Source organism: Thermobia domestica, chromosome 5 (assembly GCF_964235325.1).
Source record: "Thermobia domestica chromosome 5, izTheDome1.hap1.1, whole genome shotgun sequence".
NCBI classification, from domain to species: domain Eukaryota; kingdom Metazoa; phylum Arthropoda; class Insecta; order Zygentoma; family Lepismatidae; genus Thermobia; species Thermobia domestica.
The window spans coordinates 211,564,737-211,625,684 of NC_137458.1; the positions used below are offsets into that span (position 1 = coordinate 211,564,737).

General features: G+C 35.7%; 1 protein-coding gene across 1 annotated transcript; it reads right to left on the reverse strand.

Moving 5' to 3' along the window:
- Nucleotides 1-33,920: 33,920 nt before the first annotated feature.
- Rack1 (Receptor of activated protein kinase C 1) lies at nucleotides 33,921-59,647 on the reverse strand. Its single transcript, XM_081759650.1, has 7 exons — nucleotides 59,413-59,647; nucleotides 53,773-53,981; nucleotides 51,488-51,598; nucleotides 48,154-48,249; nucleotides 45,600-45,710; nucleotides 36,219-36,359; nucleotides 33,921-34,165 (listed from the first exon to the last, which is right to left on the reverse strand). The coding sequence occupies exons 1-7, from the start codon at nucleotides 59,519-59,521 to the stop codon at nucleotides 33,989-33,991; spliced, it is 954 nt and encodes a 317-aa protein (XP_081615776.1). The 5' UTR covers nucleotides 59,522-59,647; the 3' UTR covers nucleotides 33,921-33,988.
- Between the last annotated feature and the right edge of the window lie 1,301 nt (nucleotides 59,648-60,948).

A 60,948-nucleotide genomic window follows, 5' to 3' on the forward strand; every position in this document is an offset into this window, starting at 1 on the left:
TTAATTTTTCAGTCGGGCAGAAGAAATCCATCTAAAAAAATAAAACAAAGAAAAACTATTTTGAGTAATCAACTCCACTTTAATAAAAAAAAGATCAAATAAATACTTCTTTTAAGCAACGTTCACATGATAATATCATATAAAAGAAAAAAATTAATCATCTTTAGTTAATTATTGATATGTAAATAGAAATCAATCAAGTTACTTTATGAAAAAATCAGTAAATATATTCACTTATATTGAATTATAAACTATTCTATTAAAAATATCCACAAACACACACACACACACAGAGAGAGAGAGAGAGAGAGAGAGAGAGAGAGAGAGTCTCTTTGTTCAATAATATTGGTTAAATACAAGTCAAGTACAATTAAAAAACTATATAATTTCTTTCTTTTTTAAAAAAAATCATAATAACCATAAGAAATACATACCTTTCAAGGCTTAGTTCTCCGTTCACAATCCACAAAAAAGAAGAAATCTCAACTGGGATACACGGTACTTTTAATATAATTGCTAGCACCACAACGCTTAGCACAGCTTCAATGTCTGTAATAAACAGGCCTCAATAAATATAGTGATAATCCTGTACACTTTATTTAATACTATTAAAATAGGTTTAATAATCAGGAAAGCTTTCTCTGTGATCTTTAACGCACGCCGACGTAAGAAAAAATGATAAGCGTACACATCAAATACATGTTATATCATGTTCTATCAAGTGTTCTCCCCCTCCCACCACTAACACTGACATCTGTCGGAGAAATTTTAAATTAACTTTAGTTTAGTTTACCTCCGTGCGTTGTGTTGACGTATTTATTATTAGTCCTGAATATATATATTTATATTTTAAAGGTACAGTATGATATATATTTCTTTTTATCCATTAAATACTACTAACAGCATTAAATAAGTACCAAGAACCCTTCTTGCAGTTGTGTTCTGTTAATAAAACATAATTTGTGAGGGCATAGTTGATTCTTCTTCTATCAGTAAACCACCAAACGCTCATTATATTACAAATCCCTAAGGGGGACCCACCAACACATATGACCCTTCAGTTGAACATAATCATCATCATGTTATTACCTATTCAGAAAAACCCGCAATTGTAGGAACTAACTAATGGGAGACACAATATCAGTTGGTAAAACATGGTAGAAATAGCCCCACATAATTTCCTTTTGCTATAATACTGTTAAAATCTAAGTTAGTCCGTAACTAAGGGGGGAAGGACCCCCGCTAGTTACACGGTTATACTACAAATAGTCGTACGTAATTTCCTTTTGCTATAATACTGCTAAAATCTAGGCAATCTATCTGAGAGGCAAAAAGCCGCTTAGTTACAGGGATATAGTACGAATACCCCCACATAATTTCCTTGTAATACAAATCTAGGGTCACCTATAACTAAGGGAAATGGCCCCCACCAGTTATAGCTACGTGCTACAATAGTCGTACGTAATTCTCTTTTGCTATAATACTGTTAAAATCTATGGATGTCTATCTGAGAGGCAAATGCCACTTAGTTAGAGGGACATGCTACAATAGGACTACATAATTTCATTTTGCTTCCTTGTAATACAATAGTTTGAATCTAGGGTCACCTATAACTAAGGGAAATGGCCCCCGCCAGTTATAGCTACGTGCTACAATAGTCGTACGTAATTCTCTTTTGCTATAATACTGCTAAAATCTAGGCAATCTATCTGAGAGGCAAATGTCAGTTAGTTTGAGGGCCATCATTTCATTCTGCTTCGCGGATACACAACAAGTTTTCAAATCAAAAGACAGTGTTCAATAACCAATGTATTTAGAGGGTCCGTAAAATTTTCTTTCTTAACATTAAAGCTATTGTATGCGTTATGTGGCTACGAAACCCCGCAATAACTAACATTCAGTAATATTTACTATTAAAACACGATAATGTTGGGGAAAAGCGCTCCCTCCCCTCCCCAAGACTAAAACATTTCTTTCTGCAAATACTAGTCTTAGTTCAAACATTTGCGTTCCTAAAAGATTATCAGCTATGTTACCAAAGCGTACTTTTATGCCATCTATTGGCAAATGAGCTTACTTAAACAGTTCAAGTCCCATCTGTACAACGTACATATATATATTAGGTATAACTGATTTTAAAGTGATCGGTATAACAGTTAAAAATCGTAACAAATGAATCAAACATATTGTAATTAAGCATACTATAATTAAGCAAATAAAACTCTACAAGTAAATGGTCCGTCTTTAGCCCTTTGGTAAATCATAATCGCGGTTCTTAAGGGACCGTATATTTATTTTTTACAGCAAGCTTATTTTAGTGCACTCACATATTGTTCGAACATGATTTTTTTACAATGACCTTCTAATGAAGCGAAAGAATGAAATAATAATAATAATAATAATAATAATAATAATAACTTTAGTAATAGATTGCAAACACTTAAAATCTTATCCCTCTTGCATGATTACAAAATTGTCGTAGGTTTATTCTCCGACAATGTTTCTCAGAAGCAAATCGTGTAGTTTACCAATAATTATTCAAAAAAACCTTCATTATAATTAAGTGAATAATACATATCAGTTTAGAATTTAAAAAGTTCTCACCTTAAAAATCAGAGTTTGTTCTGTTAAAATCACTAACGAAAAAAGTTCAATAAACACACACAAATAAAGTTTTTCAACACACACACTATGGCACTGTTTAAAGAACAATAATAAACTTTATTTCAATAGTATATATATATATATATATATATATATATATATATATATATATATATATATATATATATATATATATATTTGGTCTAGGAATTAATTCGTGCGGGTGGACAAGAGATGGCGCAACGAACGGAGCGTCCCACAGTTCCGTGTATCCACACATATGTTGCAAACCCCAGTCATCGCGTATCGTTCGTAGTATAGGGCAGTGGATTAAAGCGTCAACAACACCAGGTGCCTTCCATTTCAATTCAGGCAGAGCATGTACCATCACCATCTCAGATATTGTTGAAACTTTTTTATAGCAACTAGACATGTTTTTAAGAGACCCATATTTTTTTGTTTTGTCGAAAAAAATTTTCCCGCCAAGTAATGGGCCATCAAAGACGGGGAGTACAATTTATGAATTGTAGAAGACATGGAAAATGGTCAACTTCGGTGCCTCACCATTCGGCTATGGAGACAGGTAGAGCTATAATTCTTGTTGTGGTATGTACATAGGGATATAAATAAACTATATTTTATTATAGTTTGGTTTGCGCATGCGTATCTTTTTGTACAAAAATTAACAAATGAACGTAAATTTATCTGAAAAGTCGAAGTTAGCGAATTTTTTTCGAGCACTTCCGGTTCGAATTTTAAAATTCTGTTTTCACGGTTGGTAAGACCTGGTTACCCGCTTTCCGAAAAAAAATTTGTATCGCTTCTGTCTGCAACCGTTTTGTCGCAAAAAATTCGAGAAATTGTAAAATTTTCAAAAATCGTCATTTTTGGGCGCCATTTTCTCGAAAACACCATCTTTTAAAATTCTGAAATTTTGTCAGATGGTTCAACTTTACATGAATAATAAACACACCAAATACCATTCTCGACCAATGCTTCATGAATTAACTGCAGCCTTTTAAAGTTAGCGAAGTTTCGTTAACTTTGATGTCACAGTTAGCAACACTGGGAACAATAAAAGTGCAATGATTTGATGATGTTTGTGGTTCACATTCATTAAATGAAGAGTAAAAGGTTTTCTTGACTGTTTTTTTCATTATTTTGATCAAGAAGGCTCTCTGAAATAGTAAAATGAGCCCCCCCTACTCCTCCGTTTTCTTAAACCGAAATAATCTGAGGTGAAATTACGATTACGAAACACACAAATTTTAAGTTTACTTGAAATGGCCATCCAATAAATTCTGATGATCTACAAAAAGCCTGAACTATTACCTCAATGATGATTTGGAATGCTCCAGATAAAGTCTCAATTAAGTGCGATGTCATTACAGTGATAGAAAAAGGTCAAAAAGTTAAAAAAAAAAATCGAAACGTTTTCTTACGCGTTCCAAAGAAATTTACTGACTTTTTAAACAGAACAATCCCAACATAAGAATGGGTCACTCGGAATTTTACAGTATTCGACTAAAGTGGGTCAGTCCGCAACCTGCGAGGGAAGTGTGTATGTGTGTGTGTGTGTGTATTGTGCAAATTTTAAGTTAGCTGCTACTGCGTTGCTACAAATCAAAGGTGCTGCCTGTATTGAAGCTGTCATGAGTGACCTATTTCCTTTAGTAGTATGATCCGTAGAAAATGACAACTGTCTTCTTCAAGAATGTGGTGAATGTCCTGGAGTAAAAGGAGTAAGTGTGGAATCTTTAATTATTGATCCTGATGAAAATGAAAGTGTTACGTATGCCATATGGGAAAACAATAATCTCGTTAAAAAAACTGACACTTTCTGTTTTCGTATCGTACATTGCTTGTTTAACTGTAAGAATTGTAATTCATGACTACATCAAGAATTAATTGCTACCGAAAAGAACCGTATAAAATTTCAAGATACAAATTCTATTTTACTTCATGTGGACTTCACTGAAAACTGGACTGTTATTCTGCAAAGTGAAATTCAGAGTTATCACCGGAATATGAAACACCTGACAGTTTTGTTGTAATAAACGGCGATAAAACACACGATTCGGCTCATATATTCAAAACCATAGACAAGATTCTAAAAATACTCGAAGAAAAGCGAAAATATACTTTATAGAAAAAGGTTTGAATACGAGAAAATAAGTGTCTACAATTTCCCAAACCGTGTCAGTGATTTCTGATGGCGCTGCATCCCACTTTAAAAATCGATTTAAGATGTTCGAGATGCAGACAGGTCCAATAAAGCAGTGGTTTTGCAGTGAAACCGGCCATGCATGGTCTCTGCGACGGTATTGAGGGGGGGGGAGGTGTAAAGAATGTGGCAACGTGGCATAACCTTAGGCAAATACAGATACACAGTATTAAAACCGCAGAAGACAAAAAATGAAATGAAATCTTTTAAGTTTTACGTCTCACGATTATGCCGGTTAGGCTAAAGGAGACTGTGATTATGAGAAATGAATGAAATGCAGTAAGAGGGAGGAAACGGGATAACCCCAAGAAAACCCACGAGCACGATGTTTGTCCACCACAAAGCCCACACGGCACGATCTGGGATCGAACCAGGGACTCCAAGCACCGGAGATGAACGCTCTACCACTGTGCCACCGCGCCCCCACTAAAACCGCAGAAGAATTCGTGAGTATAGTGCAAGTACAAACTCCGGGTATTACTCTCGTTTTGTTGCCTGGAACTGAATTCGACGACTTCCGGAAGAAAAAAAAGGGAAAGTATGCGACCGGTAACTGGTATTCAACGAAGTCATCTTTGGCTTTCGGAAATGGCGAAGTTTTTATGGCAGTAATGGGTCACCATGAACTAACTTCATGCTTTCCCCAAAATCGAACTTCTGCAATTCAAAGTATAGATTTAAGAAATCTGCAAAAAGGAACTTTTATTACATACATATATGTATGATAACCAGTGGTGCGTAGCAGAAATATTATGAATAAATCATGAATTACGTGAAGTTTAAGTGCTGTTTATGCTTCCACATGGACGTTCAGCATTTGTGACTATAGACAATGTGCTACGCAGAGGCGGATCCAGGACGGACTTCTGGAAGGGAGGGGGGTATACTGCTACTTAGAGCTACGAGCTCCAAACTATGAGATCGGTTTTATTTATATTTAAAATAAAAAAAGTTTCTTCCCCCTAGATCCACTCCTGGACAAGTTGTGAGTGAGCCAACACCTATGGAGCATCTGCACGGTTACATGCTATTAGACACCAACCAAGCAAATGATTGGTCCATGTAAAAAAAAAAATAAATAAAATAAAATAAATAAATAAATAAAAAATAAAAAAATCAGTGAAATTTTGTTTCCGAAGACCATTTTAGGTAAGTGAACTTGAAATTTGTGTGTTTCGTAATCGTAATTTCCACCTCAGATTATTTCGGTTTAAGAAAACGGAGGAGTAGGGGGGGGGCTCATTTTACTATTTCAGAGAGCCTTCTTGATCAAAATAATGAAAAAAACAGTCAAGAAAACCTTTTACTCTTCATTTAATGAATGTGAACCACAAACATCATCAAATCATTGCACTTTTATTGTTCCCAGTGTTGCTAACTGTGACATCAAAGTTAACGAAACTTCGCTAACTTTAAAAGGCTGCAGTTAATTCATGAAGCATTGGTCGAGAATGGTATTTGGTGTGTTTATTATTCATGTAAAGTTGAACCATCTGACAAAATTTCAGAATTTTAAAAGATGGTGTTTTCGAGAAAATGGCGCCCAAAAATGACGATTTTTGAAAATTTTACAATTTCTCGAATTTTTTGCGACAAAACGGTTGCAGACAGAAGCGATACAAAATTTTTTTCGGAAAGCGGGTAACCAGGTCTTACCAACCGTGAAAACAGAATTTTAAAATTCGAACCGGAAGTGCTCGAAAAAAATTCGCTAACTTCGACTTTTCAGATAAATTTACGTTCATTTGTTAATTTTTTTACAAAAAGATACGCATGCGCAAACCAAACTATAATAAAATATAGTTTATTTATATCCCTATGTACATACCACAACAAGAATTATAGCTCTACCTGTCTCCATAGCCGAATGGTGAGGCTCCGAAGTTGACCATTTTCCATGTCTTCTACAATTCATAAATTGTACTCCCCGTCTTTGATGGCCCATTACTTGGCGGGAAAATTTTTTTCGACAAAACAAAAAAATATGGGTCTTTTAAAAACATGTCTAGTTGCTACAAAAAAAGTTTCAACAATATCTGAGATGGTGATGGTACAATTTTGTATTTTTTTGCCTGAGTTGAAATGGAAGGCACCACCAGTTTGTAGTTAAGTGAACATGGCGCAATTTGTGCCTGATAAAGTGTTTTTTTTTCGGGGTGTCCTGCTGCATTACTTTAACATGCAGAAAAGTGCGACTGAAAGTCATCGTATTTTGGTGGAAGTGTATGGTGACCATGCTCTAGCTGAGCGAACGTGTCAGAAGTGGTTTGCACGGTTTAGAAGTGGTGATTTCGGCTTGGCAGACCAAGAGCGAGCTGGACAGCCAAAAAAATTTCAAGACGAAGAATTGACAGCATTGCTCGAGCAGGATTCGTGTCAAACGCAGGAACAACTTGCAGCAGCATTAGGCGTTGATCAAACAACAGTCTCCAAACGCTTGAAAGCTCCAAACGCTTGTACTGAAATGATTCAAAAGATGTCACATTGGGTTCCACATGAATTGAAAGACAGAGACGTTGAAAGACGAAAAACCAGTTGCGAATTGCTGCTTCAACGACAGAGCAGAAAGGGGTTTCTGCATCGAATTATTACGGGTGATGAGAAGTGGATCCATTACGAGAACCCTAAACGAAAAAAGGCCTGGGTGAAACCATTTGAACCAGGTCCATCACAACCAAAACGAGATATTCACTGTGCAAAGGTTATGCTGTGCATATGGTGGGATATGAAAGGTGTGGTGTACTATGAGCTGCTGCAACCGGGTGAAACTATGAATGGAGAACGTTCTCGACGACAATTAATGCGTTTGAAGCAAGCTCTGGCCAGAACACGACCAGAATGGGAGAACAGACATGATAAACTTATTGTTCAACATGATAACGCTCGCCCACATGTCGCAAAACCGGTCAAAACCTATTTAGAAAATGTCGGATGGGAAGTTTTACCCCACCCGCCGTATTCACCAGACGTTGCTCCTTCGGACTACTACTTGTTCGATTGCATGAACAACGATTTGATTGGACAGCGGTTTACTTCTTCAGAACATGGGTCTCTGACTGGATCGCTTCCAAGGATGAGGACTTCTTTCGCCACGGAATCCGTACATTGCCTGACAGATGGGCGAAAGTGGTGGCTAGCGATGGACAATATTTTTCTTAAGGTATTTATGTATTTTGTGTTTGTACTACAGCTTCAATGTGTGCGTACCAACCGCACGAATTAATTCCTAGACCAAATATATATATATATATATATATATATATATATATATATATATATATATATATATATATATATATATATATATATATATATATATATATATATATAAGGATTTCATTGTGTCCCTCCCCCAAGCATCATGTTTTCATCAGGTTTTCAACCCGATTTCATTAATTATAAATAAATAAAGTCATCATGTCCGCTAACATCGTTTATTCAGTGCTACAGCAAGAAATCTAAAAATTTCTTATTTACAAGTTCGTCAACCGCTGGAGAAATCTCATTCAGACAGGGTATCAACATTTGGGCCTTGTAGCAATGTGCGGTTCTCATCTAATTAAGGAAAATGCTTACATGTAAAACTTTCATCAGATATTAGATATTCTGCCAAAATCAGATATTGCCACAAAAATACATTTACGTGTTTGTCCCAAAACATCTTCTAAAGGGGGAAGAAACATAAAATTTCTATCTGTCTTCTTCATCACTGCCGATAAGTATCGCAGTGACAATCATAGTTAATGGAAAAATATTTCAGTATGTCACCAGTCAGAGTTCTAACGGGCAAGGGGAAAGCGTCTAAGGATATTTCAGTACATATTGACAAGCGGAAATAAAATTAGAAAGTACATTGACACTCTATGTATGTCACCACTCAATGTTCTAACGTAAGCAAAAGGGAAACGCGTATACCCGGAAGTAATGGCATTTACAAAAATAAAACTCTGTTAATTCTAAGACAGCCTTCTGTGAGAGACGAACAACAATTCAGTCGCTCCGTATTTCAAACTTGGCTGTAAACACGGAGTTAACTATAAGGAATAAACAAATCAATAAAACGATGAATATTAACAAAATAAATAAATAAACTATTCAAATCATACACACACACTTCTTATTTCCCATGTTTTTTTTCTCACCAATTTACATGTGAGAATTGCAATAATTCTCAGTACAATACAGCGTTCACCTCTGGTGCTTGGGGGTCCCGGGTTCAATCCCCGTACAATACAGCGTTCACCTCTGGTGCTAAGGGTCCCAGGTTCAATCCCCGTACAATACAACGTTCACCTCTGGTGTTAAGGGTCCCGGTTCATTTTCAGTACAATACAGTGTTCACCTTGGTGCTTGGGGTCCCAGGCTCATTCTCAGTACAATACAACGTTCACCAATGGTGCTAAGGGTCCCAGGTTCAATCCCCGTACAATACAACGTTCACCTCCGGTGTTAAGGGTCCCGGATTCATTTTCAGTACAATACAGCGTTCATCTCTGGTGCTAAGGGTCCCGGGTTTATTCTCAGTACAATACAGTGTACACCTCTGGTGTTAAGGGTCCCGGGTTCAATCCCAGTACGTATCACATAAACTTTTACACATTATAAGTGTTCTCACCTTCTAATAAAATGGTTTCCTACCACTTTTTAAAATATTTTCGAAATTATTTGTAGGTTCCCACTTTCTATATACTTTTAAGATCTTTCTTTGTAAAGCGATTTATTCTCTCACATATTGTTCGAACATCTTATTTGCTCCGACTAATTTATTAGGAGAATATAAAAATAAAAACAGGCATAATGGTGGGACTCAAATATTTCATTTTTCCAAATTATATATTTCTCAATGTAAGTTTCTATTAGTCAAATCCATTTGTATAATATGAGATTCAACACCTTATTTTTAACAACGAGTTTGTAAAACAAACGAACAAATTTTATATATATATATATATATATATATATATATATATATATATATATATATATATATATATTAGGGTGGAGCGAAAAAATTTTTTTTCGAAATGCGAATTTGGATAGGGGGCAAAAGTTGCATCATATCATAGTACTTTACCATAGAAAATTTCAGCTCTCTGAAATAATTTTTAGCCGGGGCGCAAGGGGCCTTAAGTTTGCGATTTTGTAAATCAATTTCCATTTACTATGTAACTATTTGGCAGATCTTCGCTGGAAGCAAACTGTAAGTTTTAGTGTAGATAGGGTGCAAAAGATGCATTCTGTATCAGTGGATAACAATAATAACTTTTAATTCACTAAAATTACTTTTAGCCGGGGCGCAATGGCCCTGAAATTTGGGAATAATTAGACGAAAAGTGATCAACTATAAGCAATTTGCTAGTTTGCCATAAGGAAGTTTTTTTTTTTTTTTTTTTTTGCTATTTAGTAAGTCTTTTTCTGGTATAATGAACTTGTTGGCAGTACTAAGTCACTAGTATAATAGTTTGATGGGTGGAGATAAGAGGGTACAGAACGAAATGAGGGCGCGCGCTCGTGCAGGTGCTAAAGTATTGTGCAACTGTTTGCCAGCTTGACGATTGTTATTAGTGTGTTGTACCTGTGATCGGGACACGTGTCTGGTTAGTGGCCGTGTTGCTACGTTAGTGATTTGATTAGTTTTGCGCTTTTGTAGTTACTGATGGCTTTATTATCTACCACTGTATTACAGCCTAAGATCTGGTGTTTTTGTTTTGTACTATAAAGAAGAAAGATGGCAAAATCAACCAGGTAGAATATGTCAAGAGCACGAGAGATGTTTCGTAGTGCCAAAGGTCGCGACTGGAGAACGCTTACAACTTACGAAGACGTTATGGCATGTTATTTATTTACGCGTCAGCAGCTGAAGGGGGCGGAAGTAAAGAACCAGCAAAGAATTTGGTTTTCATGAAGGTAGCAGAAAAGGTGGAAGACATTTGGTAATGTGTTTCAATTCCTGTTGTTTCGCTTGGCTGTGTATCAATAGTGATCAACAGTCACCACAGGATACTGAAAATATTTTTAAAATTGGCAATAAGAGGGACCATGAAAGAAGAAATAAATTACAAGAATTGAAGAAGCAGGGCAATAAACCATTTGATATAGCAGCTTGCAAGTGTTTAGATTTCACGGTGTGTCGTTGCACAGGACACTCAAAATGCCTGAATCGGAGAGAGTATTTTATCAGACCAAAGGATAAATAGAAAAATGGCAATCGGTGGTATTGATGTTACTTGGACAAAGAAAAGAGAAGAAAGGAAAGCCAAAAAGCAACCAGCGGTCAAACTTTCAACCAAAACAGTACCAGTTACATTATTGAATCTTTAGACTCCTCGTCATCCTTGGAAACAGAAAACGAAGGCAATAAAGAACACACTAAAGCTGGAGGAGATCCTGATTTTAGTTCGAAGTATCCTTTAAAGACAAGAAAGCAATCACAGATTAGATGCATAGAAATGAGAAAATTCCTCCCAACATTAGCAAAAGTGAAGGAGAAAATCGATTTGACTGGAAGAAAAATTGCAGCTATTTCTACTGAAGTTTTGGAAGATTTTAATATTGTAAGGCCAGAGCAGCTGCAAAACATTATTGATAGAAGTAAAATACAAAGAGAGATTGCGAAAAATCGTAAAAGTGTAAGAACTGAAGTGACTGTTAATAAAGAGAAACCTTGTACCATCTATTTTGATGGGAAGAAAGACCAAATGTCCACTCGTAATGTCCGGCTCCGGAAGTCATAGAGATATGAAAAGGAAAGATCATTATTGTGTCCTTGAAGAACCGGGTAATAAATGTCTCAGCCATGCTTTTTTGACCGTTTCAGCATTAGCAAAGAATACTGCTAGTTCCATCTGCCGGGAATTACCAGAAAATAATGTGGACCTATGAGATATGGTAGCTATCGGCTGCGATGGTACTAATACAAATGTTGGTCAAAAGGATGATGATTAAAGTGCTCAAAAACCATTTAGAGAGACCCTTGCAGTGATGCATACGTTTATTGCACATCATTGAACTACTACTTCATCATTTACTGAAAGAAATTGATGATGTGATTACTGGTACTTTGTCTGGTCCTATTGGTAGATCATTGGTGAATTGTGAGACGAATCCAGTATGCAGCTTCGGAAAGATTTCTTCAGAACTCCCTACATACCTAAACGTGCGTCATCTCAGTTATCATCAAAGATATTTGTATGAAATATGTCGATCTGTCGTAAGAGGAGTCTGTGATAAAAACCTAGCAGATAAGAAACGTAGGAAACTTGCGCATACTCGCTGGTCAGCAATGGCTTGTAGACTTTCACGTCTATATATATCAATGCCAAATTCTTCAGAGAAGCTCTAAACTCTCGTTAAATTCGTAGTAAAAGTATATGTACCAGTGTGGTTCAGCATAAAGCTGAAACCTCTTGCCAAATTCGAAGCTAAACATTTGTTCTTGACCATAAGACTTTCGAGATGTTTGCAAGAACCATACAAGACTTTTGTCAATAAAGTAATTTCCAGAATGCATTCTATGCGAATTCTGAAAATATTCTTATTGCCATGATTGGTGACTAGCCTCAGATCAGCTACGCGAATCCTTGCAACCGATAAAATCATCCAATCCAGAAAACAACCTAAACGTGAAGCTCCTTCCTTCCAAGTGCCATTGTTAAACCTCGAGGCTAGTAATTACACAGAAATGATAAACTAAAATGGGTGGAACAACAGAACCGCCAATACTGACTCATATCACAGATGACAAATTGTGAGAATTTGTTCTTGAGAAAGTACAAATATTGATATCCCTGAGTTTCCATGTTATACGCAAGCAGTGGAAAGATTAGTGAAAATACTTAGTGAAGGTTCTTCGTCAGTATGTGAGCCAGGAGAGGTTTCTTTATTCGTTCCAAATTTGACAAGAAAATACATGACTACTTTTCAGATAAAGTCGCAGTATTTTGCTTGAAGACGTGAATGAAATTTATGAAACATTCAATCTAATACTCGTGGGTAAGTGGGATGGAACTCGACGGTAGCCACCTCCATGTGGTGAGTTCTGGGTTGATGTAGCCTGTAACATAGAATGTGAACTTCGATAGCTTTAGAAATCTACCTGGACACGACAAGAAATCATAATACCTTCAAATTACAGTCTCCTTCAAGCGAAGAGCTGCCTAATAATTATACAATGAACAATAAACGTGTATTTATTTACAAAACCTATCAAACTTAAGGCCCATTGCACTCCTGCTAAAGAGTATTTTAGAGAATTGAAATTTCCGGTGGTAAAGTACTACAATATGATGCAACTTTTGCCCTATATCCGAATTCGAATTTAAAAAAATAAAAATTTAGGCTCTTTTCACTCATTTATAAAACCTATCAAACTTAAGGCCCATTGCGCCCCGGCTAAAAATTATTTTAAAGAATTGAAATTTTGCATGGTGAAGTACTACGATATGATGCAACTTTTGCCCCCTATCCAAAACCGAATTTCGAAAAAAAAATTTTTTGGCCTCTTTTCACTCCACCCTAATATATATATATAGGGGAAAGTGGGGGAATACCACGCACTTAAGGTACATTTTCCAATATCTCACTACAAATTAAACAAATTAACATGAGGAAAATGTATGTTGTAACTTAATCATTCTAGTTTCATATTCGGTCGTTGGTAGTGCTCCTTGATTTTCATAGGTTTTGTAAAAATAAATTTTGTGGAAAACGAGAAACGCGTGGTATTCCCCACCACATCGGGTAATCACACGCATTTCATCGGGTATTGGCACGCACTAATTACTAGCGCAAATTCCTTAACGTGAAGCATCAAAATCACTTTCCAAAAACTTCAGTCTTTTGTTGACTGTACGTTTAGGTCAACTTCTAGTTTGTTTCCTCAGGTTGTCTTCACATTTTCCACCAACATCGAATTTTTGAGTTTTCTTTTCAACTTTGCTTTCTTGGTGCTTTCTTCGCTTAGAGCTCTTTCTGAATTCAGCTTCTTTCAATATTCGTTTGGTTGGAGCAGAAGTTAAGATTTCTGAACGCTTTTTGTTATTTCGAGGAGTTGACTTGACAGACCTGGAGATAGGAGAAACCTGTGAGACTTTCACAGCCGCATTTTGTAAAGAAGACGGTTGGACAAGCAATGGTAACTGCTGGGATGATTAATGTTCTTCCGGGTAGTTAATGTTCTTCTTGATTTAACCCTACTTTCGTCGAAGATGGTTGTTCATTTTGACGTAGACCTATAATAGTTTGAGCATCGGAAAGCGATTGGGAATTCATTTCTTCAGAAGTCTCTCTTTCACCTTCAAGTCCTACGGCCTGGAATTGCTGAGCAACTTCCGCCGTTTATTGCTCCTATGGCGTTTGGTAGCTGTTCTAATGTCCATTTCCACTTCTCTGTTTGCCTAATATAGTGTCATGGCATCTGCAATATACATAAAAAAGGAAAAGAAACGCAGCATAAACTTTTTTGATAACTGCTTCGTGAAGGGGCAATACCACGCACAATGGACGACATGCGTGCAATTACCCCATTCCAAGCCGAGAAAGAAAAAATTAACCTTCAGAAGTTTCACGTCGTTTCATATAAACAGATTTAGCATGAACTTACTACTAACACACTACGCTAAAACACTGTATACAAAATATAAAAATCAACTAAGTATTTCAATACATACCTCTAAATCTGCAAACGAAGTAAATTAGAAGAAATTACAGCAAAACCACATTTCGCCATGCCATGAACCACACCTAGCAGCAACTGGCGCCTCGATCATGCAATATGTCTTTCATAGTCTAAACTAGATAGTAGCACTAATCTGAATCAGTTTCGAAGCATTACAAGTGAGAAAATAGGGTGCGTGGTATTCCCTCGTTGCGTGGTATTCCCCCACTTTCCCCTATATATATATATCAATGTCAATACACTCAATATTATTAATTTAATCATTGATACGGATTATTAATTTAATCACTACTACGGATTATTAATTTAATCACTACTACGAAAGTAAGTGATACAGAATGACGTATCATCATATCAACAGATTTAATTCAAATTTCCATTATTATTTTTAAAAATAGCCAGTATAAAGTCTCTACAGACACGCATACAGACTCGAAAAAGAAGACACGACCTTTCCATGTCAGCACAACTAAAAAAAGAAACATAAGAACTTTCCAAACACACGTAAGCATGTCATCAAACCCTAATGACCTAACCCAACCGTCTGCCAACACATCCCATTAAAGGATATGACTTTCTATATTATTTATAAAACATAACGGTACTGGGGGAAAAGAAGCGGCGGTTCTACTAACCTCATTCAGAATGGCTGGCCTGAAAAAGCTTTTCACACTTTTTCGACCGAGTGCCCCCACCGGGAATCGAAACCCGGGACCGCACCGAAGGCGAGAGCGTTAGCGACTACGCTACGCGGGGCCATTGTGAGACTGTATGTTCCGAAGTGCATTATTTATATGTTAAAATATCATTTTCGCATAACTTTACCTTTAAATTTGAATAATATACCAACAGAGAACAAGAATATATTTCATAGGATCTTCTAACAAACAAATTTAATATGTTTGCTTTGATTCAAAATACAGTTTCTTATTGACTGTTAATTTGAGCTATGGGAATTTATTATTATTATTATTATTATTATTATTATTATTATTATTATTATTATTATTATTATTATTATTATTATTATTACTGAGATTTTCTAGCTGTTTAAACGCTAGAAAAAATTAGATGGTAGTTGTCTCGTACCTCAAAGAGCAAAGATTTTGTCAGTCTCTGCAGCGTGTCATTAAATATACAGGAATGCCCATCGATGAAACATATTGTGCTAGTGAACTGTTTCAAGATCAAAGGGGAATAGTAATGATAGTTAGAGAGAAGTAGGAATGTTTCCGGCGCTCCTTCTAATTCGAATACTTATTATTATTTAGGATTTATGCTAATTGAAAATATTTTGTTTTTAATTTAGTATAGAATACTTTCTATTCAGCAAATTTGCAGTTCTAGCCTAATAGTTGAATTTACACTTTTATGCAGTTTGAAGTGTTTGAAAAAGAACTGTGCAATCGTCTTCATCATACCGTAGTTTGGCTGTCTAATTTTCAATACGGAAAACTTGTTGCTCAAACAAAAGATGGAGCTTCGGTTATGGTTGGTGAGGTAGAAGTCTAATTTTTTCATAGTTATGCCCATAGACTTAATTTAGTTTTAGAAAAGTCCGTTGACTGTACAAAAGAGTGTTTTTTTTTTGTTTGTTTTTTTCACTGTCGTGACTTGCTTGTTTTTTCTCGAAGTCTTCCAAAGAATAAATGCTTTGGACTATGTAGTCAACAAAAGTATCCCAACAGCCTCAAACACAAGGTGGACCTATACAAGTAGGATAAATGATGTGCTGTATAGTAGGGATGGCCAAAAATTTTCGGATCCGGATATCCTGGATCCAGTGAGATCCGGATCCGGATCTTGCCGGATCCGGACCTAGATCCGGTTCTCGGATCCGAATCTCAGATCCGGATCTCGGATCCGGATCCGAAATCCGGATCTCGGATCTGGGTCCGGATCTCGGATCTGGATCCGAAACTCGGATCTCGGATCTGGGTCCGGATCTCGGATCTGGATCCGAAATTCGGATCTCGGATCTGGGTCCGGATCTCGGATCTGGATCCGAAACTCGGATCTCGGATCTGGGTCCGGATCTCGGATCTGGATCCGAAACTCGGATCTCGGATCTGGATCCGAAACTCGGATCTCGGATCTGGATCCGAAATTCGGATCTCGGATCTGGATCCGAATCTCAGATATTGATTTGTATCCAAACCTACATCTGAAATTGTGATAAAATTGAATATCTAAAATTCGTCAAAACTTTTTTCGGATTCACTAATATAGTAGGATGCTGTGCTTTTAAATGTTTCCATAACACGTTTGTGCTACCTTTGTTCTTTATGTTATTTTAACCTTGCAATATTTACTTTCTTACATAAACTTTCTTATTTTCTCATATACAAATGAAATATCTTTTAGATAAGACCCTTCTAATCGCAGGAGTACTGGACAAAACAAACTCTTTATTAATAGTAGTTTCTGACTCACTAGAGTCCAACCATCAACAAATCTTTCACTTCGAAGGTACAACAAAATATATAGACTGGTTGGCGTGGAACAACAGTAGATTTTTAAACATACACACGAGAATTTCAGGAGAGCGATATGGTTGTGTAGTATTATTAGTATTAATAAAAGTGTTCGTTGTACGACTTTATTACCTAACTTATGGCTTGCCCTTCTGAGGTCAGGAGTTTGTTGAAGGAGTAAATATAAAAGAGATTTCTGTTATTTCTTCCTCACCCTCCAGGTTTCTTTAATCATACATTGCAGGACGTAACCAAAACATATCCATGCATCGTATCACTGAAGCGTTTTGTATTTTGTATATTAAAGTGTTCAAAAATATTTATCATATTCGCATTTGTTCGTGTGATCTCAGGTTCAATTCCCGGTGGAACATACATGAGAAAATTGAAAACTGAAACAATATGAAAATAGTATTTAAAAGTCAGGAAATTAATATTAAAACTTTAGCTATCTATTGGGACTGTAAGGCTATAGTTAAATTAACCCACACGTTTCGTGAAGATATATTAAGTCGTTATTGTTTATTTACTATAAGCTACCAGATACATCCTCAGAGACCACTTTACACTGTAATAATCAACAGATGAAAACATTGGGAAAGGAATGGAAGGAAGGTCTCCAGAGCCTTAGATCAAGGTACTAACCTAGCATTTGCCCAGTATAACTGAGGAACAACCCTGGAAAATCCTCAGTCAGGATACTGGTCTCCGAATTCGAACCCGGTATAATCCAATTGCGAAACAAGAATCCTAACAAGTAGCCTGAGCTCACTCCGTATTATTATTATTATTATTATTTAATTAACGTAATGTTCTAAAATTAGTGCAAATTAAACCCTACTTTCTTTATAGCTGATGATATAGTTAATAAGCCTACATGAGACATCAGTCTCCCATTAAATAGGCCTTGCTCAAGAAAGAATACCAGAACTGGAATTCAGGAAGCGGGGGTGAAGAGATTAATGAGGATGAGGAAACTATGTGCGATGCAAAAACTGAGAAATTATGACTTCATAACAGATATATTCACTTACATACGTCAATTAATATTTCTCTGATACAGGGCACTCTACTTTCTATAGTGGCAGGAAAATGGCCCGCTTTTGTAAACAAACAAATTAAGCACGTGCATATAGGCGCAATATCCGTGCAAAGAAACATAGGTAAAACTAGAAAAAAAAATAGGGAAAGCGAGGGGAAAGTGATAAAACGCCATTCAGCTTTTAAAAAAAAAGCTGAAAATAACTTAGAGCTACGAAAGACGCGAGGCGAATTTTATTGAAATGATTGTTTTTCCTTAGTGATTAGTTGTGCTAACTATGAACATGAATTAAAAAGAAAACAAGTAGCTAGCTCTGAGTTTCGTAAACTGGTTGAAAAGAAAATATTGGATAAAATTTAATAATAAAGAATGCATTTATGATAATTAAGACAAATTAAATTCTTGGCACGACAGTCCTTTGGTTCCTACCATCGGGCTTACGTTCATTTGAAGCGGGATTTGAATCCAAGACATTTACAGTAAAAGGATCCACAGCCTAATGCCGCAGACCACTCGACTATGGCTGTCGGGTTTTCTCGGCTAATCTGTAGCACATTTATAGTAACTGATTACTTTAAAAGTTGCTCCTAAATACTGACAATCTAAGTTTTATGTATCAAATATTTCCTGCGATAATACCATACACTCTCCGACTTCTATAGACGAAAAGCTATAGTTACCCACATTATCTAATACAGAAATAAGTTCTGATTCTCTAATAGCTGCTGATGGTGATAGTCAAGGTTCACCGAAGCATTATCCCAAACCCAAACTGAGATATTGATGTCACTGGGACGCCTGAAAAGTCATTGTGGGTAAGTGAATTGCCCACTTGTCAGGATGAAGGGCGATGGTGATGTGAAATGCAGGGCTGTCAGAGGTACTACTTATAATAATTGGATTTGTAATATTCTATGTTGCCGTAAACCCTCTTCAAGAAGATAACTGTTAATTTTAGTTTTGAAAATGTTACATAAAGAGTTTTATTGCTATCATTAGGTTGCATATAAATCTTTTTATTCCGGAATTATCGGATTTATTTTACCGCTTAACTTTCACATCTCTTCTGATTTACGAATATTTAAATCACGATTATCCCCTTAAGGTCAATTAGTGATATTTTAACTTATTTCGAACCAACTATGTATATGGCTAGTTTTGTTATATGGGAATAATTGAGACTAGAAGCAGTCTACAGGCTACGTTCAAAAGAATCTTGTCCGACCTCCTGATAAACCACGTCTTTCAGCAAGGTGAATTGTGGCAATCCGATACTAACATGAGGAAATCTTCCGGTTCAAGTGAAAGCTTCCATAAGAATCAGCAGCCTAATCAGTGGTATGTGCCTTGCTAATTTTTCTCCAATGTGAAAGTACCTAACTTTATTGTTAAAAATGAAAAGGTTTTTATTTCAAACAAGTTGTCATTACAGTTTTCATATTTGAACACAACACTCATGAAAAGTCATGTTAAAGCGCGACTTACTCCTGAAAAAGAATATTTATCTGTTTTTAATTTCTCGTGTTCCTCAAACTACATGCGAAATTAGTGCAAGTGCCTTTCGCTCGCATTACCTAGGTACAAACGCAATGGCGTATTTAGGGGAGAGGCTTCCGGGCCTAAGCCCTCCCGAAATCTTACTTACTATAGTAAACTATATGAAATATCTTGCAGAATTTTCACATTTTCAGGCAAAGCCTCCCCCCGAAAGTTAGCAAAGCCTCCCCCCGAAAGTTAGCAAAGCCTCCCCCCGAAACAAAATCGTAAATACGCCACTGTACAAACGGCTACGATCTTGGTACTAGCACATGTTTCGGTTTCCAGATCTCAAATATTTATATTTCAGCCTGATTCTATGTATGAATCCGAAATTTCAAATCTAGATAAGAGGCACCAAAATTCATAGTTTATTCTCGGTGCTCATATTGTGATTTACTAAATAATTATTAAATCTAATTGTAGGGTATACATTTGATATTTTGAGCAGACTGAGCAAGATAATATACGTAAAAAGTAGTCAATACTTGTCTTAACTGTTTATGTTTTCTTAACTGTCAATGAAATAGGTGCATTGAGGAATTTTAAATATTCATCTCGGTCCTGCAACCGAGTGGAACTAGATTCGACATTCGAACTCTCATCCGGATCATTTTTTTTCTTAAGTAAGCCAAACATTTGATCTTTAGAGTAGAATGAAGGAAACAAATAGACTTGTCAATATTCGTCTTAATTTTCTGTTCTCTTCTTCATTGTCAGGACTTCGTGAAATTACTTTCGGCGAATTTTAGATATTCAAGTTTATCATAATTTGGATGGGATGTGGGTTTGGATAAGAATCAAGATCCGAGATCCGGATCTCGGATCCAGATCCGAATTTCGAACCCAGATCCGAGATTCGAGGTCCGGATCCAGATCCGAATCCGGATCCAGATCCGAAATCCGAGATCCGGACCCAGATCCGAGATCCGAATCCAGATCCGAGATTCGAGGTCCGGATCCAGATCCGAGATCCGGATCCAGATCCGAAATCCGAGATCCGGATCCAGATCCGAGATCCGGATCCAGATCCGAAATCCGAGATCCGGATCCAGATCCGAAATCCGAGATCCGGATCCAGATCCGAAATCCGAGATCCGGATCCAGATCCGAAATCCGAGATCCGGATCCAGATCCGGGTTCCGGATCCAAAGGATCCGGACCCAATCAGATCCGGATCTTCGGATCCGGCCAGATCCGGATCCGGCCATCCCTACTGTATAGCTTAAAAGATGAACTGTTAGGACTGTTTAAATCCATGACGAAAACATCGGTAAATGGGATTCTCAAACCAGAGTTCGTGTAGCAAAATTCTATCAAACCCTTCAAAGTTTTGACTTCAATTTTTTACTTGAACTGTTCTATGTTATGGGATCAAGATAAGAAATCTTGTTCAATATCTCAGAAAAGAAAATTCATTTTGTAAGTTACTGTAGAAAGAAAATAGATGACTTTGAAGAATATCTAAGATTATTGAGAGACGATTTCGATTCTATCTAGTAAAAAATGGAAGAATCTGAATAGCGACATTTTTTAAAAAGATCAAGGTAAATGAAGTGAGATTTGACCCCCCTAAAAAATCTATGCCAATGCCTATAGTTTGAAATCGTTGCTACACTAAAAGAAAAAAGTAATAGATTTTTTGATATTGAAAACCTAGATACTTGTAATATCAACAACCGGTAACAATCATCAAAGTGTCACGCCACGCCACTGCTGACTGCTCCAAGTTTTAACCCTTACGGGATCCGGGATTTTGGGGGTATTTTTTAGACTTTCAGTCAAGCAGCTACAGGGTGGATTGATTTAAATCAGTCCGATTTACATCACTTGATTTTTTTTTAAATAAAAATCATTGATTTAAATCAAATTCCGAAATAAAATATAATTTAAAGTGAAAATAAGTAAAATCCCGTTTCTGTTCTGTTATTTCGGTTATGGAAGTTAATAATCATAATACAATGAGACTCAAATGTACAGTATGTACAGCATAGTACGAAAACAAGTGTCATGCACAGGATGATTAGGGAAAATCCCGTTTTGAACGGGTAACGGAGCAATCCTGCTTTCTTCTCTTCGTAACAATGTGTTTGGGTTTTTAAATCGTTAACTATTGCAACGGGGAAATCCCCATCGACATTTAAGATGAAAATTCTTTCGAGTGCGCGTCTGCTTGTTTGTTCCCAGATAATAGGGCGTATTTAGAGGGGTCCTATCCCCTCTCCGATTTTTTTTTTTTTTTTAAGATTTATAACTTTAGGCGAAATTTGTGTACTTCATGCCTCAAGCTAGTTCCATTTTTTTTTTAATATGCCCCTACCAAATATCAGTGACTTTTGTGAAAAACAAGTGACATTTTGATAAACGTTGATATAGGGGAAACTGTTGTACCTTGAGCATAGTGTACCTTGGAACACTCGCATGTTTCTGAGCTGCTATACTATCTAGTAGTGACTCAATGAACTATATGATGCTTTGACAATGTCAGACAGTGCCATCGGGTCTTTCGTTGTGCTCAGAAGCGTATGTGATTTATGAAAGTGAAAAACTTTTTTTCAGGGATAAAACGAACTATTTAGAAATTGAAATATTGTTTTTTAATGCCATTACTGTTTGTTGTTTGTATAATCTGTAAAAATCTATTAGTTCAAGGGGATTAGGTAAGTATTTTTGTGACTTGTTTTTCTACGCTGAATGTAGCGTTATCATTATTGCGCCATTTTAGTAATTGTCAACAGCCTCTTGTACCATGAAACAGAAACACATCTTGTACCTTGGAACATGTTCCAAGGTACATGAGCTCATTGTCAAGTGTATTTTTGAACATTCTTTTATTATCGTTACAGGAATCGAAATGCCAAGAGGTAAGATAGGAAAGAAAAGGCCTGCCATTATCCCAAATTCAATTAAGAACTCAATTAAAGCAGTCATTCCCGAGCCTGGGAAGCGTATTTCTATTTGTGAAGTTTGCAACAAAGTTTACCAAGTGTCTTTAGCTACTTATCCCGACATCTGAAATATTTTAGACAGTCAGGGAAAGAAACATTTGAGTATAGTGTGAAATGTGAGGACGAAGGGGAGAGATTAACTACATCATAACAAATGTGGCCAATGATCACATCGATAACCGTGAAACGCACTTATCTCTCGAGACTGTTGAGAGGGCTCCTGAAGATGGAGTTGTCATGCTGACTCCCCATTCGCATATTTCAGGACTTCAACCACTGGATGTGCCTGTTTACGGTCCTTTTAAATGTTTTTATAACCAAGCTGTGGAAGAATGTTTACATAATAATCCGGGGAAACATTTTGATATTTATGCTGTGGCCGAAGTGTTGGGAATTATATATTCGCCCGTGCCTTCAGCACATCAAATATCACCAGTGGTTTTCTCTGTTCAGGGATTTATCCTATAGATACAATCACTTTCTTGGAGTTAGACTTTTTACCAGCTTCACTAACAGACCATCGGCCAGATTGTCATCTAAATGATATACGTAAAAAGGACAACACTTTGTTGCATGAACAAAACGAAACAATTGTGCAACTCGTGCAAGTTTTGCCTTCTACATTAGTCTTTAAAGAGGAAGTACAGTCAAACCAGAAAGCACAAACTCCGTAAAGTAGAAAATGTCGAAGAAATACTGTCTAGTAAGAGACACACTTGCAAAGCAAGAATTGAAAGATAAGAAAAAGCACAGAGCCACACAGAAAGGAAACAAGAAGCAAGAACAGCAAACAAAAGGAAAGAACAAATCCAATATAAAAATTAGTTTCGAAACATCTGATGAAGAATCTGAGAATATAAGCCTGTATGAAAATGATGATAGTGATGCTGTGCTTGCAGAATTGATGGACACAGAAGTTGAATTAGATTAAAATATTGAAGCCATAATGTCAATCCGGATGACTACCTGTTGGTGCAGTTTAAGAAAAAACGAAGCATTGAATTTTATGCAGGAAAGATTTGTTCAGTTGAATCTAATTACAACGAATTTAAATTATTTAAGCATATTTCAGGTACTGCAAATAAATTTTATGAAGAGTTTGCAGGACAGTCTGAACTGAAAGCATCTGACATGATAGTGGAAGTACCACCACCTGTTCGGCCAATAGGCTCCAGTAGAGTGTCTGAACAATTGTGGTTTCAAGTGGATTTGGTTCTGATAATTGAGTAACATTGAGGTACATAAGTAATAGATCACGCAGGCCGAGACCGTTTCCACGAATAAGTCAATATTTCCTAATTTAGTAATTCCTTATGTTATCTTCTGATAGGCCTGTCTACTTTACGTGCAAAGAATTAGAACATAGTATGCCCAACATATGATCAATTTTGTAACTGTTTTAGAGCCTTTATTCTGTTTTTCTTTCTTCAGGGTTTTAAGAATAGACTAACAAATAGAATATTGTTATAGTGTTCTTTTCATACTTTAGTATTTGCTAAGTTTACAAATTTTTCAATAAATAAATAAGGTTAACCTTCCGATTAATATGAGATTCAATATGAAGGTAAAAGCCTGATTAGCGTAAGTATTAAAATTTCCGTTCTTTTCTTTCACACGCTTTTGTATATCAAAAACGACAAATCTGGATATACAAAATAAATCTTAGAATAATTATTTGTGACTTTATTTCTGTGAATTATCATATTAGAAATATATGTTTCAAAGTACATGAGGCTGTGTTCCAAGGTACATGAGTATTTGTACCATGGAACACTTTCTTGGGAATTTTTGAAAGCTTAAAATCATAACGAAGAACAGAAATAAAAACTTAAATAATGACACAATTTCATTCAGAAAACATCCAAGTTTAAATGCACTGCAATGGAATTGCAGAAATATCTGTTGGTAATATTATATCTTGGAAAACGCAAAAAGTGTTCCATGGTACAACAGTTTCCCCTACTTTTTCCTTAATGCTTATCTTTTTAAATTATATTACTTATTTTTATTCTATTAAAAATCGAATCTTCATTATTCGATTAAAAAGGTATCAATAAACCTTTTTACTTCGGTTTTTTTTTTTTTTTTTTTTTTTCAAGACTGAAGGCATTGTAGAACATGTTACATATGCTTTCATCCCTTTCTGCGTCGAGTCATAGTGTGTGATGACATCATAAATTTAAAAAGATATTTTATGTTATGCCTATTATTCTTATTTTTTGGCAGGCTTACAATTTACATTCAAAAGACTAAAATTTTGCACACTCGTTCACTGCACCCCTTAGTAAGATGTTTTGAGATCTCTGCGTGAAAACAGGGGTGTCCCGAGAGGAAAATGTATAAAAAAAAAAAAAAAGTATTTTTAACAAAATAGCTTTTTTCGCGATTCAGATGGAGACATATGAATGGTACCGTTTGAAAGGCTGTTCTATTCTAAAGAGAATGATGTACGTACTATGCTCCTAGGATAAATAGGGAAGTCTCAGGAAACTTTTACCTGAGATACTGTTTTATACGGGAATCTGAGGTATTTTGGGGAATATTATTTTTCACGGGCTTACTTTTGCACCTAGAAGATTGACATTTTGCAAATTTATTCAATACACCTTTAGTATTTTTCAGTGTTTCAGATCTCCACCTTAATACAGGGGGTTGGTCCAGGGGGGTAAAAAGTAAAAACGGATATTTTTAACAGAAAATCCCTTTTTTCGTGATTTTTTCGCCCCAGATACACGATGGATACATTTGAATGGTACGATTGAAATTATTTTTTATTCTGAAGAGAATAATGTATAAATCACGACCTTAGGATAAATAGAGGTGTCTGTGGAAATTTTTATATTACATGCGGGTTATCTGGGGCATTGTGGGGATGTTTTTAGCTCACTGTTAAATATTTTCCCCGCCCTTATTATTCAAGATAGCTTGAAATTTTATACACACATTTAGTATACCCCTTAGTATTTCCCAGTTGATTTTGAGATATGTGCGTTAACACAAGGGAGTCCAGAGGGGATCAAAATTTGTAAAAAAAAAATCAGAAAAATTCCATTTTCTCCCTAAATTTTCCGCTTCAGGGACATGATAGGGGAATGTGAATGTTACCGTTTCAAAGGTTGTTCTATTCTGAAGAGAATGAGGTATGAACCATGATCCTAGGATAAATAGGGATGATGTAGCTGCTTGACTGAAAGTCTATACTTTTCCTTTTAAAAAGCCACTTTAGGATTGATATAGGTTAACAGTTGGGGATTAATTCAAAATCAACCCTAATACTTTCACTTAAATGACATAATTAGCATTTAATACTAATTACTAATGCTTTCTCTATAGTTCGCGAATTGTAATTTACGAGGAGAAAGATATGATTTAAATAAAAAAAATCGATTTAAATCAAACAAATCAACAAGAATGATTTTTTTAAAAAAATCATTTTTTCCACCCTGAGCAGCTACTGCATCGTCACTACTTATCCTAGGATCATGGTTCATACCTCATTCTCTTCAGAATGGAGCTGGCTTTCAATGGACTTGCATGCTCATACCATATACCAGTAGAGGGAAAAATAATGCCAGAGGGAAAATTTCGGGGGATTTTTTCCACCTTTTTTTGCCCCTCTGGAGCGGCCCTGTGTGAACGTAGAGATCTCCAAAAAAATCTGATAAATGGTACTTGGTATACTGAATGTGTGTGCCGAATTTCAAGTTTCTATCTTGAACACTAAGGACGGGAGAAATTTTATCAAGAATTCCCACAATGCCCCAAATTACCACAAAACACCATGATTTCAGGTAAAAAAAAAAAAAAAAAATCCTGAGACATCTCTATTTACCCTAAGACTATAATCCGCCAATCATTCTCTTCAGAATAGAACTGCCTTGCAGACGGTATGACTCACGTGTCTCCATCATGTATCTAAGGCGGGAAAATCCCGAAAAAAAAATTTTTTGGTCTAAATATCCCTTTTTTCAACTTTTAGCCCCTCTGGACCCCCCTGTTTTAACGCAGAGATCTGAAAAAATCTGGTAAATACTACTTGGTGGACTGAATGTTTGTGCAAAATTTCAATCTTCTACGTGCAAAAATAAGCCCGCCAAAAAATAATGAACATAGGCTTAATAAAAGAAAATATATTTTAGAATTATGACGTCATCACCTCCCATTTCTCGACGCAGGAAGGTGAGAAACCATACGTAAGGTCTTCTACAATGCCTCTGGACTTGGAAAACAAAACAAAAAAAAAAAAAAGAAAAAAAGAAAAGAAAGAAAGAAAGAGAAATGGACGAAAAAGCTCAAATAGGAGAGTTATAATGCAAGGTACCATGAAACACCCGTATGGTACAGCGGTGGACACTTCTAAATGGTACAGCCATATGGAGATTTACGGCTAAGGTGTACCATTTAGAAGTGTCCACCGCTGTACAAATTGTACCATCGGATCCCCAAAGGGTAAACTAAATCCTTTTGCCCCATTTGCTGTCTGTATATCTTTATTTACTGTCTCCTCTAAAGCTTGATCAACCGGAATTCGTGCAAATGGATTCTTTGATTTAAACTGGACAGAAAACGCGACTTTCCCGAATTTTCCGATTGGATTAGTTTAGCCAATTGAATTGATAAGTACCTGGCATAGTTCATTTTATCCAAAGAAAACAGCACGGAATCATTTCTTGTAAACATGAAAGGTAGAGTAACCAATTACCTTCCCTATGAGCTCGAATCAAGCCCAACAGTAACTCCACTAAATCCATGTAAAACATTAAGACGAAAGTACTCCATTCTAATGTTTCTATTAATGATTCATATAGCCTTGAAAAAATATCTGATTTTGTAGTCTCCGTACAACATTTCAAAACTCTATTGAAATATGTTTTCAGCAAATGAACAAAATAACTAATTTAATTCTGTAATTGTAAAAGGAAGCTGAATATTTTCGACTTCGACATGATCCAAGAACTCATTCCAAATTATACTCCTTAAGGCTTCGTAGACGCATTCGTGGAGTCCTACAGGACGGTTGTATTGCTTTCCGTCTAAAACTTGACAAATGAAGCCAATTGTAATTCTTTCTGATTCTACTGCTAAGTCTAAGACCAGCATTACAAATAACTTCCCAAAAAATGGCCTGATCTACAACATTTTCCAAATTTAGTCTTGACTTTATTTGATTGCACTCAGTCTATATTTCATAAACTGTTGACTTATCAGTTGCTGGGTGATTTATGAATGGCAAATATGCTATTGTATTTGGTTTAACTTAAACATGTTCTTGATTAGTATATTAAATCCTGTCCGAGAGCTAATTGTCTAATTTCCAGAGTTGCAATGCTGACTTAGAACCCAAAGTAAATTTTTCCGTTTAGATTCCGAAAACAAGCTAAGGCAATCAGGAATTAGCTCTGCTGTAATGTAAGGAGGCTCAATCTTCTTACCTGCAATATATTCTGGTAAAGATGAATGGTGAACTACCATGCATCTTGTTATCATTAAATACAGGTCTCAGAGGTAAATACGACTCTGATACTTTCTGAATTATAATGCCATTAACTCGGTCAGTTTATGGAAACTTTCTGCCTCACTATTCATTGTTCACATTGAATTGCAGTGCTGACGCGCGCACCTTTGAACATTCAAATCTTTGATATTTACGGCTGTATTATTGATAGAATGTTCACAAATAGATCAAACGAAAGCTAATTAATGTCTCTTTTCTTTTATCCAAAGTATTTTTCATAAAATCTTCTGTTATCACAATTAATACAGATTAAATAAACCTTAGAGCGCTTTGAAATTCATTTTTTTTTTCCTCATATATATCGTTCAAGATATGGCATAATGATAACATTACTTGTCGCAAATATAATGAGTTATCGTTTTAAAAAAGGAGCGTTAAAATTCGATAATTAGGAGCCGATATATTGCCAGTTTCATAAATCGACTCAGGCGTCATCTTGAAAAGCTACCGTTCCGAGACGCCCATCATAGTTTTTCGTGGTCCTCAGGTACTAATACAATAGACTGAGTGTGACGTCACATCCTTTTTGTTGCCATAGTGATCGCCATTTTATTTTCTAAACAACAATGTGGCATAAATACCTAAAGGATCTAAATGCAAAGTGGAAACAATGATGAAATATTTCGGAATTGCAAACATTAGAGTGAATGAAATATTTATATTTCTTTTCAAATGTTTCTAATCAATGAAACTAAAAAACATACAGAAAAATATACTAACCTTTGTTCATAATCAGATATTAACCTTAAGTAATTCTGGAAAACTTTTGATTCATTAATACATGTATCATAACATTACATACGTGAACAGGATTAATGTTTAACAGTTGTTTAGAATATACGCTGAATCATTCATAATTCGATATTTTCTTTTGTACAGTTTCTAAATGCTTTTTTTTTTTTTTTTTTTTTAAAGAAAAAAAGTTGGCAGGTAATATTAGAAAAGATCTGACGTATATCCACTGATGGTCCGTATAGGCTTGCTTTTTTTCCTTTTTCTTTTGTAATATTGGAGACATTAATATTGTAGACTTCCATTACCACGAGTGAACATAAGGAAAGTAAATGTCCCAATAGAATTAACATCGTTCTAAGATTTTTTTAATTGCATATTTTTAGTTTTCGTTGTGTCGACCATTTGTCAATTTGCACGTTAGGGTGTTTATATTGTGTATAATTGCTTCTTAAGGAGGATTACATGATAATGCCGTTTACATTAATTACTTGATTTCTTCTATCACTTAAAGATGTGGCGCTTTTAGAAATAAGTTCCTTAGACATTACTCTTTCTTTATGAATTTTCTTGATTTTATTCGTAATTTCTATATTCTAAATCTCTACCCTTTCTCATCAACTTTATCAATCGTTCTAACATTTTATAATTACAAATAAATTTACAGCCGTTGTCCTTATTTGTACTTGACTTTCAAATACAGCATTCCTTTGCGCGTTTGTATAGAGAAAAAAAAAAACATGGCAATCACCATGGTAACGGAAAGGAAATGACGACCTCACTTTCAGTCTATTGTGGTTTGAAGGAAATCTGGTACCCCCAAATTATACTCATCTTACCTATACTGGCCCATAGACTATCTGTAGTAAGTATAGACTATATTCCACATTTTGATATTTGCTAAAAAAAAAAATCTTGATCAGTATTTCAGAATTAAAATATTTATACAACGCTCAAAATAAGGCTCCTATATGCTACGTCATGAAGATGAACATTTAAAAATAATACCATCATAGTTTTCACAATTAAAATCAATGGTTAACAATAACATGCGAACGTATTTCAAATGTATTAAATGTATAATAAATAGGAGTACCCAGAACTTTTCATGTGGGTGTGTGTGAAAGTAATTCAAGCCAATCTACCCTTTTATTATGACATTTTTAGGAATAAGTTTTATTGGGTATTCCGTATAGGGCGAGCACTGGTAAATCAAATATATACTCATATAATGCTATCCATAGGATTTTGTCCGCCTTGTCAGAATTTTTCTTGATTTTTTTTTTTTTTTTTTTTTTTATCGCTTGGGTTTTGTCCCCGCTCTCGTTACTACAGCCATTATATGGACCTACATGACTTCTGATGTGCATAAAAGCACGCTAGGAGTCAAGCATTTTGGTGCTACATTTCCCTTAAAACATTCTTCCAGCACAAAATTCCCTGTCTCCAAAGATTAGGCAGAACGGGAATTCCAGTTCTGCCTAACGATCATTTCAAATATTTTCTACAAAGTGCTGGAGGACCTTTAAGCAGAATGGGAATAAATCACGTACTGCAAACTAAAATTTCTAATATGGAGACGTTTATATAAAACAGTCCTTTTCTCTACAATAAATTCCAGAACACTTGAAATTTTATTTTATTTTTTAAGATGTGACAAATATATACGGAACTCGTAAATTTGACGAAAAAACTTGCATAATAAACTCTCATTGGGGATCGAACTTCAGACTGGTCTCACGCGCTAGCAACTACACAAGCAGGGAGTACTGTTTCAAGTAAAAGCTTCATTCTCTTCCTACGGAAGAAGAACTTCTTTGTAATTCACTTACATATAATACCAACATGTAACACTTCCCAATGATAACATTCCGATTTTGATAAAATTTGGCAGGCAGACACTACACATAAAATAAACGAATCCATGTTTTTTACTTTCTGCGGAAAAACGGTGTTAAGGGGCAAAACACCCAACCCAAAATTTTTAAAGTTGACGCCCGAAAGGCAAGTGGACCGAAGTAAATGAAATTCAACAGGTATTGTAGATGTAAAATGAGGGAACACATGTTTCGTACTTTCCTGGGAAAAAAACTGTAGGATGGGGCATGGGTCTCTCCAAATCTGATCATGAAATATCAAAAATGCTAGTTAATATTGTCAGAAGTGCTTAGAGGACATGAAGAATTGCAACGAAACTTTGTGTAGTGACAATAAGCAAAAAAATAAACGAATACGAGTTTTTTTTATTATTATTATTTTATGCGAAAAACTTTTTTAGGGAGTAAACGTCCCCACCCAAAATTTTGAAAGTTGACGACTGAAACGCAAGAAGTGGACCGAAGTGAATGAAACTGTGCACAGGTATTAATAGACGTAAAATGAGGGAATACGTGTTTCGTATTTTCCTGAAAAGGAAAAAAGAATATTGGGTGAGGCTCTAACCTTCTAAACTGTTGATTGCAAAATATGAAAGGTGTAAATCAGCGTACGTCAGGATATGAAGAACTGCAACGAAACTTTGTGGGGGGAAAAAATGAACGTGTGTGTTTAGTTTGTAAGGAAAAACAGTTTTGGGATAAGGCTCCCTCCGAAAAAATTAAATATTACCGTAGTAGCGGAGGAAGAAGTGGACCAAAGTAAATTAAATTGTGTGTAGATGTAAACTAAGGCCTCTCGGATTTCGCAAGTGTCTGCATCCGATTTGCTTCAAATTTAGCAGATCAACAGTAAACAGAAAATAAATCGACACGTTTTTGTTTATGTGGAAAAACATTGTAAGATGAAAGGGGCCTCCCGAAATACTATTAAAATACGCTATATTGTTTATGCTTACTGTTGATGAGCCAAATTTGAACAAAACGGATGGGGACACTTGTTGAACACGAAAGGCCTTATTTTATTTATATATACACAATTTCATTAGCTTCGATCCACTACTTCGCCACCCATTTTTTTTTTTTTTTTCTTCCTGAAAATACGTAATCACGTATTCCTATCTTACGCCTACAATATCTGTGTACAACTTCATTCATTTCGGTCTACTTCTTCCCTTTCGGGCAACAACTTTCAAAATTTTGAGAGGGTGCCTCTGCCCTTAAAACAGGTTTTCCGAAGAAAGAAAAAAAAAAGTTTTTTTTTTTTTTTTTTTTTTTTTTAAAGTATTGTCCCTACACAAAGTTTCGTTGTAGCTTTTCATGTCCTTTAGGCACTTCTGACGTACTGTTATTAGCATTTTTGACATTTTGTAATCAAAGGTTTGGAGGGGTCCGTGCCCCACCCAACTGATTTTTCTAGCAAAATACGAAACACGTATTCCCTCATTTTACGTCTACAATATCTGTGCAAAAATTCATTGAGTTCGGTCCACTTCTTCTTGGCCATTGGCAATCTGGCAAAGACGAATCTCTCCTTCGTAACCACAACGTTGTATAAGGACGGAAAAATATCAACTAATGCTTCTACATTATTTCAATGGTTCGCACTTTAATACATCCCTTCCCCAACCATGGCTAAACGTAATGCTCCTGTATCAAATAAATTTATTTTAAATATATAAGTTTCTCATTAATTTCAATTAAGTTGCTTTTCAAAGATTCTCTAAAATTTCAGGGACGCACTATTGGCTATAAGCCATTCTGTAGCCACCCCTACTACAAACTACAGAAATATTCGATAAAGCATTTCAGTAGTAAGTAGCTGCCACAATACTATTATGAACGTATTTAATTCCAACTGTAACTGCTATGTTAGTATTACTAAATTATTAATAAGGATAACGAGTAAGGAGTGGTTAATTACGAGTATGACAACTATTTGCTACAGAAAGACTTGTATACACTAAATATATGTGTAAATATAATTTACTTCAAAACACAAGGAAAGCAAAATTTATGACGTACATAACTAAAACACAATATTATGTTCTTAATATGAGGACAATGGTGCGAAAATAGAGAAAAACGGACATTATGAAAGATCTGGAAATTACATTTGGTAGGAAGTTAAAATTTTGTCACCATAGAAATATTATCATGGAAAGAGCGAGAAAGTACAATAGGCTTCATTTCTTTATTTATTAGTTCAGAACGACAGAATATGTATACAAATTACTTGTAAGAACTAAGGTTCTGTAATATGAAACAGTATATCTAAAACTTTGACTAACAGATTGACAGTATTCTTGGCACGGACGCGACGGTAGCGTCACAAGACATTTTTAGGCCCAGTGCCGTTTAAGACGTTGTGCCACGTCCCCAAAATTTCTCTCTTCGTAGAACATTAATACCAAGTCTGTCTTTACAGGATTGGAGAACAATGTCGTGTGCATACTTTGTGTAATTTATGAAAATTCAAGATGGGACTTTTGAGATATTATTTTTGAAAACAGTCCAATTTTGAAATTTTCACTGTTAATGCTAAATTCTCACTTGTGGTATACAGTAAATAGGAAACAATATTTTTACTGTAATGTCATGTTTCTATAGTACTTATTCCTAGCATAAAACAAATCTTTTTCATTTAGGTACAGGAAATATCCGAAATATGTGAACAACAAAGTTTTTTCCAAGTTCGGCAATTTTGTTACAGTTTTTACACCTCTAATATCTGTTTGGTATGATTTGGAAGAGTTAACAACATAGTATAAAATAAATAACAAAAATGGTTTCTAACACTTTTCATTCTTTCTTAACAATACCTTCAAAGCGCCAATGCCTCACTTTGCTACAAAAGTATCTGTAGTGATTTTTTAAGAGGTTGCAAATCATCAGAGACCAAAACTATTTTGTTTCTGTATTCTTGCTATGTCCATCTTTGATATATATTTTTCTCATAAAAATTCAAAATGATCGATGGGCACCCGTTGTATGATTTGAAATGAAACAGCCCATTATTATTATTATTATTATTATTATTAGTATTATTATTATTATTATTATTCAGGATCACCGAACTTTATTCTCTGCTTTCGTCGCTCGAAAGTAAAGAGAGAACAACTGCTTTTGGCTACACATACAATATTTTCAACTTCAGAATTGAATTCTGTTGTTACTTAGTAAATACTTTCAGCGATCACCATTTTCTAACAATATACAAGACTCCTGACTCCCTAAAGTATCTAACACACTGAAGGCTTCGAAGGAAAAATAAAATAAAATAAAAACCACAATATTATATCAAGTATTTTATTTTCAAATGTTACATAACATCACGAACAAGCAAAATACAGCTTGTTAAAATTATCGAGCTGAAACAGATACTTGCCAGACCCTAATGGTATTGTCAGAATAACCAGCAAATAAAGTCTGACCATCAGTTGACCATGCAAGAGACAAACACTGGGGTGGCTCGGCCTTAGATGTTTGTGATACCACTTCTGGTCTTAATTCTTCAACCATATCCTTACTCTCCAAGTCCTACAAGCAAACGAAACACAGGAATAGTGCAGTAGTAGTAACTATTCATCTTACAGGAATTACTTAGAGGACTAAGTATTTTACAAAGGTAAATTTCTGCACTGAAAATACCATGGCCCGTACCCTTCCAACACTACAGTAATATGTATTGGTAAAACAATGTACGAACTCCAAAAGCACCCAGAAAAATATAATTGTAAAGGTTTCGCAAGCAAAGCAAAACGTGCAAAGGTAATTTTATGAAAAACTACTGGAATTAAAGCAAACATTCAGAAGATAATAGTCTGCGAAATGTAGTTCCACAGATAACGTGATTTCTGAAAGAATTTGTGACGAAAATGTTTTTTTTTTTTTTTTTTTCGAAACGTTTATTTTTTTAAAGTGAATATTGAATATGAGTCCTAATATATCAAGTAGCAACCATAATATAACTTTTAATTTTTCTAAACAGTAATTCTCACTGTGTGTCGGATGTTAATAACGAACTTTGTATACTCCTATGCACTAATGCTATGTTCGGGGATATGGAGTGGTAGAAAAGTAAGGTCATTCCATTTTAAATCGACAAAAAAAAAAAAAAAACTCTAATGGCACTAATAGAAAGTACTCACCTTTGGATAATTTCTAATTGGACTAATTAGAGAATGTTGAACCCAAAGAAGTTAGAAGTTATTTTAAACATACCCATCCATAGGGTGACCTCAAAATATGTATTTTATTGCGAAATTTGACATTTTTAGTGACTCCTTGAAAGGATATGCTTAGAAATTGTTTGAGTTCAGGACCACCAAATTAGAAAACTCAATCAGAAATTATCTATGCGTGGGCCCTTTGAGCATTGGCGCAAGTGGTATTCAAAGATCCCAACTCAGGTCACTGTTCTCGTCTCCATGGACGTATATGTTCGAAATACTTTTATTGGATTCAGTGTCCTCACATTAGCGTAAAAAAGCTTATCGAAGCGTGGGCACTTTTTACGAATGACATTACGTTGGCGCCTACGTTGTTTTAAGAGGCAAGAAATAAATTTCATTTATTTATTTATTTTATTTTATTTATTTATTTATTTATTTATTTATTTTTTTTTGTTAAAAAGAAGCAAAGTTTGACTGACTGACTGACTCTCTCTCTCTCTCTCTCTTTCACTCACTTAAATGAGCAACAATATACATTTTTATGTTTGCAATAATATACTTTAAGTACAAATCTGTATTACTTTTACAATCGGAGTGAACGTATTATGTCATTCTACTTACATAAAAATCTAACACTAAAAGTCTACAACATGGTATACCACAATTATTTCACCACTCAGTGGATTTTCAGCACACGAAATCCTCTAATTCGAAGGGTCCTTGGATCTAGGTCAGAACATGAGCGAAACGTTTGGACTGGAGGTTAGGAGTAACACAAGTATCTAGTTGAAACAAAGGTTTCAGGACTATGTTTCTACATAGGATACTTTCGTCAACGTTTGTCTTACATTGTCTTACTACTAATACGTCTAATTTATAACACTATACTAGACATGAACATATTGTACACTATTACATAGAGAGTGAAAACCATTCCCAGACTTCATAAAGTATTAATGAGAAAATCGTTGGATCCACTGGATACAGTCCGGTGAGACTACTTTGACGGTGGAAATTGTGATGTGGGGTAAGTTTAGGCTTTTTTTTTTTCCTCAATTTTCCACACTACGTCGTATTCTGTATTTAAGTTTCCAGCAGCAAGGAATACAGAAGAGAAATTACACCTCTCCCTTAACAATTAACTAAATATTCCCTCCCAAAGATGTTATTTATATTTTTGGTGACTAGTACACACTTGGATGAAGATTTTTCTAGTTCTATTATCACGTTTCCTAAGCTGACACAAGAATTTAATGGTCTAATTTCATGCCAATGTTTTAAAAATAAAGAAAATCTTTAATAAGCATAAAAATCTCAATTTATAATCGGTACTAGTGATTTATCCGTGATTCAAAGTATCTAAAATGTACCAATGCACTCAAAACCAACAACATGCAATTTTCAACATTATGACTCACCCATATTTTAATTGATGGACCAAATGCTGCACACAGCCAGTATCGATTGGGTGAGAAACACAAAGCAGTAATGATGTCATTATGGTCCAAAGTATGTAAATGTTTTCCATCATTTAAGTCCCACAACATTGCCTTGCAATCCTGTAATGAAGAAAAAACATCGAGATTACCAGAATAAAATAATTTTACCAATTTTGGCACGTACTCTATGTACTCCCTTTCTAAGGATGTATGATCCACGCGTGCTTTTAGCCTACACTGATTCATATTCGGCCCCACTAAAATGAATAAATAAATAAATAAAAAATATCAAAGCAAAGGGTGCCCAACTTCAGAACTATTACTATATTAATACTATGGTTTTAAGCTTTCACAACATGTTCGGTTTCAGTGCAGATGCTCAGAAATGAAATATACAATCATTTATCATTCAGAGACTCTAGTCTGAAATGTAGTTTCATCACTGCATCTACAAATTATAAAGGAATCAGACTAAAAATAACCGGAAATAAGTCCAAATTTCAGGGTGCACTTTCCGTCTACAAATATATTCCACGCTTACACGGTAACGTTTTTCCGTTTTAAGAGCATACAGATTAGTTCATTTCTATCCAGCTTTAACGAGTTTTACTTTATTATTTATACAGTGAAACTTCTGGATAACGGACAATGATGTAACATTACTATCTGTTCCTGTACCACGTCTTAACTTACGACATACATTTTCTGGGACGGGATTCTGTCTCCTGTACCAAATATTTATTTCCAAATTGTTGGAAGTATTTTGTGCTCTATTGTGTTAACCGAATAACTCCTGTGCATTCTGAAGAATAAAATGTTAAAGAGAAAAGAAGACCGTCCGAATTATGGAGGTGTTCGTAATGGGAAGGTTCAAAGTAGCGTCAATGAACATGGCTGCAGTTGACTTTTTGGAGCCTTAATTTAGTACAGTAAGAAACTAACTTCGCTACCGAAGGTTACGAAGTAGTAATATACATATATAGGCGCAAAATTAAGGTAGGATAGATGATCTCATCTGATAGATTCTTTCTGAAAAGAATAAAGGTCAAGGTGAAAGGAACAGCCTACAAAACTACTGAGACCCACAATGCCTTGCCGTATGGAGAAGTTGTGAATCAGTAAGATGCAAAAGAAGAAACTAGAGGTTATTGAAATGAAAATGCTCAGAGATTCGTAGTGTTACTAGGTTTAGATAAGACCAGAAACGAAAGAGTAAGAGGTAGCGTTAAAGTGGCAGATGAAGGAAGAAAAAGTACTTTGTAGGGTGATGTTATAAAAAACTGTTAAGTCGGCAAGAGATGAGAAGATAAAAGATCGGCCTCGCGTAAGCGGAAACAGACGAAAGTAAGACAAAAATATGAGTTATATTCTGTGAATTGATATTTTGACGATGTATTATTTGTTTTGGTTATGTTTATGACGATTTTGTGGTATTTTCCAGAAGTTAGCTGGTGAACTATCATTAAGTTCTATTTACGTTTAATTAAAGACTATTTACGTTCTGCGATTACACTGTCCTTCGTACACTGAGCGACAGCTCTCGCAAACTTATCACGGATATAAATACACTGGAACTAAAAATTACTTATTTAAGAGTGTTCCACTGCTTTCTTATGTGGTGTATTTTATAGTCATGGAGGTCATGAAATTTGGAGATTTTTGACTGAAGTACACATTGTACAGTATATCCGCCCCTCCCCTAGGTCCTCCTGTTCCATAAAAATCAAAGGGGTATCCAACTAAAGACATTTTACTGTGTCAGTGATACGGTCTGAAAAGTAAGTTATGTTTGCACCAATAAATCATAAAGAAATCTGACAACCCAAATAGAAGTTCAAATTTCAAAGTCAATTTTCCATACCTCTCTGAATATCACTGCAATGACTTTTTGAAACTGAAAAGAAATGAAATCTAAGTTTTACGTCCCAGAGTTATGCCGGCTAGGCAAAAGGAGACTTGAGATGAAAACGAATGAAATCGTGGAATGAAGAAAGTGGGAAGAAACAAGGGAACCCCAAGAAAACCCACGCACACAATGTTTGTCCACCACAAAGCTCACTTGGCGAGAGCCACTGACTTTTTGAGGTCCCTTGTTAAGTAAAGTAAAATCTTAGTAATCTACATTACGCACCCTCATGTTTGTGAAAATTGGAAATTTAACTGATCGAGAATAACTCACCACGACTCTCACCTACCTTTTTACGATTTTAAGCACTGTTAAACTAAGCTAATTCTCTGCAGAATTTTCAAATATAAAATTTATTCTGTTTTTTCCGTTCAGCAGTTCATCAGATTCTGGCATCCTAATCAATTTCAGAATTACAATGGAACAAGCATCAATAACGCTAAAACATTATTCTGTACGTACTAGAAAATTATGCTTTATTCTTTGATTCCAGTTGTACATTTGCGTTCATAGGTATGGAACAGATAACCTCTAAACATGCAGGCTCTATCATCGCTCTTATGAGCCCCGTACACTTATGAACTGATTCTATAGAGTATATACTGTTAAAAGTAAGCTAATACGGTAAAATGGACAGTTTCTCAACCCTTTTCGAAGTAGAGACCATTTTTATTAGAATGTCCTACAGACCACTTTACTCTTATTCCCTTAGGAAGCATACTTTTCTAAGTTTTAAAGTTTTAAGCATGTATCAATATATCTACCCGAACTTTTCAACTACTATTAAAAATTTCCATAACTGTATATTATATAAATAGAATAATATCAGATGCTCAGAACGGAATGTGCAATCATTTAACATTCAGAGACTCTAGTCTGAGAATTAGTTTCATCATTGCATCTATCAATAAGATTTTTTTTTTTTTTTTTTTTACTAACTGAAGACACTTTATAGTAAAATATCTAAATAAGCTATTAGAATTTAAATAACATTTACCTTAAAGGCTATTATTATGTATACCAATTTAGATTTGTGGCGTGTGTGATACGCATTTCGAGACAGACTTTTTATCGAAGAAAAGTTACGCCTTCAGTGCCGCGGAATTATCCAGCTTCTACCAAGGAGCCAAATAATTCGAATATGTACGGTCGGCAATTGGATTGTTTAACCCTACGACTACCAGGTGGGTCTATTGGACCCATATGAATTCTTTTCTCAGTAATTATAATGATACTCAGTTTCCAAGTACTGATATTCTCTGACTTCCTGTCTGCATTTTTGTTTTCAATTACATAGGTGTTATTTAATTTTTGAAAAGTCATGTGGTAGGTCTACTAATTTATAACATTAAGTCCCAAGCGGGTCCATTAGACCCTGACCTTTATTGAGTGCAAATATATTTATCAAATTTCAGCTTCGGTTGAAATTGTACATTGTAGATGGCAGCATTAGCATTTTAATGTTCTTCTAGCTATCATGAAGTTAGACAAATACGAGATTTGGAAAGAAATAAGTGGCAATACTGTTTCATATCCGCGCAGGGAGTTTTGTTCGAGCTGCAGTTGGCAACGCATGTAGAGCGTGGATGGAGCTATACAACGAAGGTAGCGTCACTAGTATAGGTGCTGCAGTGATAGTAGTGGGGTGTTGAATGGAGGTTGTAAAATCACATCGCAATAAAGGAATGTCTTCCACGTTAGAACAACGTGCATGGGTAAAGATCGAAGTGATTCGTGGGAAAAAAAAAACGAAAGAGAATATCACTCTGAACTACGTGAAGTATGCGGTATTGACGCATTGTGGTTTCGGATTGCGATACTTCGTGTTACAACGTTTGGTGCAGGACGTGATAGTGTGCAACAGGAACCAGGTGGAGGTGGACAGGAGATGGACTGACAGGGAATTGACCAAGGTAGGAACATCCCACACTACAGTATTGAATGTGCTGCACAATGTCATTGGTTGCCGAAAAATCGCATCCCGGTGAGTACCGCACCACCTTACAACCGTTCGTAAATGGCACATACGCCCTTCGCCGGTGATCATTTGGCACATTACAGACGGGAAGGTGGCGTGTCCCAGGACAGAATTATCGCATTTGACGAAACATGGGCACGCTTTTATGAGCCAGTACTTAAGCGCTAATCCAATGAATGCCGCCACCCATAATCTCCCCGACCCAAGAAGCTGCATCAGCATGAAAGTAAGCGTAACTTAGGGAAATGGGAAGGTGATACGATGTACGTGGTGTCATATTACTGGATGCAGTCCCTCTGAACCAGACCATAAATGCAGTTTACTACCGCAGATTTCTGGAAACATTTTCGTCCTGAACTGCACAGGAAACTACCGAACTTTATAAGGAATTCGCTCATTGTTTTGCACGACAACGTCCGCTGTCACAAGGCAGTTACTGTGAGGAACCTGTTTTCACGATGGGGGTGGGAGGTTCTAGAGCACCCACCCTATTCACCGGACATGAGTCCATGTGACTCATCTGTCCCCTAAGATGAAAGAAGCACTGCGAGTTTGTGAAAAACTGAACTTTTATTTTTGTTACACAGGAATAGATCTGACGTCTAAATTTCAATATTTGCCACTTCATAAACGAAAAGAGACTTCATTTTCCTTAAACATTAAACGCAAATGTATTTCATTGATGTTCTAATTTTTTAAAAAATGGTAACAATTTACTGTTTAATTGCGCCTTTCTTCAAAAAGTGTACATTATTGGCTAGAAAAAAAGCAAGAAAAAGTCAGCGTGGGTCCATTGGACCCGGTTGGTACTGCAAGGTATAAAATTATGTAGTTCCAGGTTTAAATGTACCGTCCAGAGATTGTTAATAGGAAGACCTTTTGCCGTCTGTCATTTGTTTCACTCTTCTATGAACGTGGAATTATGAACCTCACTGAAAGATAGCAATCGGTTATCGAACAAACAAGGGCAATATATCATTGTTTCATCTATTCTTTATATGAATACATGATCTTTGAAGAAAGAAAAAAACTTCATTTTTTCGGACAATTACATAATGTGATCCTATCCACAGAATTTCTGCTAAGATTTCACTAAGGATTTTCCTTCAAGTTTGGAGTCAACCCAGAGCATTTTTCCATGCATCAGAAATGTTAAGTGACGAAAAAATTATTGTATATTGGATAACATAAGTTATATAATTCTTAAAATTCAGAATAAGAAAGCTTTTATCAAATATCAAAAACACGTAAAATAGTGATTTGACGACAAAGTGACGCATATCACAATAGAAAAATTACCAGCGTAAAAACTGCTATGCAGTTGCTTCCACGGGAGGTTATAGTAGTTACTGCAAAATCTTCGTCACAAAACGTATAGTACCACCTTCTAGTTATTCGCTGATTCAGAACAGTTGAAAGTTGGAATCTGTCACATTTGGAAAGAACTGGTATTCAAAATTCTTTATGCATTATCTGGTTTTCTTCTACGCCAAGCAAGCAGCTCTAGACTGTCACATTTAAAAGAATTATTAATTAAGTTACGTTAGTGATGGTCCACTTCGCGGCAATGATTTACTGATATAGAGGACTGGTCATTGTTCTCGCTGTACCATAGCTGCTTATAAAAACAAGGTTAGAATTCGTCACTTTTGAGCTACTTTGTAACTACGGGATGCAAAAAAGTTCCTCGTCCTTGCTAGGTTCTGTGAACTTGTGAAAAACCCAAGCCCTGTAATAATAACTAATGATGTGCTGTCTCCTGTACATGTGTGAAAATGAACAGAAAATTATGGAAACTTTTAAACTGATTGTGCTCTGCTTTTATAATGTAAAATTTTATGAATGAATTGTAGGTGTTAACTATACAATTCCATTGTTTATCGGGCATTATCTTAGTTCTAGATTTTGATGAGCATATACAAATAACATTCCTTTCGACTAATGACGTTATGTTTACAATGAACACAGTAGCACGTTGCCAAGATTTAGTCGACAGGTTTCTTTCTTTCTCTCTCTCTCTCTCTCTCTCTCTCTTGAACCTACAATTTACACCTCGAAAATAATGAAATTCTAACCTGGTTTTAAAGAAAGTTAATAATTCATTGAAATATGAAAATTACAGCTGCTACTGTGGGTAACAGGAAGCCACATTGTACAGTACATAAAAAAAGAAGAAGAAAACTGAAGAATGGCAGTGCTTTTCAAATTTGATTTATGTCAGCCTCTAATTGTTCCGAATCTGCAAATAACTAGAAGATGGTTATGTGCTTTGAGATGTGAGGTTTAGCACCACCGATTCCGACCTACCCAGGAAGATACAGGATCTGTAGAAATCTGACGATTTTAGCCAGACGCAGTTTTTTTTCTTTTTTTGTGTGTGTAATATTTCGTCGTTACATCAACTTCAATTATATCCTCTTGCTTATGACAATGTCTCAGATGGATTCGAATTACGTTGACTACATAAAAATGTTTTTTAGGGAGATGGAAAGATTACACTTAATTGGTAACTTATTATTACAAACGTTAAATACTCAAATTGTAATTACGAGGTGTGACTGAAAAGTTTTGAACCTAACATAGAAAACGAGAATCTAGAATAGAATAATTATATGTATTGGAATAGTACAACTTTTGATATTAATGTGTATCAAGCTTTTGGTTCTAAGTAATTTCTTTTGTCTTTTATAGGCTCCTGAACTGAGTGAAATGGCGCAAGTTGGGAAAATGGAAAAAATCGAGTCATCAAAGTATCTGCAATTAAAAGGAATGTCGGAGTTTGAGATCCACTAGGATACTGTCAATACAGTAGGAAAATCTGCCCCTTTATATGCCACCACCAAAGATGGGTACAGGAATTCAAGTGTGGTAGGCAATGTTGAAGATGAGCCGAGATCTGGGAGACAATCAAGTGCTACTACCACGGAAAACATTGGCCTGGCACTTGATATGATCATGGAAGATAGCCGATTGTTAACTCGACAGATAGACAGGCTGGGCATATCACAGGAGCGAGCTGATCATATTCTGAAGAATGAGCTTGGTTTATCAAAAGTTTCTGCTAGATGAGTCCCACGTCTGACTCCCGAACAAAAACGTACTCGGTACCTCCTATCAGTGGACAATTTAAAACTGTTAGAACGTGATGTGAACGATTTGCTGTCGATTCATCACTATGGACGAGTGTTAGATACATCATTACCAGCCCGAAACAAAACAGCAATCCAAACAATGGAAGCACCTCTACTCCAAAGGTAAAGGTGATCCTTACCATTGGCAAAGTGACTGCTTCTGTCTTTTGGAATTCCCAAGGTTGATATTCATTGATTACCTGCAAACGGGTCACATCACATTACAATACTATAGTGACCTTCTGAAAAAACTTCAGGTGCAAATTCAAGAAAAAAGACCACAAATGATGTCCAGAGGCGTTCTCTACCGTTATGACAATGCTTCCGGCCACACATTAGCAGTTGTCATGGCTACTATTCACGAATGCGGCTTTGAACTCTTCCTCACCCACCCTATTCTTCAGATCTGATCCCGTCAGACTTCCACTTGTTCCTTGATCTAAAAAAAAAAAAAAAAAAAAAAAAAGACTAGCAGGACGACGTTTTGCAAGCGATAATGACGTCATGACAGCCGTGAAGGTGTTTCTGATCACAACCTAAGGAAATGTTTTCTACTATTAAAAGATGAGCACTGTTGGAGCAAGTGTGTTGCTGTTCAGGGAGATTATGTTGAAAAATAAAGGTATTACCAAATCTAAACTTCTTATAAGTTCCTCAAGGCTCAAAACTTTTCAGCCACCCCTCGTACTTACCATTCCTGCACTAAGTTTTGTGATCTCCCTTGGAGCTCTGATCACGGACAATAATGAAGAAAGTATGCAGAATAGTACTTGCATTTTTAGTGAACATGATTAAACAGAAAACTGACTTCACAAGAACAAACTACTTATACATTTTCCAGAAACATTCTACTGAATCCCTGAGTTGAAATTTTAACTTTTCAGTATCACGTGTTCTAAAGCCACTTGATTGGAGTATAACGTAGTTATCACCAAGGTATTGTGTAAAGGAATCTGCATTCCTTACTGACGTGAGACTCTCTACTAGTTTCCATTCAAATAACCAGTTTTTGAGATAAAGATACTCGAAGCAACCACCTTTATATGCTTAAGGAAGATTGTTTCCTTAACGCAAAGGCAATAAATTTTACTGAAGGAGGCAATATGAAAGAAATAGGGAAAAGTTGGAACACTAATACGAAATATCAATACCTACCATTAACAGGTAAAAGGGACAGGACACTATAAACTATCTTATGTTGTGTGTATATTTAAGAATGAATCTGTTCCATTACAATGCCCTGTCTAATACCCATTCTCTGCTTAATCACTGGATTTTATTTACTCAAATCAATTGGTACCGTTGGTAGTCAAAAGGTTAATTCGTATTATAGTGTATAATACTGTAGTATTGTACACTATAATACGAATTAACCTTTGGACTACCAACGGGACATATGTGTCCCATGCGAATAATTCAAACATAGTTGGGATTATTTTTAGTAAGTTCTAAAAATATATATATACATGTTCTTCCATCGGTTCAGATGTGACTAGGAGACTGTGTTTAGTTTCCAAAACTGTACAGATGTCGGGAATATCCCACATTATATTATATATATATATATATATATATATATATATAAAAAGTCAAAGGGTTAACCGTATGAAAGTACGTCGTAATGGTGTGTACCAAGACTTCCACAAAAGCCTCTACAAAGTGACTTTCAATTACCAGCGTGTGTTAACCATGCTTGAACTGTCAGAAAAGGAGTACAGAATACACAAAATATTTCTAAACTTTTGATGTTACTCAGTTCTAGCAAACATGTGAGTCTTAGACTAGCAATCGCATAATTACACCCGGGAGAAATTAAAGGAAACTGACTTCGCATGTTTCCACCATATCCAATCTTTTCCAATCCGATCCAATATAGGATCACCAAACTAGTTTTTGAATAACTGAATCTAAGTGTAAAGATATTCTCGCTGGGTGTTCACTATTTGGCCAATCGATACCCTAAACTCTAACTGAACCTTGGAAACTTTTGTTTCCGTATTTTCCAGTAGTTCAGCGAATACATTGAGAAAGTGGGCTTACCTAAACTTAACTCACCAATTCTACTAATTCTACGGTACTTATTGTGTAGAATGAACGACATTCAAGTTATCGTTACATCTTTATATGCAGCGTTAATACAATGAGGGCCATGATGCGAAATAACTGCCTAAATTTAATGACTGCCTAATTCTTATTCTCACACATTAACTATTAAATGAATAATGAATGATACTTTTTAACTAGAAACCCTAAAAACACACAAATAAATAAAATATCGTAGTGTGAAAAATCAATATCACTGCCGATAGGACTATATTACAAGGAAAGTATTCAAATATAATTACCTTTCCGCCTGAGGCACACAGAGAACCATCAGGTGAAACAGTCACGGTATTCAAGTATCCCGTGTGACCGATGTGGTTGATCTTGAGTCTACAGTTTGTCAGATTCCATACCTATAAGACAGAGGACAGAAAAAAAGACTTTACAGAATAAGGTTCATATATTTACACTTCAGCATATAGCCTAATTTTGATGGAGCCAGTCAGTCCCATATCCGCAAACACTCATAGTAAAATCATGATTATAAATAATTAATCATCACACTAGTCCATCATAAAGTAGTACTTATGTGAATTATATGTACAGAAAACTAAAAAGTTCTCATAGGAATGCATCAATTGTTCATGGCTGGCTGACTTCATGCGACCAAGCCCATATTTCGCACCTTTGTATGTATATTGTTTACGCCTGCCAGCTTTTGTCCATCCAATAAATCTTAACGTTTCCTTTGTGCCTTACGGACACCTCTATAAATACAGAATTTTTTTGTCCCGGCAAAAATATATGTTGTCTTACTGAACAAAACCTTCCCTTTTACGGACACACTCAGATACGGACGCGGAGTCCTTCTTCCCCCAAATGTTTCAATAACCTCTTCATAACGGACAGGAATTATTCTCGGTTTTGCGACATATTACAATAGCCAAAAAAGTTTTTTTCCCCACACAAATGAAGTGTAAGGGGGAAAAAGAAGGAAAGTCACAAAACTGTATTTTAATATTGAAAACCGCGTAAAAAAAAGAATAAGGTTAGTCAAATCTTTTGCCCTTTTTTACATGGATATTTTTACATCTACGCATGCATACATATACAGTCAAATAGTACCAAGAGTCACCAACAGATAGGACAAAGTAGCCGATAAAGCACACACATGGACATTCCGTGTTTTTTCCCCTTACCCTTCAAATGTATCTATCATGAGTCTAGACTTGGTGAACCATCAAACAGAACATCTTCAAAATGAACTTGAAATTCTTTTTTCTACCCGCAATAAACTGCTTTCTGGTGGAAATCCTAGAAAACCTTCAATAAGCAATAATGACCTCATGCAGGGTCAATCGTACGGCCAAGAATTACATGCGAGAGATCTTCCCTTCCCTAACAAATTTAGTCCTTTTTCCTCTGGGTCTTGCATCTTTTTCATAGCTAAAACAAACATTGCTTATTTTACAATAACATTTTCAGCGAGCAATGTTTCCTCTTACAGGATGTCTACTAAAATTCCAAAATGGAATTTCGTGACCATTTCTTTACCAAACCATAAAATTTCGTAACATTCTCAAGAGGGAATTTGGGTGCGAATTAGGCCAAAATTTCATGCATGCGATAGAAGCATGCTTTGCTAGTGATTTGGTAGCGTCTAAAGCCGACCATAGATATTTTTGGTGGTGAATTTTGATGTTTTATAGAACTAAAGTTTTCAGTCTGCATTTATATTTGTACAAATAAAAAAAATCATGACCCAAAAGCTAAATTTCGTGACTTTTTCTTGACTTTCATGACCGTTTTCTGATTTCGTGACCGACAGACACCCTGTCTTATTTGAAAGAACAACTTCTTTCTTCTACTTATGATACTGGAACGTCTGGGTTGGAAATTTCCGGCTTCTTTTTCACTCTCTCTACGAGGATATTCTTTGTGATTGGACTGGGTCAATAAGCATATGCAATCCCAATGACTTGCCTTTTCATCCATCCCACCAACAAAGATACCGCACCAGTACGTACGTGCGCACACACACACACACATATATATATATATATATACACTGTTTCTTCCGTAACCGTACTGAGGATTCTCAGAGGACACTTGCTAATGAGTCATTAGCCTTGTAGAGGAAAAAGCATGCCCTTTTGCTAAACAAAAAGAGTTTAGCTTGTTAGTTGGTTCCTAACGCATCTTTTGACAAGGTTATGAAAATTTGAAATACATTACCACATTTCCCAGCAATAATATTATTTAATAGAAATAAATTTCCCCTTCATCCCTGCCAATAATTTAAATACCTACTAAATAGAGTATTTTCATATTGAATTTTCCTATTTACGCTCATATGTATTTGCTGTATATTACTGCATACAATTACCGTTGTGAGAAATCAAATTTCTGTAACCTCTCTGTGTAACAGACAAAAATTCATGTCCCATTGGTGTCCGTTATTGAGAGGTTTCGCTGTATTCCAAACAAGGCCCTAACAGAAAAGTAATCGCTTGAACGGGATGACTGATCCGACTGTTCTATTTCTTGGCCAATTCCCCTTGAAACTGACAACAGCTGCTTCAATGGTTTTTCAGTATTTAAAATAAAATTTAGAAAAGCGTGTGAAACTGCAAAAACCGAATACGATATATCTGCATGACAAAATCAGATTTTTCACTCATCTCTTATTTCTTCAAATCGTCCTCTACTGACTTCTTTCTTTTTCCTCAGAGGTATTTAACGCTTTTAATATATGACGTTAGATTACTAGAACTTTAATCACAGAAGGCGAGAATTATATTAAAGTAAGAAAAATTAACCAGTTCTACAGTAATGCATTGTTCTAACAAGACTTACCTTTACTACTTTATCCCAACCACACGATACAATTATTGGATTCTGATGATTTGGTGAAAATCGAACACATGACACCCAATCAGTATGACCATCATCCTACAGGGAAAGAAATATGTATGATATGGGAAAACAAGATTTTAAAAAATTACAGGCAGAAAATTTTCTTACTACATGTTCGATTTAGAAATATTCCAATTAACACTTATACAAAATCATCTTACCAGAATCACGCACACTTATCTGGAAGCAAACTTATTCAGAATCAATTATCAACAGAAGTTTCGTAAAATTCAGCTCAAAGAATATTTTACAATAATCTAAACTAAAATTACATTATTTACTAATAGAACGTATTAAAGACGCAAGATCATGACTGTTTCTTTTTATATTCCAATGTAGACAAATTCCAGCTTCCAATATTTCGAGTACTTTTAACCAGGGTGGATTGATTTAAATCAGTCTGATTTAAATCGAGATTTAAACCACTTGATTTTTTAAATAAAAATCGTTGATTTAAATCAAATTTCGAAATAAATTAAAGTGAAAATAAGTAAAATCCAGCCTCTGGTGTGTTATTTCAATTATGGGAGATAATCATAATACAGGAGAACAGTATGACAACGAGTGTTTCATGCAGAGGATGATTAGGGAAAATCACGTTTTGAATGGGTAACGGAGGAATTCTGCTTTCTCGTCTTCGTAACATAAGGTTTTTAAATCGTTAACTATTCCAACGAGAACATCACCATGGACATTTAAAACGAAAACTCTTTTGTGTGCGCGTCTGTTTGTTCCCAGATAATAGGGTACTATTTATAAAGGGGTCCGATTCCCTCTCGAAAACTTTCTTTTTTTTAATTTTATAACTTTAGGCGAAATTTGCGTATTTTTTATGTATTTCGTGCCGTAAGTTAGTTCCATTTATATATATATATAGGTATACCTCTGCCAAATATGAGTAACTTTTGTGAAAAAAAAAGTATCATGTTGATAAACGTCGCCGTACTTTTTCCTTAGTGCTTAAGAAACATTGTTTGGGATTAGAGATGCAAAATAGCCGGCTTTTTTAATTTTTTTTTCACATAAAAAGCCGGCTTTTTAGGGAAAAAAACGGAAATTTTGGCTTTTTTCATTTTCATGATTTTTCTATCTAAATAGCTTTCTTATAGTATACCCTATAGTTAAACAAGATTTCATGACCTAAATGCCATATTTCCCTCTAGAATTCACCATCATGATGGATGGAGCACATGTTTTATGAATTAAACATTAAGTACGTAGTATTTGAGAGCAATTTTAGAGGCTATATAACTATTTTAACTTCTGAGTTATCGACATTTTTTTCTTCTTTAGATCATTTTATTTTTAGTTATTCGTGCTTCATTTCTTAGAGCTTAGTACTCTAGTTTCTAGCACATAGTTAAACTTATGTTTTTCAATAGACTATATCCGTCAGAGCATACTTCCACATTTCTGTTATACTGTAGCTGTGTAATGATGTAGCATAAATCTTCCGGATGCAACCTTGAATACCATTTTATACAAATAATCAGTACGGATTTATAAAAGTGTTTTGGGAGAGTTTTTTCTTATTAATGGTTAGGTTTTTTTCTAAAAATGCATGATTTTCATTCGAGGGGAGCTTGAAGTTTATGAGTAAAGACGTAACTAAAATTTCGTTTGTTTTAGAAATTCCGTAATTACGGAGAACAGGCTTCATTCCGAAAGACTCCCTAACCCCTTTCGCAAATCCGTCATTGCAGGTAATTAGTAATAATTTAAAACATAAGAAATGAATTCAACCAGGAATCACAGTACACGCACTATCTCTACATTCACAGATGGAATTAAGAACTTTTGTCGGAATGGTAGAATGCGGGACTGAATCCCGAATTTCCCAATAGAAGCGGAAAAGCTAATCACTCACTCTTGTTGTGCTTCACTTAAATGCATTTCGTAGTTTTTTTTCTTTCTTTCTTTCTCTTAAAAAAAGGGAAAGTTCCGTAATGACATGATGAATTCTTGTTAAAAAATCAGAAACCTTCAGGACTGGATAAACCGTGATGGTGGTTATATATTCCAGAGCCTTGAAAACCAAACGCTCAGATGAACGGTATTACGCATATCCGTGACTAAAATCTGGTAACTCTCGGTCAATTTGTCTGGTTCCCAAGCCGGTTCAGGTAAACGCCCCCCCTGGTTCGAAATTTCAAAAAGGGCTTCGTGTTCTCGGGTCTGGGCCAAGGTACCCCTGACCAAAATTTGGTAACACTCTTGTCTGGTCCCCAGGCCGCACACAGACACACACAAACTCTCTATTTTATTTATATTAGATAAAATTCATCGACGTCAAGGTTAATAACACCGCAAGAAATGTGGTGAGTTATTACGGCCATTAAGAACAGACAAATCAAAAGAGAATTGGTCAAGTGCTCGAAGAGAAAATCTACCAATCCACATGTTGTTGCGTGTTTCAAACTGCCCCAGGTAGATTCATGAAAAATATAGCCTGATTGTGTTTTATTTTTAAAAATGCACTATACAATCAAATACAATTATCGATTGAAAACTAAAAATCTATCATCTGCAGTAGCAATAAATGGTTCTTTCTAAAGGGCTACAAAATTACAATACACTTGATTCATCTACTTAATAGAAAGTAACCAACCTCTTTCCTTACGTAACGTAACTTAGGGTTGCAGTCCGAAGAAATTCTGGCTCGAATGATTTGAGAGTTTGTGAGAAGCGATAAAATGTTATAATTTAAGATACATAGAGAAAAAAAAAATCATGCATCTTCAAAAGTGTCTCTATATAACGACCAGGTCTAAATGTATAGCTTAACGCATTATATGTAGTATGTACACTATAGCTTCAATCAATAATAGGAAACAGTTTATTCAAAGTAGAGTAATAATTTTGATAGAACGTATGGAATATATTCCTTACTGCATAATAAACTTTCTAATATTTCGGTTACATATACACGAATAGCCTTTAACAAGGATTAATGAGGTTTAATACTTGTATTGAGATCTTCACATGATTGTTTTAGTATCAGTGGGCATTTGAAATTTATATACGAAGTTACGTATTTTAGCATCAAGAATTTCCCTTTCTATGTAGAGGATAATCCATACAATAGGCTCTCCTAAATTGATGATGTGTGTACAGTGCAGTTCTACATACTTTACCTATGCAGATTATTTTTTCCAGTAATCTTGATGTAACTTTCAGTCTTCTTAAAATGACGCACAAAGAAATATTAGGAAGCTTATTTTGCATTAAGGAATACAAACAGGTGAATACTTCAGTTACATTAAGGAGTATTTACCTGAATAGTATACTTGCACTCTGCCAACGTGTTCCAAAGCTTGATAGTTTTATCTCTGCTACCGGAGACAATTTGGCGGTTATCTACAGAGAAAGCTACACTCAAGACATCCTGAAATATAACAATACAGTCGATTTACAATACAAGTGGGTCAAATTGAAAAGTATCGTATTACATGTGAATGAAGCTCAAGTTTCCCCTCAAATTTTAGCCCATAAATATTGGTGTCTGTTAGCCCGACACATATTAGGAATTAATAAGTTCTTGCGTTGAAAAATTGCGCCCACCAGTTTTATGAGATGGATCGAATTCTATTTCATATAAAAGAGCGATTATTGTTACGTAAGAATTGAGTTATTTTCCTACTGTATATTTCCATCTTAATTCAGACAGCACTATCTTTACGATTCTCAACTTACGATATTTTGAGTCTATGTTAAAAGCTTTACACACATGTAAATTACAATACTTTATCACGTAAACTAGTAGGTTATTTATTAAAAAACAATGACTTATTAGCGTATAAAATCGCTTCCAAGTATTGGAAACATTATTAGCTTCAGAGCATTAATGCCAAGAAATCAATTTGGAACTGGTTTCGATCTGGTCCTAAAATCAATTAAGGACAATGCAACCACTAGTAATTACTCAACAAAAGAAAAACTCTTCCTAAACTGCACTAGCTTGTATCACTATTTATGAAGAACAATCATTCATTAATTTTATAAGATGCGTCAGCAATACTTCGGAAAAACATGTGGCATAAAGCACTCAATTAATATAGAACTGATTCTTCTACATTTATTAATGACAAAACATGAAAACGTTAGAATACGCACACAATAATTATGTACTTAACGAACAACTATTTACTTCATTTTGGAAATATTTTCAGTTCTTATAAAATTTGGAAAAGAAATGAAGTTCTTATAAAATTTGGAAAAGAAATGAAATAAAATTTCTATGTTTAACATTCACGTCTTCTAGGCTAAAGGAAAGGGATGATTAATGAAGGTAAATGATTGAGACAAATGGAATGAGGTTTCGGGGAGGAAACGACAAAACCAAAGGATCGAACTAACACTAAACATTGTTCGGCGTAAGCTCTAAACTGCGATAAACAAAGCTACGTGAAACTAAATCTCACTGATTTGCTGTTGTCCTACTGACGATTGTACTCCTCCAAAATAGTTCATGTGATTGGATTATTACTTTCAGTATGAAGCTTCATATAAAACTGCTACATTATTATAAATGACAAAAATATAATACGGATTATCTAATAATACTGCAATCGTGTGGGGTTAATGAAACAATAAAAATCAACACTAAGCATGCGCACTAATTCTGGCGCAAACTCAACTGTGGACGAATGTTCCGCTTCTAAAGTCTGAAAGATGGCTGGCATGAATCCCGGCTCCGCGAGTGTTGTGGTGAAACACCAATAAGGCAAACCCTTACTCACTACGCAACAACTGTTTACCAGCGAAATTCAAATACTTTTAATTTTTTCGAGCTTTTTTTTTTTTCTTTCTTTTCTGCTGCTGCTGTAAGTATCTGGACAACACGAGAGAGTATTGTCAAAATCCATGTATATAATGTGCTCCTCCCCGTGGGAAGTGGGAGTGATACATCACTAGCCAATCGTATTTGTGACAAGAGAAAGGATACAAATATTTTGTTTATCGGGGTTTAGAGCTTACGCTGAACAGGGAATAGACATAAGCGCTCGTCTTGAATCGTATCCCCCCCTTCCTTTGAAGGAAAAAGTAAAGTGATAAAGAAAATTTGAAAGATACATTTATGTCGCTATCTATTAAAAGTAGTTCCATATTAGAAAGTAACCTCTGCTACAATCTTCTCCGAAGTATTGATGTGGCGGCCTGAAATCTTCACCTCTTAACATATTCAGCTACGAAACAAAATTATTTGTCAGAATTAATAATTTCAACAAGACAATTTAAATGAATCGAAGTGGCTACATTTAGTAGCACACAATGGACTGAACTCCCAAAAAACCAAATATGATCACTAACGTCAATATTTCAGAAAATCCGCATTTGAATTCTCAATCTTCAAACTGCAAGGAAATAAAAACAAAATACTTACAAGGCTAGCCGAACATTCCAGATCTTCAAGCCCATAAATAAAAAAAAAAGGAAAAAAAAAGCTTCCGTTATCTCAATTATTTAAAAAAAATCAATCTTCAATTAATTAAAAAAAAAGTATAAAAAAAAGCTTCCGTTTAATAGAAAGGATGTAGCCACCAGTGGGTGAAGTCAAACCTTGGTGTGGTCTTCAAACCGACGTGTAGTTCTTCCAGCTGCCAAATCCCACAAGCGCAGAGTCTTGTCCCAGGAGCCTGACAGGGCATAGTTTCCATCGGAAGACAATACAACATCGCTCACAAAATGAGAATGTCCATACAGACGCTTTTGCGGAATCCCGTAATTAGTTTCGTCTCTGGTTAGCTTCCACACAATCAAGGTCTTATCTGAAATACAAAAGTGATATTACTACACGGACTCAATTGGCCGTCATATTCAACAGCTGTTCTTGTATTTACATGTAACTATATGCTGATGTAAAAAAGGGAAACTGAAGAACTCTAAACAAACAAATGTTGGTTAAAACTACGAAAAGCCAGGTATCAAACAAAATGCGTGAAAAGTAAACGTGGGTTTCCTTCACTGATTAATGGTAATTTTATCCTCAATTTACAATGATAATACTTGCATATGAATCACAAGCTAGAGAAAGTCACCAGACATTACGCGTGAACGAAAGGGTTTTCGCGAACTATTGTTTTACCAGGAACATTAGTAGGTCATACCCAGTGATGCCTCCTGACTCCGCCAGCACATAGTAGCACTCAGAAAATAACATCAGCCTGATCTTCGCTTTGGTCGTTAAGTATTCCACCGAAGATCTATGCATAATATCACTATACAACCCCGTTCAAGACGAAACGTTGCGGAGACGGAGGGTGGGAGTTACTGTTCAAATCTAAATAGCATGTCAAGGTAATAAGCATTAAAATTCTGGGAGGTCTGCAGGTAAAATTTATTACTCTGATGCAAAATTCATGTGTGGGCTGTCCATGTACACTTTTCCAGTATATAATTGCGTGCCTGAATTTTTCAAAGTCCTTTAAAACTAACTCTGGCAGCAACGCGTTCGAAGTTATGAGGGGAAGTCATAAGAACAAAAAGAGAAGTGAAGTTTTCCCAACATACCTTGTTTGTAATATTCAGGCTCTTTTCCATTACTTAATGTAATGTTAATTTAGGATAGTACCGTGGCAAATACAGGAAACCTTTAAATAAATCACGTAACTAAGAGAACTTGTTGCAAATGCTGTAAACGGCAAAATAATTCGTACGTCAATTGCAAACCATACAAGTTAACTAGATATGATACTTATCTACGCATTTTTCGAAATAGAATGTTTCAAATAAAATTCAAATTTCCAAGCCCTTGAAACTTCGTTTCTATTCATTCAAAACAAGTTATATCATGACCATGGTATCCAAAGTTAAGGCACTTTCGATATGTATTATCCTGTCCATCTTCGTTGTGCAGTGTGTGTGTGAGAGGCTTCCAATGAACAATAAATGTGGTATTTTAAACTTTCGTTTGACATCTTGATTTTAAATATGTAATAATCTGACGTCTGCCATTTGAAAAGAACTTTATAGTGAGTACTGTTTGCTAGGTGTTTTTGGTTAATACATGCAAAGATGTCCCCCTCCTTATAGTTGCTTCGTGCAAAGTTTCGCTTTTCTCTTTCTTTTGGTTTGAATGGTACTATCGATCCTACTCCAATCGGGATCGCATATCGAGATATTGAGTACACTTACAGCTAACTGTATAACGACCTATCAATATATACCCTAACATTTAGAAACAGGTTATGATTGCTGCGTATTTCTCTGCTAAAAACAATGTGATAAAACTGTTGAATATTTTCAATATTCTCGTTATATGGATGATTCTACATCGATATTCTTAGATTTTGACTATCTTAGTTAAGCAAGCAGGTCGAATCATAGCAAGATATTAATCTACTGGTAATCTATTTTGAAATTACATTCTTTTAGATCGCTTTTCCTTAATTTCCAATGAAGTATATTTATTTTAGTTGTAGATACAAAACCTAGTAGACTGTTTTAAAAAGTTATGGAAGTTACAGCATGTACCGCAACTCAAGTGGAACGGACGTAATTCTGTATTTTCTGCTTTAAATTGAAATTTTTAGACTGCAAATTGTTATAAATATACACTGATACTGGTGCCGATTACGCTAGGCTTCTTCTACGCATTAGAAGTATCAAAGCTAAATAGAAATTGTATTAAAATGGATCAAGTCAAATAAATGTTTAAAACTTCTACTCAAACGGACCGGCTGCTTGGGGTCCCGGGTTCGATCCCAGCCCCCGCCAAGTGAACTTTGTGGTGGACAAACACCGTGTGCGTGGGTTTTCCCGGGGTTCTCCCGTTTCCTCCCACTTTCTTCATTCCACCATTTCATTCATTACTCATCATCACCGTCTCCTTTAGCCTAACCGGCATAACCGTGGGACGTAAAACTCAAAGATTTCATTTCATTTTCAAACGGACCGGCAGCCATTTTAATATCGTTCTCAAAGTACCATCTTACGTTAACCGTATCAGCATGAATTCATTTAATTACCAGCTATTAATCAAACGTTCACAGCATGTAAACCACTTAACCTCAAACTTCCGTATTGCCTTATTTTTGAGGTGTACACACAGCTTTCTTACTTTTGCACTTCATTTACCACGAACTGCAACTGCTTTACAATATATGCGTAATTGCCGCAGATGGTGTTCTCGAAATACAAAATTTACAGAAATGAACAGAATCAGTGGAAATGTCATAATGAGTAACAAAATAGGAAATAACGATCAGAGTAAGTTGATTAATAAGCGAGAAAACCGATGCTAAATTCTGGACTGAGTTTGCGGATTGGTGCGATATGAGGAACAGGCAGTAGAGCATATGGCTTTCAAACATGTTATTTACTAACGTAGGATGTGTATGCTGCTCTAATGGAGGGAAATACATAAATGTATAGCGGAAACTAGTAAGAGGGTAGTCACATCTGCGATAAATGTAATGAAATGGAGCAAAATTTTGGCTGATATACCACGTTAAGGTGCGTAAATTTGTAAGATCCACGGAAGAAGTTTTGAATTTGACTTTGCAACACTGTTTGTAAAAGTAATAAAAAATATCAGGACGTTACACATTAAATGCATAAGGTAGAACTACAAAATAGGAAGTGTGATCTGTACTACAAAAAAATCAGTAACAAAAGCCTAATGATAGGTAGCGCTACGTCAAGGAAGTGTGCAAAGTAATAACGTGTTACAAAGCTTTGAGACACAACGCATACGTTATATGTCGTACGAAATGCTTTTCCACTAACATCACTTATACGTACTCCCACCGTCGCTCATGCGCCTTTCCCCTACGGATGCTCTTGCTTGAAATAATTGTTCAAAAATTACAATTCTTTCACTAATTTCCATATTACTGCTTCCTAAATGATTTGTGCCGGACGACATAAAATACCTTACATGGTATAATTAAATTTCAAGGGGACCATCATAATTGTAGAAAAATTTCGACCGTCTTAACGATTTGCGTACAAATACGGCGTCCGGAAATATGCATAAAAACTAGTGCAAAAAAAAAACGCAAAACCTGTGCTAGATGGCCACTAAAAAGCACGAATGGTATTTAACCGACAGGGCGAAGCAAGAGGGCTCGAGCGTTAGCCAGTGGGTGAGTCCGAAGAAAGCGGGCGCCTCGGCGAACGTGGATATACACAAGCGAGGGTAGTGAATAGAGTGGGTCTTGGCAATGATATAAATTTCAATGGCACATATCAGGGTTTCATACTAGTAGCGTTCCACTTGTAAACAAAAAGCACAACTCCTGTACATTGTTAATAAATACACCACCGGTGGAAAATAGTTTCTAATACAGTCATCTTTCATATGCACTCACTTATTTTATCAGTAGTAAAGCACTTTTAACACAGGTGTATTACTTTAATTCTATCGTTTGCAAAAATTCGTGATTCACAAATACGCCTTTTCATGCAAAGTATTGAATTTCAGCTGCAAATCTTCCAAAATGTGGAGCGCCAAACGCAAATCCACAACGGACGAATTGTAATCACAGATTTACGAAAAACTAATTTTAGAAAGGGCTCAGCACACTGGAAATTAATACAGTAAGAGGATTTATACCACAGAAAAAAAACTTGGCCTACAATGCAAAATGCACTGCAACTTACGACAGTGTGAAGTTCGTGGGCTGGCGCAGTAGCAAGGTTGTACTGAAGGACGCAGTGACGAACGTGGGTATGCGAATAAGCAAAAAATTGGTGAAAAATCACAAACTTTGTACACTAATAGCGTTATCTGGTGTCCTACTCGGCAAGGTTCTAGAACAAAGGTCCCCTTCCCGCTTAGCTGTAATACAGAAAACAACCTACCCTGCAAGGCTCTAACCCGTGTTCACTCGCTAACGCTCGCCCGCCAATTCTATGTGAATTAAATATTTTACTTTGGTACAGAAAAGAACCAACTTCGCTATTAACCTATATGAGGGGACCTGTGTTCTATAACCTTCCCGTCATTCTCTTATGTATAATTACTGCCGATTTCGGCATCCCTGATTTCTTACTCTTCTAAAATAATATTTCTTGGACTAGCTTCCACAGATATACAATACGTGCACTAAAAAACAAACAAAAAAAAATACTGGGGAAATAGAAAAGTAAAGCGTTCTCGGATATTACAGTTGCTGTTTTTAATATCCATAACAGTAAAGCTTTAATAAAGTAAAGTTCGTGCAGTATTACTATACGCATTCATAGTATAAGTAGGAGTAGGGGTAACAGTTGCAGTAGGAACGGACTGGAAGTCCCGTACGGGTTCGTTGGGCTCTGTTCTCGACATAAAATGGGCAAATTGAAGACTTGACAAAATTTTTCCGTACATTTTACACTCTCTGGATCAGTATAGTAAAACTGGGAACACTTCCTATAGACATTTCATTCAGTTGAATATGAAATGAAATCTGAGTTTTACGTCTCTCGTGTATGTCCGTTACGCTAAAGGAGACGGTGATGAGAAATGAATGCAATGGTGGAATGAAGAAAGTAGAAGGAAACAGGAGTACCCCGAGGAAACCCACGCACACGGTGTTTATCCACCACAAAGTTCACTTGGCGCGAGCTGGGATCGAACCAGGGATCCCATGCACCAGAGGTGAACGCTCTACCACTGAGCCACCGCGGTCCTTCATTCAAGTGAATCGTTCAATGAACCGACGATTCATAACGAACTAGTTCCTGCCCTTGAACTATGAAATGTTAATGACTATTATTTCCAACATTTCACAGTTCAAGGACAGGAACCGCTTCTTTATGAATCAGTTCATTGAACAATTCAATTGAATGAAATGCCTATAGGAAACTTACCTAAACTGCACCGTAAATTTGCACCAATGGGTCCCAGGAATGAACTCCCTCCACAAGAAACACTTCCCAAGTTCTAAGATTCCATTCTAACCAAAGTAGTACAAACATCATAAATCCTTGTGCAAGTGCAGAAACTAAACCTTTTCCTGAACTTTATAAATCTATGCACCTCTACACCAAAATATTACGGCATCCGATCACTTACCCTTTTACCAGAAATACAAAATAAGTGAAACTATGGCAAACATGGCCATTTTGAAATGCGTATATTATCACAATTCAATTTTATCGAATATTACTTATTACCCAAGTTTACTCTCCCAACAATACTACACTACATCTTACAAGAAAATGATACGTAATATAGTTCCAAGCAAATAAATAGTAGAAGTCCAAAATACATACCTCGAGAGCATGACAAAATCATATCCGGATATTTCGGATTTGTAGCAATTTGCGTGACCCATCCATTATGTCCACGCAGCGTTCCTCGTAATTGTAAGCTCTCTGACATGATTATTATTAATAAAAGCAAATATTAATAGAGATTGATCCGGATTTCGTAAAAATCTTACATACACGTAACCTCCACAACAGCCACGTTTCCCCGTCAGATGAAAAAGACCAATCCGCACCTGCGTAATTTTAAACACGTAGGTTGCCAGGTACAGCTATTATACGCCTATTATATCCTTAAATCAGGGCAAACGTTAAGGACATTTAGCAAAGAGTTTCATCGCAAGTTAATTAAGGTCATGAACCTAAAAGTTAGGTAAGTAGTCAAGATCAGTCAAAACATCAGTAAAAATTGTGCGTTTTCCTAAGCAAAATTTATGATGAACGTGTATCTAACTCCTAATCTTCACACACAAATATTGCCGAGAATAACGTAACGCAAAACGTGCAAAAAGCCAATCATAACACTGCTATCTTCATTATCGCAAAGTACAATGCAAATTTTGCACTGTGTTGACGGAATGGAACCTTAGAGCTGTGCAATATCTGAATTTGTATATCGAAGAGAAATACGGGCAGAGCCAGTTTTAGGGTTCGTGAGAGAGACAGGCATGAAGTAAGGCTGTGATTCACGATCTAAAACTCACGACCTTATTTAACGACCGTGTGAGAAGTATCTTGTCGTTAGTCCAAGTTGAAATTTTCTGCTATCCTTATTTGGAACCTGGCTTGGAAGAAAGAGGAGCAGTTTCTATTTTCTCCTGGACTTGCATACAACCACCTGGACTTACATTCAACTTTATTTCTCACTGTCATTTCAAGCCATGGCTACCTGAAAAGTGAAGCATCAGTCGTAATAACGGGCGATGTCCGTGATTGGGATCAAAATTTTCGATTTTTGAAAAGTATAATTTTCAAAATTTACGCTCTTTGAAGTTCAATCGCTGGAAGTTTCATGTTCGTAACACATCAGTTCCCATCGATAAATGTAAATTATTGTGTACTTCCGTTGCATTTTCAGGCTTAAATATATCTATTTTGACGCTTTTTCCAGGTATTTGATCATCCCACTCTTCTGCAATGATGTAGCAAATACAGTGTTCGATTTGTAGGGGGATACCTGAGATTTCCCCACTCTGAAAAAATCATCCCGGCTTCTGGTTTAGCTAATGTCATTCCAACCACGAATAGTGGTTTTCCCCTTTCTGTACATAGTTCCTTTATCATGGAAACCAGTGGTTTATTTGTGGATTTTGTAGAAGGGGGGAATATTTATAAACAATTGCTACTAAAACATGCAGTTGAATTATTGTACTTTAAAATAGATTATGTAGCCTATGAAAGGGGGAAAATATCTTTCCAGGCTGGGAAGTCTAAATTAAACTTAGAGACAGTGGGCGGTATTCAGAGAGAATTCGTTAATCGAGGGTTAGTCTCAGACTAGTTAGTAAGCATACTATCTCTTTACTAAGGATCGTGCACGTT

Excerpts from the sequence above, each read along its gene's own strand:
- Rack1 (XM_081759650.1), bottom strand. The coding sequence starts at position 59,521 with ATGTCAGAGAGCTTACAATTACGAGGAACGCTGCGTGGACATAATGGA. Across the intron at positions 53,982-59,412 it reads GATTTTGTCATGCTCTCGAG|ATAAGACCTTGATTGTGTGG; the intron begins GTATGTATTTTG and ends TTTGTATTTCAG. Across the intron at positions 36,360-45,599 it reads TGTGTGCCTCAGGCGGAAAG|GATTGCAAGGCAATGTTGTG; the intron begins GTAATTATATTT and ends TCTTCATTACAG.